Source organism: Saccostrea echinata, unplaced genomic scaffold (assembly GCF_033153115.1).
Source record: "Saccostrea echinata isolate AGI-Se365-2 ecotype Australia unplaced genomic scaffold, CSIRO_AGI_Sech_v1 ptg000054l, whole genome shotgun sequence".
Lineage (NCBI taxonomy): Eukaryota > Metazoa > Mollusca > Bivalvia > Ostreida > Ostreidae > Saccostrea > Saccostrea echinata.
The window spans coordinates 59,195,226-59,267,314 of record NW_026889803.1 but is presented as its reverse complement, the minus strand read 5'-3'; the positions used below and the strand labels follow the sequence as shown (position 1 = coordinate 59,267,314).

The 72,089-nt window shown below is 32.0% G+C and overlaps 2 protein-coding genes across 2 annotated transcripts; one reads left to right on the top strand and one right to left on the bottom strand.

The window, feature by feature from the left end:
- The first annotated feature begins 40,998 nt into the window (after positions 1–40,998).
- LOC133205679 (delta-like protein 4) lies at positions 40,999–48,593 on the top strand. The gene is made up of 11 exons (XM_061341531.1): positions 40,999–41,080; positions 42,209–42,319; positions 42,405–42,515; positions 43,539–43,649; positions 43,951–44,064; positions 44,253–44,360; positions 45,702–45,809; positions 46,386–46,493; positions 46,669–46,776; positions 47,600–47,707; positions 48,058–48,593. Exons 2-11 carry the CDS (start codon positions 42,247–42,249, stop codon positions 48,333–48,335), a joined length of 1,227 nt encoding a protein of 408 aa, XP_061197515.1. The 5' UTR covers positions 40,999–41,080; positions 42,209–42,246; the 3' UTR covers positions 48,336–48,593.
- Positions 48,594–53,621: 5,028 nt separating this feature from the next.
- On the bottom strand, positions 53,622–55,850 carry LOC133205058 (transient receptor potential cation channel subfamily V member 3-like). Its single transcript, XM_061340799.1, has one exon. It carries the CDS (start codon positions 55,848–55,850, stop codon positions 53,622–53,624), a length of 2,229 nt encoding a protein of 742 aa, XP_061196783.1.
- Between the last annotated feature and the right edge of the window lie 16,239 nt (positions 55,851–72,089).

Below are 72,089 nucleotides of genomic sequence, written 5' to 3'. Positions count from 1 at the left end.
AAATTTAAGATCAACATATTTTCAAATGCAAAAAGCATTTATTTTGTCGACGTTTGAAGTTTCATTCCATTTAATTAAATGGAACACGTGTTACTCGGTTTTTTAACATGTTTTGTCAACGCGGAGCACTTTTAATGTCACTATAACGTCAAAACAACGTTATGCAAGTTTCTCAAATTTACTCTCCCTTCTAAACAGTCTCCTAGGGGATGTTTACTCCTTCTAGGCACCGAGTCACCTGCTTCCAGGGGTCCATGTTTTTGCACTGTTCACGATTCGTTTTACGTAGTGGATTTATGAGATCGATCACTGTTCATTATCTTCACCTTTGACAACTATAAACACCTATTTATTAAATATGATTATGACAAGAAATTGATTCACAGAGCTTTTGTTTATCTATAATTCGTGCAAGTTACAAAGTGGATGCGCAACATAGATATTCTTGATGACAAATATATCATTTTATACATGTATATGTAAAGTTTAAATAGTTTAGTATATACAACCCCTTCTCTTTTTCTAAGAGAATCGAATCTAGTCTCTCTGTCTTTCTCTGTCTCTCTCTTTAATTTGAAATTTTTCTCTTTTTCTGTTTTTTATTTGTTAGCTAGTTTTTTTTTTTTATTTTTATATTTCATTTATAAAGAGGTAGATCTTATTACCCATAAAATGGCCCTGTGTGTGTAGTATTTAATCCTTTGTCTCTCTATCTTGGTTCAAGCCTAATAGAGACTTTTATACGTTCATTACCTTGAAAAATCTCTTGTACGTAAGCAAGAATGATATTTGGCAAAATGAAATCATAATATTTTTAATTTGCTGAAAAAATATACATTCCACAATGGATTGGTTCTCGATCCATAAAAATTTATCAAAAACGACTTATATCACAATTTATGACATCATAATAAGTAGGCAAACCAGAGATAGTAGTATGTAGTAAATATGGGTCCATTTGATATACCAAAATTTTTCACGGCCAAATAAGGCTCTTTTTGTTGAATCATAGCTGATTGTTGTATCAATTATAAAGTGACAAAAGATGGTTGTGTTCTACATTCATAAGGCGATGTTTAGGTGAAATATTGAGTTATGCAATTTGATTTTTTTTAAAGTCCTAAACATTTTAATTAAAGAAGGAAAGCGCTGCTGTAGATCACTAAATTTTCTCGACACCTTATTTTCGAGAGATGGTTGTTTGGTATTTATAAGCGAGATAAAATTTTCACGAATTTGGTTATTGCTCTGCTTAATCCTTATAGTAGAATTATTCGCGAGGATGAAAATTTCGCGAGGAGACGGTCTCACAAAAAAGTGATTTACAGTATTGTTTATGCGACCTTTGATAATTTTGAGCTTTTATGTGGCTTTTCATTAAGTTAACACATTCTGAGGGCTACTCTCTTGTAAAATAAATTTATATAAAGCAGTATTGTTATCGTTAGCGTAAAAACTTACACAAACTTAAGAAATATTTCGCAAAAATAAAAAATTCAAAGAAGCATAAAATTAATTGTAGGAACACTGTATATAATACACAATATAGCTCGAACAGCAATTTCAAAGTGGGATTTAGAGTTGTCTCCTCGTGGAGTAAGAGATGTATTCTTTATCTTGAAAATTCAGTATCATAATAAGTGACTCTTCTAAACTTGTTAATTTTACTCATTTTGGGGCGCCCCAGCTTGTTTGTGAAAGGCTGAAAATTTAGTCCTCTACTCGGCACTTACGGTCGCTGAGAAATGAAGCATTGAGAACTGCGATATGGGATCTCGCTTCGTACGGTCTATTACAAAGGTCTGACCTTCTACTTTCTAGAACGTCTCACTTCTACACCATGCTGGCGACTCTCTCTGTAAATCTTTAAATTTGTAAAATGTACACATACACAGAGCAGAGCTCACAAAAGGGTTGACTTCAAATTCATCTCTGCAGGTGCCCTATAATGACCAGTCTGTTTCTATGTCCGTCTGATTTCACTTTTCCAGATACATGTAATTTGTTTCTCTCTCGAGCTCCTTGGCCCAAACTCACCCATAGAGTGTCTTTGGTTAAAAATGCGCAGTAACCAGGAATCAACTTTGTATTTATAAGTCAAAGTCACTGGTAGAGAGTGTTCAGTAATCCTACTTAGAAACTGCAATGAACTTTTAGAAAATATAACCTATAAATGGGTCATATTTTAGGTGACTTTTTTATACCAATTCTCCGGCCTTTGTTTTTACACTTAATTGGTCTACCTGATTTTTTTCTACCTGATCAATACTTATACCAGTTATAGGTATCACGGCAGGTGTGACCTGTCGAGAGGAATGCTTACTACCCATTATCTTTTTTCGGGAGAGGTGGTGATCTACACTGTAAAAATTGTGCTTAGGAAATAAACACTTCCATTACGTGTTTAGATCTAAACATGTTTGATTTTGTGTTTAACAACTAAACACCTGAGTCTTAATGTATTTAAAATCTATACGCGTTTAGAAATTGAACATGTTTTTGTTTTAAATTCGGTCAAGTGCATAGTTATCTTCCCGAAAATGATATATATTTGAACGTTTATAAGCGCGGTTGTCGAAACAAAGAAAGTCACAACAAAACAGTAAACGATATTTTCAAGGAAACTGGTGAGATTTTGAGTGACAGTGATCGCAGAAATAGTGAAATACACAAGAAAGGCTTCTTGTTACTTCCATAGAGGGTATGTATGATTTTGTTTAAATAAAATTTACATGAAGAGCAAGGTAAACAACATGGCTGTTTATATCCAGGATGTCTTTGGATGCCATATCATGTATTCACTAATGAGAGTAGATATTGAATCTAAAGATGCATAAATATCGATTAAAGCATTTTTATTATATGCTCAATATTTAAAGTAAAACTTAAGCATGTTTAGTAAGGAGCACATACTGCTACTTAAATGCATCGTACGTTCTTTCTTACAGGTTAAATTTATTGGATAGCCGAGAGAAGGAACTTCAAAATTCATTTCTGTTAATGGATGTGGAAGATGGATTACACATACTGCCATAGAAAATACTTTCAAGATTATCCAGATACTCTGCTGTTTTGTTTACATCACGGCGGATTTAAATGGTGAACCGCATTCCATCACATCGTAAGAAGCACACCATACATTTGTACCTGGAGTCTGAAGACTGTGTTGTATATTGTAAATACAATATTAACTTTGTATTGTGCTACTGTCTTAAAATGCAGACAATTCAACAACTGGGTGTTTCTAACTCTTTAGATATAAAAAGGATCATATGTCAAAACTTCTGTAAGACTGTACAAAAAATTGAAAACCATTCACAGGAGAAAGGAGTTCCGCCGAACGATGATTCCGTGAGAACACTTTACTGTGTGTTAGTTTTTTTTTTTTAGCATTTTAATATTATGTTTATAACTAAATAAAACTTATAATAGACACGCCTGTTATATTTTCAGATTTCTTGCAGATCCTTGTTTAAAACATTGAAGTGTTTAGGTTCTAAACGCAAATCTAAACGGTTAAGAATTGTGTTTAAAATCTAAACATGTAAGCATTTAGGTTCAAAACACTTTCCATTATGCGTATTGAAATTAAACATGTTTAGAATTTAAACGCATTAAAAAATGTGTGACAAGGTTGTGTTTAGAAATGTGTCTATCATCTAAACACATTTTTTACAGTGTACTGTACTCTCTGCCACATTCATATCCTTGATATACGCTTCTGAAAGTATTCCGAAAGCTTGCAGCTCTGCTCTAAAACGTAATTCTTATGATAAAATGCCTAATCAAATGTTTAACGTATTTTAAATCACACACATAAAAAGACTCGATTTATGTTAAAATTTGCGTGTAGAATTTTTTATTAGGATTGTCCTATCAGATACTCACGCATATGTTTTATTGAAATTCATGGTGCTTTTCGTATTCATGTTATTATCTTACAGTCTACATATCCAAGAATTTCTTTCAAAGCACAATAAATTATATACATGTGTTAAGTATTAATTGGTCAGAATCTATTAATGTGATGCTCGATCATTTGTTATCTTACTTAAAGAATAATTGCAAATTACATATTTTTAGACATGCTTAAAATTAAAATTTTAAATTAAAACACACAAATAAATACAAACAAATACAGGCCAATGTGCTGAAAAAAAAGAAAACAATTTCTGTTTATCAGATGTAAACAGTTGTACATGTCCATGAATTTATTCTTAACAATGTCATAAGCAAAAAAAGATGTACATCGGTATCATATACGAGTACGAACTTATATACATGTACTATATATCTATTTTAAGGAATATGTGAGCAAAAGGAATGATAAAATTTAAGATTATGATTTTGCAAAAAAAGCGAAAATATTCTGTGGGCAATCAGAAGTAAGAAGGTTATTCGCTATTCGAATAGCGAACCGTATTCTTCTGGCCAGTTCACTATACAAATTACCTTAATAGATATTTTTTTTTTTAAAAAAAACTAGATTGTCTCAGTTGAATACATGTTGGAGGAACGTATCAAAGACAATACAAAAAACGAAACAGGACCCTAAACCAATATAGCTAGCCTGACCAAAATGGTGGTGGTGGATATATTAAAAGGTAAACCTTGTGGAAGGGGCTGAATAACATCCAGGATCCCATATTTAGACCTTCATCTTTTTTACAGGGAAAGGGGTCTTGGAGGGATCGTTTGACAGTCAGAAGAAATTGATTTTACAAGCCAGGTTCTTACGGTTCGCTCTTCGAATAGTGAATGGCGAATAGCTAATAACCTTCTAACTTCTGATTGCCTATTATGTGTGTCTTCCTAGACAAAGCAGTAAAACATTAAATGTAGACATTTCAACACGCACATATAAACAAAAGGTCACTGATCTTGTAGGTCAACTGTATCAGGCAAACATAGAAAACTCTGTTTTCCACTAATTCTATTTTTCAAATTTCTATTGACAACATCAGCAAAGGTGTAATTTTTACAGCTGAAGAATTTTTAATATTTTTTATGTGGAACATTTAGACTTGCTCCTCAAATGACTAAAATGTCATTGTCTTCAATACTAAATGCATAAAAATAAACCCAAATGTTTTGGGTACATATGTTAAAGTCATTCCGTCCAGGTCGTGTACTTTATCTGAATAACTTTGCTGGGATGAAACCTGTCTTATCGGTTTAAAATGTCATCTTTATTGATATGGAAAGGCAACCGGCTCAAAAGTGCACCTTAATTCTTAAAATATAAACTATGATTCGTAACTTGTAACTCATAATTTGACAATTGTTCTATCACAATTTATTAATTGTAGCTACGCAATATAACTTTTCATGTATAAGATATAAATGCAAGTTTTATGAATGCCCACGTGTATACTTGCGATTAGTCAACTTGTAAAGTGCAAATTGTACTTTCAAGATTTGCAAACTATTTTTATTTTATGGGTATAATGTAGTAAAAACGTAGCAAAGAATTTCTCTATCGTATTCATAATACATTATTCAATAATTTGTAGCTAAATTCTGCTATGTATTTATCTTTCATATCTTTAATCTTACATTCATGAATATTTCTCCAATTCAGCTCCTCATATATTCCAAAATGTTTAGATAATATTGCTTGAAAACATGGTCTATAAACTTTTTTCAATAAGATTCTTGTAGATTCTTGATTTTCCAGATATGTTAAAATATCCTTTTGGGAAGTTGAAATTCATGACATTTTGTTTATTTATATTGCTTGAATTTGTGTACTTTACGAATTTTCTTACAAGCCGACAGAAGAATTTTGTACTCACATAGCCAATTAGATTTGTGGTGATGGGTATTTTTAACCTCGTGATTATTTATTGAGATTCCGTTAATGTTACGATTATTTTGTATTGTGATTGCCAATAAAAAGGAAAAAGAAGTGCTAACAGAGGACATCCCTGTCTTAAATCCTCTTTTCATCGAACACGCTTTTGAAAAGCCATCCATTGTTTTTCAATTTAAAAACTGGGTTTGTATATAGAATGGTCGCCCATTTAGTTCAGATATTACAAATATTGAATTTCTTTAATACTCTTAAAAGAAAGTTCCATTTAACAGAATCAAAAGCTTTTTCCGAAATCTAAAAATAATAAAATTCCTCCTTGGTTCTCTGATTCACAATATTCAAAAATGTCGAATATCAACCTAGCGTTTTCTTCAATGTAGCGTCCTTTTATGTGCGCAGTTTGGTTTCATTAATTAAGCCAGATAAAAGCTTTAGTAATCTTTTGGCAAACACAAACGCTATAATTCTATAATCAGTGTTTGTCAGACTTATTGGACGATAATTTTTCAATAATTTTTTATCCCCTTTTTAAAAATCTAATGATTTTATTGATTGTCGTTGTGTGTATGACATTTTCTCTTGGTCATATATTTCTTTAAGAGAGCATCATAAAAATAGGGGGCAATTTGCGTCCAGAAACATTGATAAAATTCACTAGGTAATCCATCGAGACCAGGTGATTTATCATGTTTTATACTGTAAACAGCTTCAGTACATTCCTCTAAAGTCGGAAATCTTTCTAGAATATTTTTATTTTCGTCACTTAATATTGGTGCTTCTATCTCAGATAAATAATTATCAATCAAATCATTATCTATGTGTTTACTTGTATATAAGTTTTGATAAAAGTTAAACATTTCTCCTCTTAATTAAGAAATGACTTTATACTCCGCCCCCTTAGGAATTATGCACCCTTCGTAAGTAAGAAGTGTTACTTATATTTTAAAGAAAACAGCCAACAACGAAAATGCCCCACACACATACACAGACGAAATATTTTTTTTTTTTTTTTTTTTTTTTTTTTTTTTTTTTGCATTTTGATAATTTTTGAAAGTTATGGACCCCCCCCTTTAGGAAAATTCCTGGATCTATATAAATGCATTTCTAGAGCTATATAATTCTATATGTCTTTATAATTTAAGCATTTAATTGTATATACAATAAATTTGAATGTTGAGTTTTTAAAAATAAATTTAAGTATCCATAATATAATATTATTTGTCTACAATTCATGCATAGCAGCAATATGATAAACACATTTGATGTTGCAATGAAACATTTTAATAAAAATAGTCCTGGATTTAATCCAAATTTTCCCCTATGTATATCCTTAAATATTATGTGGGTAGGTTCCAAATTTTTCACAAGAAAGAATTTTCGATCCATAATCATAACAGGATTTGACCTTACTATAACTATATTCAATAAACATGTTCATACTAAAACAACAATAAAACATTATTTTCAGAAAAAGTGCGTGTGTGTTGGAAGGGGTGGGGGGCTAAGCAGCCAACACCAGATAAATGTACTATATGCCTGGTCTTTACACTACTTTATAAATATTAAATATTTTATCCCCTCTGCATCCCTCCGTAAAGGTACAGAGTAGTGTGTGTGTTTGGATGCAGGTATACCCCTTTTCTTTATCTGTATTAATCATTTTATTTGTCAAAGAGACAGATTGAAGGCAAAACATGTATGAATACTTAATACAAAATTCACTTCAGTTGAGGATCTTTTTAGCTTTAAGACGAAATAACTTGCCAACCGTATAACGCCCTTTGTCGTCATAAAAGCAATAGCATGATGTAACCTTGCACAGTTTAGTAAATACACTAATTTGGAAAGTACACTTTATATTTTACAAGTTGACAAATCACAGTTCTACGAATTAGACATAAACATTGACAAACCTTGCACATACATCTTACACATGGCAAGTAATGTCGGATAGATACAATAAAAACTTTGATGGAACAGTTGACAAAACTATGGAATTTATTATTAACAATTTACAAATAAAAGTTCACATGTGTATATTTTAAGAGGTGAAGATTTGGAATTTGAACATGTTGGCTTTCCATATATTGACTGTATTTATATTTCATGTTGTATTCTATTTCTCTTTTTTCTACTGTTAATGTTGTTCGTATTGCTCTGTATTGAATCTTCTTCATTTCTTTTGTATAAAATTCTTATATTCTCAATTTTTATTCCCCCGTCTTTTTTTCTCATATAATCATTTAAAGCACAATTAAATCTATTTTTTATTTCCTTAAATTATGGGTATTTAATATATTCTACATGTATATTTATTCCATAGCAATCATTAAGCTGTGTAAAAGATATTGATTTAGTAGTTAATTATTTCTTTTTGCTTTTTTTAAAGAACAGTTTTCCTTTGTTTTTGTCATGGTACTGCTTTTTTTTGCCTGAGGAAGATCCGGGATCCAATATTAGTGCTATATAAATATATATATTAATTTTGTGACCTTGCATAGTCTACATATTACATCTTGTTTCTAAAAAGAACCAATTCATATATACTGGTTTGAGAATGAGAAAGTTGACGTGATTCAAAACTGGTCTAATGTGTCAATAAATTGAAATAATGATTAAGCTCATTTTGAATGTTATCTTATTCAATGCTTAGAGAACATTGATTTTTTATGAGAATTTCGGATTCCAACAAAGCCAAGGGAAACCTATAATTGAAAATTTGATATATACATATATTTATCGCATTTGGTGTGAAAAACAAGGTGAAATCTGATGAGGACAAACAGTCACCAATTTGTTGTTAAACTTCCATGATCTCTTCCAAGACGAAAATAGGATGTCCTAAAAGCTCAAACTAAAACCAAAACAGGAACCTGTAAAGAGAAAACTGCCACCTGATCATAAGATAGAATTTCAGTCTTCATCCACGATGTCCCGCTTAGCCTGGTATTTCAGCCTCATGATTTACAACCTACCTTATATAAATTGTAGTTGTGAGATGAAAGAAGACTGTGTATTTCATCCTTGGTTGGCTTGGAATGCGTGTACTGGTCATTGTGGGAATCAGACACAATTAAGACAACGCGAGTTTTGCTGTCCCCTAGGTGTATCACCAATAACCGAACTTAGTTGCCTATCAGCATGTTCTCTACCATTAACTGGGAACCAGTTTAATGAATATAAACCTTGTCATGTCTGTGAACACGGAACTTTATTGTCCAACAAGTCCTGTGTCTGCCACCATGGATACAGAGGCGCATGTTGTCATGGTACAGTTATCAAATCTTCTCTCTATCCAACTAAAATATATGCTTCAAATGAAATAGGTATTCATTGAAGAAATTCTGTAGGCAAATTTACAGCATATCTCATTTTCACTGCTATTTAGTGTTCTTCAATGAACTTTTGTTAAAAAAGTAGTGTAATCATTTCTCGAAATCCTTTGTATTTTGTGGTATTAATGGGAATTGCTGGAAAAGACTTTTGACCAAGAAAAAAATAGACGTTAAAGAATTAGTATAATAAAGGTTATAATAGATGAAACAGAAAAACCAAATTTGATTCATATACGAAGTTCCGAATCTCTCAAACGTAAATTAACATTCTAGATAAGATGAAAAAAACTTGAGAAACAGCATATTTCACAATATGGAATAGGTAAATGCATTCCACTTAACGCCGTAAAATCGACTTTGTTAAAATATATGGTTTAAGAGGATCTGGAGTATAACCACAAAAACCACAAAAACCTGAAATGATTTATCTCCAAATCCTTTTAAATATTAATCGGGAATAGTTTTTTTACAACATAAAATACTTTCTCAGCGTACTTAGCACTCAGCGTCATGTTGCCACAAGGTCCAGTCTTATGTTGCTTTCTGTAACGCGATTTAAGCCAAGCTGAAAATAGGCGTAGCTTATGTAGTCGGACTAACGTGTCAAATCTACGACTTAAGGACAAAACATTTTTGAACTTTAATTTCGTATTCCCTGTATAATTTTCGAGTTCCAATTATTGAAGGACCTTTGTCTGATTTTATGGTACATGTACATGATAATGCTGCAGACCTCGGAATCAAATTTATAGGAAATACAAGCTAAAACTTTATTTTTGTTCATTTTTCTTTTTAAAAACACAAGGCTTTTCATCGTTTGATATCTCTTAAAAACTCCAGGAAATGTACGCCGATTTTTTTTTGTCTAAGAACATCTGATGATACTATGATTTTAAACTAAGAATATCTTGGAAAATTATCAATAGGAAAGGTAAATGTACGTTGTGTATGTCCTTATTGAGAAAGCCGAGGGGGAGTGATAAAATATGAAGATAACGAACAGTAATTAGGAAGCTCAATAATCCATTGAAACAATATAAAATGGGAACAGAATTCGAGTAAACAAAGACCTTTAATAATATCAGAGGTAAGCATCCCCTAGTTCGACCAATCACACCGCTCTGAGCCCTCTTTATTCAGCAGGCAAGAGATCCGGAAAGTTCTGTAGTTAAAATTAAGTATAATAAACAATGGCCTTAAAATTCAATATTTCTGTCAAAATTCGACTCAAATGATGGGTTGTATTCGTTAATTAAATAATAAAATATTGCTATGTAAATATGCAGAGTTGACAATAGAAAAGCTGACGTCATCTCGTTTTTGTGCAGTTAGTAATTAATTTGTATTCATGAAATGGCATAGATTTGGCAAGTTCTGTGGTGTCTTTTATTTGGAGTTTTTCAGGAGAAATCAAATTTACATATGAATAAAATTAATGGTTGATATTTTATAAGCTAACGTAAAATTATTTAAACATCAAATTGAAAGTCACAGCAAGATCTTTTGATGGAATGATATATTATCAAACCATATTTTTTTTTAATCTTAAAATGGCATGGTCAATAACTCTAGGTCTGTGTCTTTTCAAAAAAGGGAAATACATGTTAAAACGTTTGTTTCCTTTTTTAAAATTATTCTGAATAATGAAAACATTAAAGCTTCACATAAAATTTTTTTTAAAAAAGTCAATAACATCAAAACGTACGATTATCAACACTTTATACAACCATTCCCCATGATAAATTAAAGTCCAGGCTTTTTGAAATCATAGACAGCTGCTTTTTTTAATAAAAATAGAACTCGTAAATTTAATTACCTTGTCATTGGTCATTTGCAAAATTATTTTGTTAAAAAAACATTCTGATTGTACACACAAGTACTCTGAAGTTGATATTAAAAAGATGCCTGTCTAGTGAGTGTCTGATTGACAATATCTATGTAGATTTTGGTGATCAGATATTCCAACAATCTGTTAGAATAACCATGGGTACCAATTGTGCCCCGTTATTAGAAGACTTTGTATTCATATGAAGCAGAATTTGTTCAAAATCTTATACGTGAAAAGAAGGAAACACTTGCTGTGGCCTTCATCTCGACATTTAGATATATCGACAATGCATTATCAATTAACAATAGTTACTTTCATTCATTTGTCGATTCGATATATCCCAGTGAGCTTGAAATAAAAGATACCACAGGGTCTGGCACATCCGTTTCATATTTGGATATTTTACTCGAAATAGACGTTAATGGTAATGTAACAACAATGTTTTATGATAAACGTGATGACTTCAATTTTTCAATCGTCAGTTTCCCTAACTTATGTAGAAAAATACCCTAATTACCTGCATACGGTTTTTTTTGCTCGCCCAGTTGATTCGTTTGGCAAGAGCGTGCTCTACGTATGAACAGTTTCTAAAACAGGGCAAGCTATTGACAAAAAAGGTGATGAAATAGGGATATCAACAGTCTCGTTTGAAGTCATCACTTAGCAAGTTTCATGGTCGATACAATGACTTTAAGTCAAATGCTGACTGACATTTTTCATAATAATTGTTAGGCCATTATTTACGCGCTTAATTGTCTACGGTTTTCTCCGTTTTTTTCCCGCCGATCGGCAGGGGATACTCACTCCTACATGGCACCTGATCCTACGTCTGATGTTTTTGGAGATTCGTGTTTGCTCTTTGCTCTGCTCCCGATTTGTATTGTTTGAATGGACTTTGAGTTTTAATACTGTTCGTTATCTCCATATTTCATCGTGAAAATACTTCAAAAATCTTCTTCTCACCTCTGTATATTTAGTAGATAAACTTTTTTACATGGTTATATGAGCACGGGTTGGTTTTCCAAAATTGTGAAATGTGTGGCCCAAAGTCAGGGATTAGGTAACGGTGGGGAGTCTCTATTGATTATACAGTGAAAATGCATTATTTCTTTGAAAATATTCTTCTTTCCTCCTGGGTATCTGGGTATTTGGCAAAGAAAGTAAAGGCATAATTATGATTAGGTTAGAATGCTTCTCTCAAAATTTTGAATTTCATTGCCCTTGGGTCAGAGGTTATGTAGTTAGGGTGGGGTTCTATTGATTAAATAATGAAAATGCATTAATTCTTTAAAAATCTTCTCTCCTCCTCGGTATTCAGTAGATAAACTAAGAGTATGGTTATAATGTGAAATTGGGTTCCTCTTCATAAATTTCATTAGACCCTGGGTCAATGGCGGGGTTTTATTGATTATAGAGAATTAATTTAGTTTAAAGTCTGCTTTTTGGAAATTCTACGTTTGTAAACATATTGTTGGGTGAAATTTTGTCTGACATGTTTCAGGTCACCTATTAGGTATTCGTCACAGCTAGTTTGTCGAGAGGATTTTGCTATTATTTAGAATAAATATATTTCAAAAGATTTGTTCAGATAATTTACATATTTAATGATGATGACATGAACAAAAATATAAAGAAAATCCGTTATTGTTTGTCCTAACATATGGAAATGGTCACGCAGCCGGATTCGTCCACTCCGTACACTGGAGGATGGACTCCAGGCTCCAAGGGTGGCATCTCTACCATACACCATAACCGGAGAGCGGACTCATTACTTCACACGAACTTTTAGGGATGGACAGAACCTGCTCCAACTTGCACGTACCAAAACTAGCTCTTTAAGCTTAACACAAATACACAATATACTCATTATTAAATTTATAGCAAATGAACACGTCTAAGATAGGACACAATTACACACACACGAGATTTTAAAACTATACCCAACTCATACACACATATAATATTTCGAATTGCTTCTTTACCGACAACCGTACAAATTTAATGAAATATTCCAATACATTGAAATAAAATTTGACAAAACAGACATGCTACCATTTGATGATAAATGCGGCAACTGGGTTTTTTTTTAGGCCAAATGAATGATATGAAGAAAATAATGAAGATAAAATTATAAATATAAACCTTACCTCAGGAAAGCTTGACCATTGTGTACACCGTTTAAAAATAGCACAGCAAGCAACTCGCAGGGTTGGGTGCATTTGGAATGTACTATAATACAAAATAGATCTGAGAGAAGCTGAAGGAGTCCGTCCTCCTCTATGGACTGCAATGTCTTAATTAATCTTGCACGAACTGGTGGCTTCTAAGGTCCAGTAAATTGAGGTCCAGTGAAAGATATTTACAGTAATACTAAGCTTAAAAAGAAGAGGCTCCCTCCGGATATTTACAGGGAATTTAAATATATTTACAAATGTATGACAAATGATTTTGATGTGAAAGAAACTGATTACATACTTAACTTGACTACTGATTACTCTGTCTATCTGATCAATACATAGAGCTCACAGCTGGCGTGACCGATCGATAGGGGATATTTACTCCTCCTGGGCACCTGATCCCACCTCTGGTGTTCCCAGGGTCCGCGTTTTTTGCTCTGTTTACGATTCGTTTTTTAACAAGATTTATGAGATTGATCACTGTTCGATATCTTTACCTTTCACATTGCCATAGAGGATTTAACATCATAAATATCTATCCTCTCTGTAAATAAGCACTTAACGTGCACCATACTTTAAATCCCTCGATAGTCGCAAATTCCAATAAAAGTGTGCGGAATTAATTTTGATATTTTAATTTTTATTATCAATTTGAAATTAAAAGATAAAAAAGGTACAGTTAGTAAAATATGGTACAAATACCATTTCCAAAAAAACTAATTTTGCAAGGATTATCTCTGGATTTCGAATGTATTGATCTTTATACAAACATATAAGATGACTGTTTGTACATTCAATCAAAGTATTATATGTATGTATATAAATCCGTTGTATCATTTATGTTGATTTGAAAGTCAGGGAAGAATTGATATTATTATCAGGTGCATAATAGAATCTTTACAAAAGTCTAATATCTAAGTATTGCGAGATAAAATACTTTTTTCTTTCAAGCCAAATCCTCATTTCTCTTTGAGAGGTATTTTCATATTTCTGTCAAGAAACAACAGAGGTATTGCGATGTGAAATTGCCACCTGGTGGTCTTTTTTACAATATTGACAAAATATTGATTGCAGTTAATCGAGGCATTAGGGTAGTTTTAATATCGTATTAAAATATCTCTGTATAAATGGATAAAAGCTTGAACTTTAGTGGTAACACAGGTGTAAGATTCCTTTTAGTTACTTTTTATGGTAGAGATGCTTAACAGAATAATATTGAAACTTTCAATTATAACTCTTAATTTATGTTTATCCATTCTCCCTAAATTAAGACGTCAAAGTCCTTAGAAAGTTTACTTTTATTCATTTTAGTAGTCATGCTGTGTGACTTTTAACTTTAGTGGCAGTTAAAAGTTCTTAAATATGTATATATATACCTTAGCAAGTTTACATGACCTAATTTTCTTTCAATTGTGTAGAAAATCAGAAAAATATAAATCGATTTTTTTCCATTACGGTTTTTGAACGTGTTGATTCAATTTTTCAATGATTAGGAATATTCCTTGTCTATCAAATATCAAACGTTTATAACCTGAAATAGAGGGAGAATTATATCTGTAAGTTTGTCATTAAATCTTCCAAAATTCTGAAGAAATGTCTTTAATTTTGCAATTAATCTCGATCCCATAATATAACCTGTACTTGTCAAACGGAGATCGAAATGAAATGATTATATTAATGTACAAGAACCCTTTGGTTATTTTGACAGGCAAGCAAGAAAAAGTTAATACTTTGAATATCCCGTCTTAACCGAACTGGAACACTTAGGAGATATCTTAATAATTACAATATAGTTCTCAAAATTATTGGATACGGTTAAGAATTATAAGTAAATGCCCGATCAGAGCTAAATGTAGAAATACAGAATATATATATATATATATTCTGTATTTCTACATTTAGCTCTGATCGGGCATTTACTTATAATTCTTAGTAGAAACTAAGTTAATAATATTAAGATTAGCTGTTGCAGTAATTTGCTTTTGGTTGCATTGGTACTGTTACCAGTTAGTTTATGTTTCTTCAAATTTAAAAGGTCTTTTGAACGAGATATTTGACCGTTCACGGTAGCTCAGTCAATAGAGCGCTCGCTCCGTGATCGGGAGGTCGTGAGTTCGAATCTCGGCCGCGACTGACCTAAGTCGATAAAAAATGGGTAGCAACTGTTCCTTCGCCATGCTCTCGGCACTTTGAAGTGAAAGTTGCGGGTCCTTCGGATGAGACCTTAAAAACCGAGGCCCCGTGTCACGGCGGGCGTTGGCATGATAAAGTTCCCTCACTGCTCAATGACCGTAAGTGCCGAGTAAAGGTCAAAATTTGAAGCCCTTCACCGGTATATGGTGACGTCTCTATGAGTGAAAAATTCTCGAATGGGACGTAAAACAACATACAATCAATCAATCAATGAACGTGATATTTCGTAAAAAAAAATTCAAAATCGGCACAGTATCTCAGTCGGTAGAGTGCGCGATAGTTGAAAGGCCTGAAGTTTGCCCCCCTGGTACGTGAATTCGATATAAAAAGAAAGCAACTTTTCCTTCGCCAAGCTCAGGGCATTAATATTATTGAAAGAAAGTTGCAGGTCTTTTTAATGAGAGCTTAAAACTGAGAACTCAGGTAATGGTCCTGAGTGTGAAGTAAGGAATTAGTTTGAAGCTCTTCATCAGCATTGGTGACGTCTCGTGTAAGAAAAAAACTTCAAAATCTTGCAAGTGATTAAAAAACAAACAAAACAAAACAACCAATAATCGTGTAATGTAGTTTTTGGAAGTTTGTAGTCCTACGATAAGTTAATTTACTGTGTGTGACTGAAGAGAGTAATCAGCGGTTTTTCTTTACCAGTCTTTAATTTGTTAAAAAAAAAAAACGGTTTCTTGTGAGAGTAATCAAACAATTTAATGTCTTACTGATAAGTTTTTATAAAATAAAAGTACATTTACTATTTAATATTCTTTGTACTCATTGTGCATTTCATTTCTATAAACAAAGTCAGGATATTCTTCGATTTTTTTCATGAAAACAATGATTTAAAAAAAAAAAAAAAAAAAAAAAAAAAAAAAAAAGCGTATTTTGGATATCTTTTTTGTCGCGCGAGAGGCTATTATGTATGTTTTGTGATTATAGTTTACAATTACAATTTCAATTGATGGGAGGACTTTCATGAAAAAGATAACCCACACAAGTGTGGGTAAATATTAGTTGAGAATAAAAAAGTGATGGAGTTTTGCTGTTTTACAATAATATATTTACATTATTCTATTCTAACTGACAAACCTACATGTATTTCTTTTTGACAAACTAAACCAATTACTTTCAATGTATGATTCAACAACTTCTGTCTCAGTACTGCTAAACTGTCAAGAGTTTTGACAATCCTATAGACAATGTTAGTTAATAACTGTCCCTGCCAATAAATCTAGATAAACATTTTTATTACATTTTGAACAGTGAAATACTGTAATTTTTTAACTGAATAAAAGTGATATTCTGACAAGTGTGGAAGTATATCAATATAGTATTCTCACAGTGTGAGAATATCAGAAGTGCGGCAAAACTTTCGATTTTTCTTCACATTCACGAAGAGTGTTTTTTTAAAAAAAAATTTATGATAGAGTTAATGAGCAATCCTGACAGAGACTAATAGTTATACTGCCAAAGTTTTTCCAAATATGTCGTTAAAAATCCAGGTTTATAGATATGGTCTCCACTGCTCAACTATGACGTCACAGCCTACTACAAGTGTTACGGAAAGAGGCAAAGGGAAATCTAAGAAAATGTGATAAACAGAAAATTCAATGTTTTGTAGATGAATATAGAATTTATTTCACTCGTGAGACAGGATTTTTTTTATATTTTTACTCGTGCTTTGCACTAGTGAAAATTTCAAAAAATCCTGACCCACTCGTGAAATAAATTACATATTCATCTACAAAACAATAAATATCCACTATATATTTTCTCAAACTTAATTACTTTCCCTATTTTTCCTCTCTCTCTCTCTCTCTCTCTCTCTCTCTCTCTCTCTCTCTCTCAGCTTTCCAAATAAATTAATAAAATTTTCAATTCTGGTCAATTATGATAACACCTGTCGATCCCAGCTGACCAGAGAATTTATGAAAAATCAAATGAACTTGTTGGCTATTAAATGAAGGATTATAGACAAGAAAAAAATGTAACCTTACTCTAATTCCTAATTTAAAACAGGTTCAATGATTAAAAACAATTTCAGTTCAATTCAATTCAGTTCAATTAAAAGCAATTAAAAACAATTAAAAACAAAAACGACAATTTTCGTATTGCATTTTGCGGTATGTGATGAATATCGTTATTAAAATTCAGGAAATATTCATCAAACAATATTCATGAAACATACATTAAACAAAATATATAAAAATAGTTTTGCAAAAAAAAGAATCAATGAAAGGGTTCTCTTTCACTTATCATGTTATTGTAACACCTGTCAATTTCATTTAACATGAGAATTTGAAGTCTCTAGGAGGGGATTGAAGTTGTAACCTGTCAAATAGAAGATTTTAAATACAAGAGATAATTGAAAGCAGATATTAAGTAGGTAAATGACAAATAAATCGTTCCACTGGACTCACTCTCATCTCTTCGTTTGAGTAAAACAGTATAATGAAAAGAATAGGTTTATTATTTTTCTGCCTGTGCATTTGGCTTTCCGAGAACAAAGTAGTCTCTGATGATACATGCGCCACTCTTGGACATTGTCATGTTTTTGAATGGAAATCTTGGGAACCCTGTTTAGGCACATGTGGGCACCAAACACAAAAAAGATCCCGATTAATGTGTTGTCCTAAGACTGTAGTTCCTAGATCTGAAAAAGCATGTCTGTTACATTGCAACATTTTGGAATCTTTACATGAAAGTCGACCTTGTCACAAGTGTATTCATGGAACTCCTAGTTCCCCATCTACTTGTCAATGTGACTTAGGGTACCGGGGCAGCTGTTGTGAAGGTAAGGTGGATACATGAAATCATTTCTGAATTTTCGTTAAAATTATCCAGATTTTGAAAAAGAAGTTCTTGAACATTTTAAAGCAAATTCTTTTTTTGGTTCATGAAGTTAGATTCAATAATATTCATAAGCGTAATTCTGTATGGAATTATTTGCCGCTTAAAGTCCGTTTAGAAATTAACCATTCTAAGATAAAGTGAGATTAATATCTACCGTGATTAGAACCTGCACTAAATAGAAGGGTTATCGAGCTTTCTATAATTAGCATTTGCATATGAATAATTTGAACGGGGTTTGAAATGTTTTAGATTATTTTATACATGGATCTTACTTGGGTTGATTTCGCTATTTATGGAATCTTAATATTTTTTTCCCGGTGGCATATTAAGCTTTAAATCATTTAAGCTTAAAATTCGTACGTAATTCACAGCGGTATGCTTTATAGAATTTTTTTTTTATCTCATCATTACCTCATGACAGTTAAATTTAAAACAAGAGACAATAGTACACATTTATTTATTTAAACAAGCACTGATCAGAATTGTATTAATTTTGTATATCTCTATTGATTAGAATCATTTACTAGTATTGATTACAATTAATTACAATCGAGTGTTGATGCTCTGAAAAATTAGTTTTCACAATTGGAATTTTTAATTCTTGTTGGTCTTTCTAATTAATCTTAGCACATCATGAATTATCTTGAAATAATTTCTTGTGTTGTTGAATGAAATATATGGAGATAACGAACATTATTCAGGCTCAAAAGTCCAATAAACAATACAAATTTTGGATCAGAGCAAACACGGACCTCTAAAACATCAGAGGTGGGATCAGGCACCATGGAGGAGTAAGCATCCCCTGCCGACTGGTCACAACCGCCATGTGCTCCTTGTCATGATCGGGCAATAACGAGAAAATCCGTCGACAATTCAATGTGTAAATAATGGCCTAACAACGTCAGTCAGCATTTGACTTAATGATAAATTGTATTTGAAGATATGTTTATATACCTAAAGAATAGTTTGACATAGTTTTAAAAAATGTCAACTGTTATAAATATGATTAACAAAAAGTAACTAAAACAAAATAATTTTCTCACTAAATAATTCCTAATTTAATTGAACTAGTGGAGACCGAATATCTATCTGACATGTAATGCTTCCTCATTGAATTTTATTCTTGAAGTCTATGTTTCAAAGATGTTTATTCAATTTGAAACACATTTTACTTATAACCTCAAAGAATTTTTTTTCTCGAAACACACTTGACCTGATGTTACTAGTATGTTTTCCCACACACATGCCTACATGTATTCCGTAACAGTGGAAACAGTGAAAAGATTATTTAGTGAAGTTTTGAAAAGCTCTTTGGATTAAAGTATTTATGAAAATTAAGTATTCAGAGTTTTATGTTTGCCTAACAAATCAGGTTTGTTTTCCTTTTAAATATCTTTAGAAATTTAGTTTACTTCTGGGATTAAAGTCTATTTGGGAACTTGGAATCGATGTTTTATTTCAAATGTATCAATTAACATTATTGTCACCTTGTTCAACTTGTCTTGGTAACTTTATCAAAATCCACAATTGAATTGGTAGATGTACTAGAAAAAATTGTCATTTTAAATTAACTTCTGTTTGTTTTGGTTTCCACTCTTTTTTTAGTGTACAGGCATTTGTCTGGCATATGATAAATGGAGAGCATTAATTAACTTCTGTTTGTTTATTTCCAATTTATTTCAAAATGGGCTAAATGAAATATATGGAGATAACGAACAGTATTCAAGCTCAAAAGTCCATTAAACATCACAAAATAGGTGCAGAGCAAACAGGGACCTCCAAAACATCAGAGATGGGATCAGGTGGAGGAGTAAGCATCCCATGCCGACCGGTCACACCCGCCGTGTGCTCCTTGTCATAATCGGGAAATAACGGAAAAATCCGTCAACAATTCAGTGTGTAAATAATGGCCTAACAATTAGTATGAAAAACGTCAGTCAGCATTTGACTCAATGATAAATTGTATTTGCTGACAAGGTCATTGTATCGACCATAGAATTTACGAAATGATGACTTTAAACGAGACTGCTGATATTCTTGTTTCATCAACTTGTTTGTCAATAATTTACCTCGTTTTAGAAATTGTACATACGTAGAGCATGCTCTTGCATATCGAATCAACTGAGAGATATAGCGTCTCTAGTCTATTACTTACAGGTCTTTAAAGTTTCCTTGACTTTTTGCAGTATAATAAAGAAAAAAGTTGCTTTTCTACTATAGTTTATACTATAGTCAATATATTAATAGGAGTTTGTCAAAACATTACATGTCTTATAATATCCTGAATACTTCCAAATGCAACAGGTGAAAAATTACTGATATTTCTTAAATATAATAAATAAAGAAGTTTCTATGAATATATATGACTTTTGGTTTATAATCATAAAATATCTGAATTATATACATCTATACTTATAAATTAATAAATTTTGCAAATAAACTCTGAAACGGCTGCACCAGAGTTCTTACTTACTCCTCTAACAATACACTAGATACAAGCTGATGTCCGTAAACTATATTTAGATTTCACTCGCATAGTAAGTATCGTACATTAAATTTAAAGTCTACTTTCATTTTCTATACACAGCCATGAAATAGCAAAAACGTGAGTACGGTGGCGTTTCCGGTTGGCGGATCTAAGTTACTGGCAATGTTTAATGAAACTGACAACAAGCAATCGTTTATTCATTTCATAAAAAGTCATCACTGTATTATTCAATCAAAACTTGATTTAAATGATATAAAAGAAATAAGTTCTGATAACCGATTAAAAAGGGAAATGTGAAAATTATTTTCATCATTCACCGATCTTGATATTGACGGAAGCTTCTAGAACATCATAAAGCATCGAGCCCGATGTTATAAAGAAAAACGCTGCGTGAATATTAAAAAAACTTTTGTGTGAAATAACTGTGAATGGTCATTTAAATAATGATAAATCATTGATAACACTATAAGTTGTGAATATATTTATATATCGAAAGACAAACCGAAGTACTATTTGTACTTCGTAATAAACTTGCTTACATGAAAAGAGAAAATTAATGAATAAGGTATTGTTCAAATACAATTAAAGCTGTAAAATGTTGTGCTTGAATCAATACATTTAATTTTTTTTTCTGAATACAGTCTTTAGTATAAAATACTCGGCTTATTCATAGGATGTTAAAAGCTAATTCTTACACAGGTACTTGGGTCTTGGGTTATAAAAATGTATGTACCTTATTTATATGTAAAAGTAAAGAAAGTAAAGTACATTATTTACTTACCAATAAAGTACATACATATTTATAAACCAAGACCCAAGTACCGGTTCATTCCCCCCCCCCCCCAAATCAATTTATCATTAAAATGTACATATTCGCTGCTTTATCATTGACAGAAATGAAATAAGAGCATCAGAAGTACAATATCAATAGCATAGTATAACAGGTTTCACAATAAACGTCAATTAATGAAATTGTTATTTTTCGAGTTTTTACAAAAAAAAAAGGGGGGGGGGGAGACGTATATGAAGTTCATGCGGGATTTTTTCCTGATATAATCCTGTAGGCTGTGTCAGTAGAAACTACAATATATTTTATGTCGGTAGTGGTATAAATTTAATTTCCCGCGCTTGCGCGGGATTTCATCTAGTTGTGTATATGCTACCAATCAAGCCTTAAAGAGGCGTATTCTTTTCATTATCATTTTTTATTACTCTGACGTATGATTCCAAAATGGCTTTGTTTTAACATTTTGTGTGATGCACAGGTAATCAAACATCTTATTGTCCCCGCTTTCACGGAAACATTAAATTTAAAAGCAAAGCTTCCACCATATGAAGATCCTCTTGGAATTGTCTTATTAGCTTGATTACTACTGATAATCAAAAACATCAATGTAAATCTAATGAGACTTTAACACGAATCCCAGAGGCTGTCGTTTATAAGTGAAACTTATTTTTAAAGTTAATGCATCCTCCAATATTAACGATGACCAAAGTGTTAATGCTGCTTAAACAAATACATTTAAATTTTACTTACATAATTCTTATACGCAAATTCCATGTCCATAAAATCTCTCAAGCTTACAAGGTATGACAGGAACAAGAGGAAATTGAAAACATTTTGATAAATCGGAAATTCTCATGAGTTCTTTTATCAAATAACAGAGTTTTGAAATATAAAGGATCAATGGAATATTTTAAGTATAACATTTAATCTCTTCGAAATATGAAACATGAGTTTTATTTTGCTTTGTGACGTCCGACTGATTTTCTTTTAAATTACAGTACATGTTCTTAACAACTCTAGCGTCAATCAATATGAAGATCTCTAAGTACAACAAAACCACGGATTTTCTTAACAGAAAAAAAACATAGATCAGAAGAATTAATTCAAAAAATTCTTCATGATAATTAAAAAGCAGATTAAAAACATACACGCCATTCCTATATTCCTATGAAGCAGAATTTATTCAAAAACTTCTAAATGAGAAGAAAACACTTGCTATTGCTATCAACTAGACATTCGGTAGAGCGCTCTCTCCGTGATCGGAAGGTCATGTGTTTGTTTCACCGCCGCGACTGACCTAAGGCGATAAAAAATAGGTAGCAACTGTTCCTTCGCCAAGCGCTCGACGCTTTGAAGTGAAAGTTGTTTAAAAAACGAGGCCCCGTGTCACGGTAGGCGTTGGCACGATAAAGAACCCTCACTGTTCAATGGCCTTGAGTGCCGAGTAAAGGTCTATATTTGAAGCCCTTCACCGGTATATGGTGAAGTCTCTATGAGTGAAAAAAATCTCGAAAGGAGTGTAAAAACACACAATCAACCAACACGACACTCAGATGTATCGATGACTTTTTATTAATAAAAATAGTTCCTTTCATTCATATATCTGGCTCGATATATACTAGTGAAGTCTTTGTTTTTATACGAAATTGGGGCTAAGGCGGGAAATACCGGTCAATAGGAGATGCTTACTACTACTTAGCACCTGATCCCACCATTGGAGATTAAAGGGGTGCATGTTTTATGCCTCGTTAACATATTTATATTGTTTATTTATTATTTGTGATCGATCACTGTTCGTTATCTTAACCTTTTTCATTTACTCATCATTTCTGTTGGGGATCCGGGGAGGGATCTGGCAGAGGTATCACCTCTGACTGAGCTTAAATATTCTTAAAAAATGGGTACCATTAGGACATTTTGAGGCATTCTTGACGCAGTTTGTTTCACATATAAATTAAATAAACGAAATCCAGCAGCATGTATATAAAAAGATACCTTGTACACTCAATTTTGTTTGTGAAATGTTATGTTCAATTGTTTTAACGGAAATAATATCGCACCCAAGTCTCCCCTTCCAAGGCCTGCTTACCACTGCTTATTGTCTAGTATGGTGTATATTTACTTATATAATAAATAACAGTGTCATTACATTGTGAAACTGGGCAGCAGAAGGGTATGATGCTGAGATTGTTTAAATCTGTCTTGATATCCTTGATGGATCAATTGCTAAAACACTCTGGAGAATTAGATCAAAAACATTTTGGAAAACCATTGAAGACAAGTATGAGCTTCGAAATTACTTGGTGATTGTCAGTGTAAGCAGCTGTTTGATTAAAAAATTGTCAGGGTTTTATACTACTGTAAAGCCTCCTTCTGGCAGAACAAACCCACATTTTCTTTTACAACAATTCATTTATTTAAAATTATCATAAGGTTTACTCAAACCAAAGAATGAAAAATAATTTCACAATATTAAAATCAATGAGAAGACATTTATGGCTTTTTGGAAAGCCAAACTTGTTGGTATATAAGTTATAGTTTCCCTTGTCTTCTCTGTTTGTATGAATTGTACTAAATAGAGTGAATTGTCATTCGAATCCCACTGTCAAGATTGTTTTTTTTTTTTTAATTTTCAAGTCTAAAGATGTTAAACGTAGACAATAACATTTAAAAAGGTTAGATAACTTTTCAATAAGAAATCTGCTGATTTTTTGACTTTGTGCAACTAAAGAGAAAAACCATACGCTCTCCTTTTGTTGCTTGTTTTCTGGAAACAAAGACTTCTTTAAAGAGAGTATTTATGATAGACATATATAAAGCCATTTTAATCTGTTGTGTCAAACGATTTACTTTCAAATATTTAGCTTTCCCCTTCCATTATACAATTCAGTCACACAAGGTGATTGAAGAGTCAAACGGAATGTATAAAACAGACACGTGAATATAAATATATTAGTCGAAGATAAAATCAGATGATCTAGTTTTGCAATTTAACACAATATGAAAGAGTTTGTATATAAATTATTCTATCCTAACTGTATAAAACAATTACATTAAAGCCTGCCATAATGATAGATAGAGTTATCGCGCTTGAAAAATATTTCACAGAATCCTCATTTATATGATGACTTCATGTCAGAATCAAGTGATGAAAAGGTTCCAATAAAGTGTTAAGGATTTCACTGTGAATTTGCTTGTAATGAAGTTTTGTTTGTTTGTTTGTTGTTTAACGTCTCTCTCGAGAATTTTTCACTCATATAGAGACGCCACCACTTGCCGGTGGAGAGCTGCAAATTTTGTCCTATGCTCGGCACTTATGGCCATTGAGCAGTGAGGGGTCTTTTTCGTGCCAACACCTACTGCGACACGGGACCTCGGTTTATACGGTCTCATCCGAAGAACCGGTCTCCACGTCCCACAGTGGGATTCGAACCCGCAATGTAAGGATCAACTCCTTACCTCGCGACTCTAACCACTGCGCCACCTTGTAATGAAGTAGATACATTTTTACATGCAAATAAAATAGACAGTCACTTATATCTCTTGAAAAAATGGAGATTAAACACTTATTTGCAAAGGTTGTATATTTCACTTGATTTTAATTCAAATTTTTAAACGATAAAATATATCTAGGATAGATGGGGGGTTTTCTTCTTTATTTAATGATAAAAAGTATCTTACTTAAGCTTATTGTTGATTAAAGGATTTTTTTACTCTGCAATTGTAAACGCATTGACTGAGTAAATCTGGTATCTGAAGTGCCTCCACTGTGTCATCAACGGCCATGATAAGGATTTCCAGGTGCTGCTCTAATTAAGCACTCACTATCAAATTTAACTCCTGTTGTTATTAAACGCCTTTCTTTTTATCAGAGGTGGGGATTTATATACAGACATTAAAATTCTGGGTTCCCTTTAAACAAGATATGATTAGACAAAGATAAATTTTAATTCCAGATTTGTACACGAATGTTAAATTGAAATAATGGATTACTGTCAATTCGTTCTTAATCGATTATATTTTCCATCAAATTTTAAAGCAAGCTTCGATATCCAAGGACGCTCTACTTCAGACGCTTTTTGCTAGTTTTTACTAGTTTTTTTAACTGATTAAGCTTAAAAAATTCAATATTTTTTTAATGGAAGTTTTTATTGGAAACCGAATTGACTGCTACCGATTATTACAATTTTCATTAGTGTACATTTTTTTTAATTAAAATAGTAAACTTAGTTATAAGGAAGTCATTGCGGCCTTTAATTCTGAAAAGTCCTTTTCAGGATTCGTTTAATAATACCTTTCATCTATGTTTTCCTTGTAATCGATTTCTTTATAACAGCGCTAGCATTTTACTGTATTTCTTTAATTTCTTTTTTCCCTTTTTTTTCTCTCTCTCTCTTTGCTTGTCCTCGAGCTCTATCAAATTATAAATATACATCTAAAACAAAACAAAATATGCCTGCTAGCTGAATTGTTCCTAATTTTTCTTCCGGAAACTGAATTTGATCTGATTTTATTTCCTTTTTGAGTATTCATGAACCCTTTGTCTCGAAAATATTAACAAGTACATGATTAGCTCTGTGTTTTAATTGATTAAAACAGAAAAAAAAATTCTGTAACTAAAATGCTTGTTATTATATAGAAAAAAAATACGTTTGAAGTCACTTTTTCTGTTATTCAGTTTGAAATGGTAAATGTAGATCTGGGAGGTACATTTTAGGGTAGGTATTATGGTTGCATGCCTTTTAAATATAGGGTTAGATTAGATAAGTCCTTGGATTAAAGTATTGGCAAAACAACGAATTCAAAATATTTTTAATGCATCATATAGCAAAATTGATTTTAAGTTCAACCTGTCCTGGAAACCTTATAAAACAGTAAATACACTTGTACATTATCAATTTATATCAAAGGGGGTGAACATACCTTAAGTTGCTAGAGTCTACTTTATTAAAACCCTTTAAACTGATTTGATGTTAAAGTGAACTTGTTTGATACTGTGACGTTGAAAAATCTCTAATATATTTTTAGAATATGTTTACAATTACTATCTGATATAAAAAATTTAAATAATGCAAAATTTATTTGACAGTCACAATTACTTACATATTGTAAAAAAAAATTTGAATATCATTTGATGACTAGTAATGTTTTCCTACATGAGATATATTGTAGGGTAGATGGAAATTCGAAGGTGTGAACTTCGCGTATTTTTATCCAAATTCCTCTCATAAGATAAATACATGTATTGAGCAAGTATATTTTTTATAAATATTGCAAACAGTCTTAGCCCAGTACAAATTACAATCTATAAAAACAAAATAAATATGAGATACATGTAAATATGCAATACTAAATATGTTGGCACTGGCCACAAATTACCAAAGTCCTTTCTTTGGTAGGTTTGAATTAAATGACAGCCTGTATCAAAGTATACGTATGTTTGGGGATTTACATTATTTTACTAATAGCGGGATAGAACATGGGCACTCTAAATTCATTATCCTTAATTTCATTAGCAATTCATAATTATAAGAATCATGAATTATCATCAGCTGAATAAATCATGTTCTGAGAGTCGGTTTGTAAATATAATTTCACATTTTTAACATTACTATATGTAGTTAAAACGACGACCGTTTTGTTTTCTGCTGTGATATATTGAATTATATAGTCTCCCCGTTAGTTTTATCAAAGGGCAAATACATTTAAAATTTATCTACAGTCACACGATTGAAAATCATTTCTTTGTAATTTAATTGTTTACCAAAGGAAGGTCTAAGATGATTGATTCTAAATGTCATAACTTTTCAGTCAGTCGTTCTCTTTCATTTTAGTTTTAATGGCTTGGATTATGAAAAGTAAATAAAATCGTGAGGAAACAAATTTGAAATATCGATTCTCTCTCTCTCTCTCTCTCTCTCTCTCTCTCTCTCTCTCTCGTGTTACTGTTTTTTTTTTTAAAGATATGGTAAGCATTTTTTTCTCTGACAAATTATCACCATTTTTTAAATTAATTCAACATACCTCAAATTGCAAAAAAAATATATAGTGTCTATAATTTCTAAAGCTTTAACTTTTTAATTATGCGCATCTTGGATTTTGGACTTTTTTGACAATGGGGAAAGGGGTTTTTCATGAAAAGGGACAAAAATCATCGGCAGTTTTAATTAAAGATTTCAGGTAATCAAGGTAATCAAGCAAGAAGATAACTGCTACCTTAACAGTAAAAGATAAGTTGTATCATGAAATATATGGAGATAACGAACAGTATTCAAGCTCAAAAGTCCATTATACAATACAAAATAGGAACAGGGCAAACGCGGACCTCCAAACATCAGAGGTGGGATATGAAAGGATGAAAGATTGGATTGAGATGAATTTATAAAAATTTATATTTTGTTTGTTATAATTGTCTTTAAAAAACGTAAAAAAAAAAAAAAAAAAAAAAAAAAAAAAAAAAAAACACCTTTTTTTCATTCTGACTGTGATTTTTTTTTAAAAGCAAACAATAACAATTATATATAACAGTTAGTTATAAATGGCATTATTGTCCAGAAGTTTGAAATAATATGAATATAACACCGACGCTGTCCTTATCAAAGTTTACTTAACCGCAAATCCCTATTACCCTTTTAAAAAAGTTACTGTATGAGTTACTGATTCCGAAATTTGTAAATTCATAGATAAGTAATGAATCAGCTGACATACACTCCCGCACGCAAGTAATGACTTATAGATATAATATGAAGTTTGTGAAAGTCCTGTTGCTGTTTAAAACTATATGTATCAGTAATGTTCTTTCATCAGAGAACTGTTCAGTTGTACCAGATTGTACTGTGTTTCACTGGCAACCGTGGACTCCATGCACAGGTGCATGTGGTTCACAACATCAGTACAGATTCCGACATATGTGTTGTTCCGTCAACGTTAAACCTCATAATCTGAACAACTGTTTAATTCATTGTAATAAAACCTTGAATTTTACGATGAAAATGAATCAACCATGTCGTCTTTGTAAAAATGGCGGGATACTTAATTTGTCATCTTTATCGTGTGGTTGTGACCCGCATCATAAAGGCGACTGTTGCCAAGGTAAGAATATAGTGATGTTACCTTAATAAGATAGTGTTACATGTATGTACTATTCTCGATATTACTTTGTAGTAAATGTTAATATTTTTTGAACTACTATAGAATTAAAAGGAAAAAAGTAATAAAAATTTAACTTATCAATTTACATTTGATCGCTCATGAATGTTTTTACTAATTAACAATGATATCTTTTGCATTGCTTTTTATATTCGGAAAATGTAAGTGTCTGAGTGACAATTAAAAAAGTAGATTACATTTTTCAGTTGAAATAAATAAATTTGTTAATAAGTGGTTTCGGAAAAAACTGCATGAATGTTGAGTATTAGACATTTGCGTTCTTTTCGGTGTTCTTCAAGTTACCTTTAATCACAGAGTCTAGTATTAATAACTGTGATATGCATATTGTGTATAAGCAGTTTATTTACCAATTTTATCTTTTCTCATACACATATCGAGCTTTTTAATTTGCTAGAAAAACATATTAAAAAAAATATACTGATTCTTTTTGTCTTCGAGTCCTTAAGTAGAGGGATAGTTATCTATTTAATAGTGAAAATATTTTTAATTTCAACACATAATTTTGCTAAAAAGAACAGCCTTCAGAAGCAAAAATTAAAATGTCTATTGAAATATTATATCTGCCCAAAATATTTGAACTAATTATATATATATATATTGATAGAACACTATTCTGTTCAATTTAAGCTTCTAGTCATGCAATCATCCGTTTTTGTGATACACTAGTTAACAAACTTGCCTTCTAACGACAATTTAAGCGAAGTAGGAGAAAAAACGATATTATTACTGATAATAATGCAATTAATTCATCTGATAAAGGAATTCGTATAAATTCATCTGACGAAATGTGAAGATAATCGAGCTCAAAAGTCACTTGGAACAATACAAATTGGGAGCAGAGCGAACATGGACCTCTAAGTCATCTGGGTAGGATCTGGTGCCATGGAAAAATAAACATCCCTCCGTGTTACCCTCGTCATGATCCGGCAAACGGAAAAAGCTTTAGAACATTCAGTGTGAAAATAATGGCCTGAAATTTTGTATAAAAACGTCAGTAAACATCACTTAACATCAGATTGTATTTGCTAACAAGGTAATTGAATCGACCATAAAATATGCGAAATATTGACTTTAAATGGTACTGCTGATATCCTTGAATCATCCACTTATTGTTCAACAGCTTGCTTCTTTTAAAAAAAATGTTTGTACATAAAGGATGCTTTTACGTATCGAATCAAATGGGAGATATAAACATCATCTGCAGGTGATAATGATATATTGATGCATAAATAAGGGGGGAGGGGGGTTGATGATAGAAAAAAGTGGAATTATTCATCACGTTTATCATAAAGTCTTGTTGTCAGGTTGCCATTAAAGTTTTCTAGTGAATATCCAAATATGAAAGAGATATGTGAGACTCTGTGGTGTCTTTTATTTCAAAGGGATATATCTAACCCACGTAGGAATGAAACTGAATATTGTTTATTGATAAAATATAAATGTCGAATTTAAGGCTCCAGCAAGAGACTTCTCATGTAGAAGTCTTTGAATATTTTCTGCTTTATATGAATAGGCCTGCAAATAACAAGGCGCAATTAGTAACCATCGGAATTCCAACAGATTGTTGGAGAACTTGATTTCCAAAACCTACATAAATACTGTTAATCAGAAGCGCAAACATTTTCCAATATCACTTTTGGAGTATATGTGTGTACAATCAGAATGTTTTTTTAACAAAATATAAAATTGGGAAATGAACAATCACAAGGTGTGTTTATGAACAAGTTCTATTTTAAATAGAAAAGCAGTTGTCTATTATGTCAAAAAGCCTGGACTTTAATTTATCGTGGAGAATGGTTAAATAGAGTGTTGAAAAGTCGTACATTATAATGATATTGATTTTGCTAAAAGTTTGTGCTTTCAAATTTTCTAAAAGTTACTTGTGGTCTCTCGAATATATTGTTGTAAAGAACTCCTGAAGTTTCTCCTTCTCTTCTGTTCATATTTAAGTGAGGAGTAAGGAAAAGGCATGATAGAACATTTACTGGAACCCACTATGTATCTTGTATTGGGTCGTATTTTGATGAATGTGTTTCTTTATTCAATTGTTTGGGCTTTGTTTTGTATCAAATCAAATTTGACGAAATATTCTGTCTACCTTATCAATACGCAGGGCTCACAGCGCTTGTAACCAAATTGACAGGGGATGCTCACTCCTCATAGGCACCTTATCCAACCGCTGAAATGTCCGGGGGACAGTGATTTATACTCTGATCTCAGTTTTGTTTGTAGATTTTTTTTTAGATTGACCACTCTTCGTTATCTTCATCCTTTTAATTGAAAGACATAACATCTTCTTATTTGTCAGTAGCCTTGACTCTGAACGGGTTAAGTAGGGAAACTCGGACACTAGTTGCTGGTGATAGTTGAATACTACTAGATAAATAGGTGAAGTTTATAAATGAAATTGTTTGCTATAAAGTTGTTTGATGGTCATTTATTTCTTTTGTCAATAAAATATCAAAATTTAAAACAGATGTAGCAGACTTTGTGAATTCTTTTATTTTGAGTTTAGTGGGATATATGCAAATAACGTTACTGTTAAATAAAAGGTCAAGTTGCAGAATGGCAACGGCAAGAGTTTCTCATGTAGAATTTTTTTTAGACAAATTCTGCGTCCTGACACTAATAGGTTGGTTAATAAAGGAGCACATTTAGGGCTCATTGCAGTTCAATGGCTTGTTAGAATGCATTGTATCCATAGATCAAAAAGGTCTCAATGATGAATCCCAAGGTGTTATATTTTTTGTTTTAATTTTGCGCTCGGGGGACAAAAGATCGCAACATTTGTAGAAATTAGAACATTTTAAAAAATAAACACAAAATCTATGGCCAACAATACGGAATCGGTTTTTCTTCGAAACAGTTGTAATTAGTTATCGTTGTGGGTATTTAGTGAAAATTTGTTCAATTCTTTGCACATCGCAGCTAGGTTAAGGACTCCCATATATACGTCAGCCTATGCAGAGGTTCGGGAAAGCTATTATGACGTCACGTTAAAACAATACAAATGAATCTCGATGAATAAATACTATATGTTCTTTTTAAAACATACTAAATACTTTCGTTCCTCATAAATAGTATAAAGATAAATGGATATACAACATATCTTGCCATAATAGCACTAAGCGTATGTAGAATGAAAGTCAGCTTGATCTCGCTGTACTTACTGAAATGACGTCATTTGTTAGTTTGACACGCAGTTTCTCTGTACTTGAGGCGTGGATCAAGCTTTTATCGTAGCTTGTAAAAATAAAAATAAATACAAAACACACGTAGTCGGACCAGATGAGAGACATATTCTGAAATATATTAATCCACATTTTATTGTCAAACTAAATTGATAATGTGTAGACTTTGTATAAAGCCGTAGGGAGCAGGTTTGTACAGAAACGTGCTAGAATGACAGGTCCAGTCCCTCGGAAATATCAAAAGTTCAACGATATCCGCTTCACTATAAATTCTGAATTTTTAAACACGTGTAGCTATTATTCCTACTGTTCTGAAAAGTGCTGGGAGCTGGTTGTGTATTGTTTATTTATTTCGTTATGTAACATTATTACAATGCGTATTACATTTTAGTCAGGAGTTTATAGAAAGACGGCTATATTTTAAACAATTCCCGAGCACGAGGAAGTTGCTCCCAGCACTTTTCGTGTTAAGGAATTTGTCTCAAAGAGAACAGAATAAATTTTACAGCGGAAAGATGCCCGTATATCGTTGAACTTTTACGATCTTTGTAGTTGTACATATATATTCTAATTTTAAACCTGTCACGTGACAAACAGCTGATGTAAGCGATGTCGCTCTGGCCGAACTCAGGAGAGACCCGATATATACAAGTGCAAACACCACAATTCACATTTATCAAAACTAATGCTGTTAAAAAGAATATTAAAATTGTATTCATTTTCCCTGAATATATCAAGGCGAATATTTCATGGGCGTCCTTAACCTAGCTGCGATTACATATTTCAATAACTTATAAAGGAAAACAAGATAGAAGTATTTTTATATTTTATCAACAAATTTAAATGATTTCTATCATTGATGTACAAATTTAAATACAAATACTAACTAAAATGAGATAAAAATTAATCCAAAAAGCACTTTTTATCTTTAAGTGACAAAAAATAAATAAATATGGACCTTCTTTTCAACTCGTTTTTTTTTTCATACATTTTTCATCGTTTCACTGGTTCTTTGGTCGATGCAGTGACCTTGTCGGCAGGTGCAGTCTATCACTGGTCGAGTGCTGACTGACGTTTTTCGTGTTGGTTGTTGAACCATTGTTTGGCGACTGCCATGCCTGCGGCTTTTTCCCTTTGCCCGATCGTGGCAGTGGGCGCAAAGCGGTCGTGACCAATCGACAGGGGAAACTTACTCCTCCATGGCACCCAATTCCACCTCTGATGTTTTTGGAGGTCCGAATTTGCTCTGCTCCCATTTTACATTGTTTAAATGGACTTCGAGCTTGAATACTGTTCGTTATCTCCTTATTTCATCAGGAACGTACATGTACTTCCACAAGGACCATTAAGTAAGAATAATTAAATAATAAAAATATTTAAGAGTTTGTTGATATTGTACCCCATTATTTGCCGACATGTTATATATTCTTAAAAAGCAAAATTTATTTTAAAAAAAAACATCTACATGAGAAGAAGAAAACACTCGATGTGGCCTTCACGTCACCATTAAGATACATCAACGACGATTTATCAATTAGTAATTTTTACTTCCAAGTTTATGTCGATTCGATATATCCCAGAGAACTTGAAAGGGAAGACACTATCTGTTTCATAGTTCGATGTTTTACTGACTATAGACGTCATCATTACAATGACTTTGTCAACAAATAGAATCTATCATTAAGTCGAATGCTGACTGACTTTTTCATACTAATTGTTTGGCCATTATTTATACATTGAATTGCTTTCGAATTTTTACGGTTTCTCGATCATGACAAGGAGCACACGTCGGTTGTGACCGATCGGCATTCCGGGATGTTTACTCCTCCATGGCCCCTGATCCCACCTCTGATGTTTTAAAGGTGCGTATTTGCTCTGCTCTTGATTTGTATTTTTTCTATGGACTTTTGAGTTTGAAAACTGTCCGTTATCTCCATATTTGATGATATGTCCGCTTAATAACTCAAATGAATGACAAACGGAGCTACTTTAGCTTTTCCATTGTCAACTTTCCTTATTTAAGTAGTTACCTTCCGCTATCACCTGCATATGCTGTTTATGTTTTCCAACTGATTCGATACGAAATAGTATTCTCTGATTACGATAGATTTTTGAACCGAGACAAGCTACCGACAAATAAGTTGGAGTTACAATGATTTCAAAAACCCGTTCAAAGTCAGCTCTTCACATTTTCTACGGTCGTTATGACTTTGTTTTAGATACACTGTAGAGTTGGGTCTTATTTTGTCTAAAATGTTTGATACCATTTGTTAAGTCATTTTTTTAATACTTAATTTGACTATGGAGTACTCTTTCTACCTAATTAACACATTGAGCCCACGGCCGGTTCGTCCGGTCAACAATGGATCCTTACTCCTTTTAAGCACCTGATCCCACCTTTGGTGATTTCAGGGGTCAATGTTTTTGCCCTATTCACAGATTTGTACTGTTTGTAATTTCTCTTTAGATTCATTTTTCCTTATCTTCCCCTATTTTATTTTATTTCGAGAGCACGGTAATTAATGCAATAATGAAATTTACAATATGAATCAAATTAAATGTTGTATGTCGCGTTATGGTTTTCTTGCATGCACAGTCTTTTGTTGGATAAAACAAAGTTAACAAAATTTTATTTAATCAATCTGACAAATGAAACTATCCTCTTCTTAACCGAGTTATTTTCGTAAGATAAGAAGAAATGATTAATTCTGAAAGTTATGGCTTTTGAATCAGTCCTTCACTTTCATGTCCATGTAAAGAATGTTTGATAAAAGAATTGTATCTCAGATTTATGTCTTTCTTTTTTTAAAAAAAAAATAGCATTAACTTCTGTAGCAAGGAAGGAGAAAGTATCCTTTAGACTATATACTTTAATGAAAAGGGCTCTGAACAAAGAATTTAACTTAGGATGAGTAGTTTCCCTTGCTATGTAACTGTGTGTTAAATATTGCTTTTGTTTTATCTTCAAGACAGCACCAATAAGGAAGACAATGTATTTTCAACAATTTTCACAAAACATTATTTGATTAGAATAACCTTGGAAAAACAGGAAGTTGCAATAAAATAAAAATACAGATCATCTAATTATTTCTTTTTACTTAAACCCTTAAATATAAATTAAAGACACTTTTCTCGAAGCAATCCTTGACTTCTGCAGTATTTTAATACTAGGAGAGGAGGGAGTGTTGGAACAACTAGACTGCAAGTTAGAATATGATATAAGATATAAATGACAGAAGTGGGGTTTTAATGTGAAAAGGATCGTATAACAGGCATAATAAACATAACAGAAGAAAAATATTTAAAAACTGAAACTGTTTCCTAGAGGCTCACTTAAAAGATGTGTAAAGACATGTGGCTCTGCAGTTGATGAGTTGAAATCAGCATTTTTGAAGATGATTAGTCATAAATCGAAATCATTTTAGTTAACCATAGCTCTTTTAACTTATGTAATTATGTGTCCAAAAGTAATCAATGATGTTAGAAAATGAGTTTTAGTTGCAAGCTTCTTTTAAAGGTGCTTCGATTTCAAAATTTAAATTTCAAAATATTTTCAACTTTGAAAATTTTTGTAATTATGATTTATTTGTAGTTTTTATCAATCACATAGAAAAATATAATGTTATAGACGTGATACATTATCTCATTCAGAATTGAAGTATAACGAAGAAAAATGAAAGATTTTTTTTTTTGTTATCTTTTATTTGAACTTATTTTACTCTTTGAAGTAACAACATTCTTCCAGCTTACTAAAACAATTTACTTGCCTACCTGTCTTTTTGTCAGCTCATTTTAAAAGATACAGCACCCATAATTCTTTTATGAAGATATAAGTTGCCAGTATAGAAGGTGTTGATAGATTACAATGTATTGAGATGAAAGATATGAAAACAATAGATTGTTTTTTTCTGAATTTTAAAATCAAATTTATATTGGTATTATAATGTAGGAATGAAAGGTTCTGTTTACACTACAATTTCATTTTCAGACCAGATGATCTTTTAATGCATGTAATCGCCATGGGTCCTTCTGAACTTTGGCAAGATTTATACGTCAATAACGATACCGCATTTTTATTGAAGCATGGAATCAAACAGGGAGAACAGTAGGTGGATATCCATGATGGGATTTATAAGCAGTTTGAATTGAGTTGTTTCAGCACATTGCATATTACAAAGTTAGACCACCTTTAGAAGTGTGGATTTCAATTCATTCTTGTTAAAAATTCTAGTGTGCATTCCAACTTTAACAAATCTTTACATAAGAACCATTGATTGGTATCGATCTCTTTAATCAGTTGCCTTGCTACATTATAGTGCAAGCTTTGTGAGATAATATGAAACTCTTAAATGTTTTGTTGCTGATTTGTCCGTTATGCGTCAATCAAGTTTTCTCATCAGATGACTGTACAATAGCACCAGATTGCAATGTGTTTGACTGGCAACCGTGGACAATATGCACTGGTGTCTGTGGTTCACAAACTCAATACAGAGTCCGACAAATGTGCTGTTCCGCTGAAGTCAAACCTCATAACATTAACAACTGTTTGGTATATTGTAACAAAAGTAAAAATTTCCCGATGAATATAAGCCAGCCTTGCCGTACATGTAAAAATAATGGGGTACTTAATATTTCATCGTTATCGTGTATCTGTGACCAGCATCATAAAGGGAATTGTTGTCAGGGTAAGTATTAGATGAAGATGATTCATTGCTACTACATGGTACTGTACATTTTAAATTTCTGTTCAAATAAGTATTGATGCCTACATTAAAATGCATAAGAATTTAATACATCCTATATTTATTAGTTTACCGTGATTGTTGTTGTATATATTTGCAGCTTATTTTAATTTATTTCATCAAAGCCATTCGGCGAATGGCATGCTAGTAGACTATTTCGTTAGCTTGAGCAGTTTCTTTTTAATATTTTCTGCTCATATCTGTTATATCATTTAAAATACATGTATATAATGCAGTAAAGTTTTTTTTTTATTCAGCATAATTTGTGACATCTACATAGGGTGTTTATGTTCCCAAGCAGATTCGGTAAGAAAGAGCATGCTCTGAATACGATCCGTTTTCAAACTGAGGCAGGCTACTGAAGAATAATGTATTGTTACAGGACTTTTAACAATTTACAGAATAAATGTTCAACACAATGACTTCATTTTGCAAATACAACCTGTCGTGTTTTTTTTTTTTTTTGGGGGGGGGGGTGTTTTGTTTTGTTTTTGTTCTGTTTTTTGTTTGTTTTATTTTTTGTTTTGTTTTGTTTTTGTTTTTTGTTTTGTTTTGTGTTGTTTTTGTTTTTTGTTTTTGTTAAACGTTGACGAAAATGTTTGATACCAATTGTAAGGCAATTATTTGTACTAATTTTAACAATGGATTACTCTGTTAACCTTTCAATACTTACTCCGTGAGTGTGACTTGCCGACAGGGGATGCTTACTCCTCCTAGGAACCTGATCTCATGTTTCCAGTGAACCGTATTTTTGCCCTGTTTACAATTTGCATTGTTTATAGAGTTTATAAGATCGATCACTATTATCTTCACGTTTTTCATTAATAAGATGATGATATCTAAAATAAATACGTTCAAACTTTTTGGAAACATTTAATGATTTGCCACCATTATGATGGAAAGATTAGTTGTCAAAGTTATACCACTGATGATTAATTTATACCCCAAATAAATGGCAAGCCAATCAAGAATAAAATGTGCAGTTTTGGTTGAATTTAACCAAATATAATGTGATTTGTTATGTAAACGTTATCCCCTTTCCAAAGACTAGGTAAATCCAAATATGAGATATCTTTTCTCAACAAACTGCTGTAAAATATTTTGTTAAAATTGCTTTCAGTTCTATAATTTGAAGGTAATCTGATTTCTTTGAATAATTCTTCGTTTCTAGAAATTTTGCAAAGTTTTTAAAATAGAATTTGAATTAAATACATGTATCTATTAAACATCTCAAACAACATCAGATAAAGGGAAATTACCTCTGATGCATTTTAATAATTCATTTTCTTTTTAAAATCATCAAAATGAATTTTCATTATTCGTGCTTACTATCTATATGAAATCTTATTTTCTATCAATAGCCTACATGTCACAAAGAGGGTTACATGTACTTTGTTGTTATTTCTGACAAAAATCCCTTTAATGTCTCTAACATCATATATATTCCTTAATCAACAAGCCAATCAGATAAAATCTTCGGGATTTTAGAGGCAGTATTTAATTTCGCTATTGTTCTTGAAGGTGGTTAAATTTTTGTGTGGTTTATAGATAAAAATGTCTGTATTTAACAATATCAGCAAAATAGTCACCTTTAGAAGCAATTACCACACAGTGGCTGGCTTCCTACTGAGAACTGGATCAAATACAAACACCAAAATGATCTAGATTACACAGGTGTGCTTTATCTGTAACAATGAATCTTTTTGTACCTTTATTCGTGTAATTAAAGATCACTTGCAATTCTTTCTCATTCTAAAACAAAAAATCGTTTTCACCTGTAATTTTGAACTTCAGTCAACATTTCAGAATACGTTTTTACTTAAATTTCTTTTCTAACAAATTGAATGAAAATCTTAAGATCAGTAATTATTAACTTATGTTAAGTTTTTGAATTTATCGTATGATTTGAAAATTCCTTAAATTTTTTAAATCTTGTTGGGTAAAATAGAAATAAAAAAATATATTTTACCAATGTAAAACATTTTTTATTTGCAATTAGAATGGAAAGGAATATGCTTCTTAAACTTGTCATTCAAATACTCCTTTTTTAAATAGTCAACTGATATTTTCTTGCTTTCTAGCATTAATTATATTTATGGGTTATTAACTGTATATCTGGATAAACGTCCTCCCGGGGTCTTTGCGCAAAGTCCGAGGGAGGACATATTTTCCGATATTCAGTTAATAACTATCTTTTTATTACATGTTTCATAAAAAAAAAACATTTTCCTTACTCATATGAATAGACTTTCCCTGTATTTCTGGTCATAAACATCATTACAACATTAGACGGATACTTGTGACGTCAAATGTACGTGTATTTGTGTATTTGATGTCATTAAGAATGAAGAGACGGGAAAAGTCTCGTTTGAAGTCTTCATTTCACAAGTTTTATATTCTATACAATGACTTTGACCGATGACCAGCAAATACAACCTATCATTAAGTCAAATATTCTGACTGACATTTTTCATACTAATTGTTTGGCCATTATTTACACACTGAATTGTCTACGGATTTTTCCAATTTTCTCTATCATGACAAGCTCACGGCGGATGTGACTGGTCGGTAGGGGATACTCACTCCTCCATGGCACCTGATCTCACCTCAGATTTTTTGGAGGTCCGTGTTTGGTCTGCTCCCGATTTGTAATGTTTAAATGAACTTTGAGCTTGAATACAGTTCATTATCTTCAAATATTACAAAGCACGCACGAGCTGAAATGGTTCTATAAAAGCCCAGGTTCTATATAATTTAATTTATTGAGAAATATATCAAATTTGCAATAATAAATAATAATACGGATGTATTTAATTTTATGTTCATTATCTTTGACATATGAAATAATCCTGCTTCTTTTGATCTTTTTGATCTTTGTTCTACAATGTATTTTTTACCTATATATTTCACACTGATATTTTAGCGTCTGTCAAACTGATTTGTGGTATTTATGAAATATGACTATAAGCTATGTCCACAGAGGCAAGTGGGAGTGATCAATGGGATTTAGTTCTAATCGAATATTGATTTTTTTTTTTCGTATGTTCTCTCCACGTGATTGCGATTTCATGAACGAATTTTTAAGGGCAAAAAAGATTTTATCTTTAGATCCATGTCAAAACAAACATATCCCGTGTGATAGAAATCAAATTTCCTTCATTTCTAATCGACAATCTTTTAAAAGATGTTTAAGTTGACATACTATATGTGCTGTTCCAAGCAAATAAATTTGTATAAGTGTTAATGTATTCAACATTGTTTTTTTTTTTTTTTTTTTTTTTGGTTTTTTTTTTTTTTTGTTTTTTTTTTTTTTTTGTTTTTTTTTTTTTTTTTTTTTGAGAAAACTAGATATTAAGAGCATTTCTCTTTAACCACAAACATTTTCGTTATGCATGATCATTGATTTTGATAATACTTTGCTCATTATTATAGTTTGACACCAGATGCATAAATCAAATTTTGATTTCTATTTGTCTTGGTCGCCATGTTAATAGCCAAATATTTGTTAAAAGGATCTTTTTTTATTATTTTGTTCCATTTTAACTTTTAATTGCTTCTATTTTTAAATGTATGACTAATTAAAGTAAATGAATACAGTTATTGCTTTTTAATATGTTTTAACATGGTAACTTATGTAATAGTTCTTTTCTCATATTTTTTGTCATGCATTTAAGACATCAAGTTTTTTGTATATCTTGTGACATATCTGCACTTTATTGATCATTGATCTGGGATATTTTACTAACTGTAGATCTGAGGTTGTGTTTGCATATCACTGATTGTTGATTAGGTGACGTGTATATATTTTACTGATTGTAGATCAGATGACGTCTCTGTCTTTTACTGATTATTGTTCAGGTGATGTGTCTATATTAAATTGATTGTAGATCTGGTGATGTGTCTGTAATATACTGGTAATAGAACAGGCGATGTGTCTATATAATACTGATTGTCAGTCTTGTGATGTGTCTATATTTTACTGACTTTAGATCTGTTGAGGTGCCTGAATTTAACTGATTGTAGATCTGATGACATGCTTGTATTTAACTGATTCTAGATCTGGCGACATATCTGTATTTTACCGATTGTAGAATTTTGATGTATCTTTATGCTACTGATTCTAGATCTGGTGACGTGCCGGGATAATCCCTGTAAACACGGAACCTGTTCCGACACTAATGCCACTTTTGTCTGTAACTGTGACAGGGGGTACAAAGGGGTGGACTGCGACACACGTAATCATCTTTTTTTATTGTGACATCGGTAAACAGTGGTTGAAAGAGATTCAATTAATAAGATTACTTTAATAAACCTGAAATTTGTAGAATTTTAAACATTACAACAAAGAATTATTTTGATATTATATTGAAATGTTGAACGTTACATTTGAATTTAGGTAAATTATGCGCAGACGGAGTTTCATGTGAGAATGGAGGAACCTGTAAGGACGTCAGAAATGGGTTCAAATGTCAGTGTCGCAGCAAATATGGCGGAGAATTCTGTCAAAGAGGTATACCATTGTATTAAGGAATATAATGAATCAACAAATTATTTGATTTCATAAATGCTTAAATGCATGATGTTTTTATAAATATATGGTTTTAAATTCCTTCGAAATCGTAAGAAATAAATATCTTGACAGTCCGGCTTGCTAACCATTATCTTTCGGAGAAGAAAAATTCGATCATGAAATTTTTTACCAAAACAAGTTAAGCAGTGGCATCAAGATTATAACTAGAAGTATTTTCGGTATAGAATTATTGACACCGAATTTCTTTTTTTTTATCTGTTAATTGCCTACCGTAAATAATTGTATATAACCTAATCCATCTTCATACTTCACCATTCGGTTTGAATTATTATGCTTACACTAGACAAAATTGCTAACGCACCCCCAAAGAAAATTGATATTTTACTTTTAAAACTTGTTCATGATGTATTTGATATATAAATATGTTACCAAAGTAACAAATGAGGCACTTAAATGTCTTATCTGATAAATAAAATGTTAACTCAAGCGTAACCATTCATAGAAAAATGAAAATAATGTTTACACTATTTGGAGGGTTTTTTTATGTTTGTAAAGACTGAGGAAAAAATTACATCATATGCAGCGTTTGACCCTAAAAAAGTGCTAAAGCAATCAGTGTGGTGTCTGCAGGGTGTGTGGTGTCTGCAGGGTGTTCCTTTGGAGAAAAAAATGTGAAAGGTTATTCTTTATTCTAGTGATAAAAAAGATTGTTCCACAAAAAATGGGGCAACCGGAAGTTGGGTGGACTAGGTATGGACACCAAGTCAATGGGTTACTACAGGGCGATATGATAGTTAATCGCTGTACATTATTTGATTTTAACTGGAAGACTGCTTCTTTTGCAACTTCAATGGCCACCTTTGATTATGAGTATGTCTGGGCAGTGCACGTAGGAAAATTGGTTTTCGGACAAGAAGGTCATTTAAGGGTCTTGTCATGACACCAAGATATTTCCGTTGTATTGAGAAAGCTGGCGTATTTGAAATACTAGTGCCAATTAGGCAAATGTTCAATTAAAAAAAAGAATAAGAATTACCCTAGAATTAGAATTACAAATATTTACATGTATATAAATGAATATAATTGTAATTTTTGTTTATTCAATAGCCTTAACCTGCAGTGACAACCCTTGTAAAAACTCTGGAATGTGCACAAATCAAGGAGGTGGTTTTACTTGCAAATGTCCTGATCCATACAAAGGAGACACTTGTGAAACAGGTATTATTAAAGTTTCTTAAAATTTTGACGTCAATATTGATAAAAAAAAAATATCAATAACATTTTTAATTGAATTCCCTTAAAGCCAAATCATGCGCAGACAACCCTTGCCAGAACGGTGGAGTTTGTAGAAATAAGTCTCCTGGATTTACTTGTGCTTGCCCAGAAACACACAAGGGGCTAACATGTCAAACAGGTATACTAAGTTATTCTCTCTACTAATATCGACTTTTACAGACTGTAAAATGGGTACTTTATTTTCAGATTAACTAAACATTTTCCTAATGAATTTTAAAATTTTTAGCAAACAACAAAGAAGTCTTCACTTGCATTTTATCGTACATGATAAAACGCTAGAAAACTACAACAACTGGTACAATTCTCTACCTTTCATTTCCTTCTTAAAACAAGATATAAAAACAAAATTTCATCGAATTGATATTTTTATTTTTCATTGAAAGCATATAGATTTTTAATACTTTTCAAATATTGTTTGGATTGATATTTCTAAGTTCAAAATATAGCAATATCTATAAGAGCTTAGAAAATAATGAAATAATATGAAAAAAAATAATTTTTTAGTCTTTTCAAGTGATGCATATATTTAAAGAGGTATTTTTAGGTGGTTTTATTTCTAATGAATTAGTAAAATGAAAATTTCAAATACAAAATACCTTGCAATTAAGCAGTTGTAAAAAGTATTGCATTTTCAATAAAATACATTATACATGTATATTGGAGACTGTGTATTGTAGGATGAAATTGTGAAGATAACGAAGGGTGATCAAAAGTCTATTCAAACAATATAATTTAAGCAGAGCTCTGAAAACAGAGGTGGGATCAGATGTCTTGGAGGAGTAATTAAGCATCCTCTTTCGACCGTCACGCCCGCCGTGTGCTCCTGTAATGATCAGGTAAATGGAAAAATCCGTAAACAATTCAGTTTGAAAATAATGGTTTAAGAATTTGCTTTAAAATCGTCAACCATTATGCGAGTTAGCTACAGAATGTATTTTCTAACAATGACATCATATCAACAAAAGAATATGCAAAATGTTGTCTTGAATTGATGGGTGATATCCTTGTATCATCAACTTATTTGTCGAGAGCCTGCCTTGTTTCTTTAAAATATATATGAAAGTCCCAAATAAGGTATCTTTTATGCATCAAATAGATGATACATGAAATTATATTATTTTTTACTTCCTCTTGGATAAAGCTGTGACATGCAGTGACACACCCTGTTTACACGGAGGAACATGCGTTACCAAAGGAACGAGCTTCCGATGTATATGTTCGAGCATTTACAAAGGAAATAGATGTGAAATAGGTATACATAATAAAGAACTTTTCCATTTTCCCTTTCTGAAAACAATTTGTGACTATAATTATCACGACCTCAAAAATAATGTTATCCGCCTTACAATTACTTTACATCTTTAGCTTTTTTTTAACCTACACACTCAAGAACTTTAACTTATTAATATTGAATTAAGGTAAATAGGGCATGTGTCCAGTAGTTAATACCAAAGACATATTTTTAATTTGATTGCTTTCAAACTAAGATATTCTTGACAAGGATTTTTCTCAAACGATGTCGACGTCATACTTTTATGATACTGCATTTTCAGTAAAAAATTGTGGAGATTCACCTTGTAAAAATGGTGGACATTGTAAAAATAACAGCCCAACAGGATTTACCTGCGCATGCCCATTCACACATAAGGGAATTGTTTGTCAAACAGGTACATGTATAATAACGTTTATGTATATTTACCAAAACTAGGATTACTAGATTCTTTCCATTCAAAATTATTTGTGAGCTTTTATATCTTGAAATATATACGTGTACTAGTTTCCTTTAAAAAAAATAATGAATGTATATTGAGAACTGCTTTACAATAAAATATCTGCTGTTTTTTTTTTACTTTAGTAACTAAATGCGCTGATACTCCCTGTGTACACGGATCATGTAAGGATACCAGTTCAGGATTTACTTGTACCTGTGATCCAAAATTTACCGGAAGTGTTTGTAACACAAGTAAGTCTCTTCTGAGGTAAATGTACCTGAAGAGTTTGTAACACTAGTAAGTCTCTTCTCCTTATCATGAGGTAAATTTACCGGAAGTGTTTGAAACACGAGTAAGTCTCTTCTTCTGGGTTAAATTTACCGGAAGTATTTGTAGCACAAGTAAGTTTTTTCTCCTGAGGTTAATTTACCGGAAGTGTTTGTAACACAAGTAAGTCTCTTCTTCTGTATTAAATTTACCGGAATTATTTGTTACACATGTAAGTCTATTCTACTGAGGTACATTTTTCGGCTTTCTTGCCCCTTATGCAAATCCCTACAATCAAATGTGATAAGAATGATGTAAAAAAGAAGATATCTCTGTTTTTAAGCAGATATTTTTCATGCAAATGACAGTAAATAAACGTTAATTTAGCAGTCACACAGTGAGATATACCAGGTGTGTAAAGATGTTTTAAGCCTTAAAATCAGTTTAACTTCCTCCGATCCATTTAAAGAGGAAAACTCAAGATATAGAATACATTAAAGCGCTTCTATCTATTTTTGGACAAACCCATTCACTATTAGTTAAATGGAAATTTTATACAATATCTCAATACATAATATATAGGAAACATTTTATATGTTATGAAATAAATTGAATACATATACATTGACAAATATACAAGTCATAGTTTTACTTCAATTCGACAGAAACATTTGATATAAGCTGTGTCATCTTTTCAGTTGTTCGTGCCACTCGCAATATTTGATAGTTAAGAAAGGGGACAGAATGACAGATAAATACTTGTTATACAGGGTGACGGGATAGAAAATGCTGTCAAAAGGAGGGGGAAATCACCATCTTATTCTACTCAATAAAATATATTGTATACCATTACCTGAATCTAAATAAATGTAATTTCTAGTTATTGTAATCATAACCATATCTATAACAAACTTATTTACCTTAGGAAATTTAAAAAAAAAAAAACTTACTATAATTCATTCTTTTTGAGTACAATACGTTTTTCTAATATATTTTCTAATGATTGCTTTGATAAAAAGTCTTAATATCTGTCTAATATCAGTAAACGATTTTAAAAAAAATCTGTTGTGGCGTATTGTACTAGTTTTTATCTATGTGCTCTCATGCATTGCATCTGTAGAGACTTAACAAACACTTTTTTTCAATTTTATATTTATTAGCAGAGTTGTAAAAATACCAGTAAAATATTTAAAACTACGCTAAGCTGATGAAAACAAATTATTTTTAACTACTCACTTAACTGCACAATACAACAAATTAGAAAAACAATTTTAGTTGACGTAGTAAATAGGCTAAAATGCTTCTACATTTAATTATAATAATAGCCATCCAATGTTCGCCAAACCCTTGCGTTCATGGAACCTGCTCCACTTCACCATCAGGCTATACCTGTCATTGCGGTGAGAAATATACCGGAAAGAAGTGTGACACACGTGAGTGATTACTTTATTTTAGCATATGCTATCATCATGTGCGTGTATCGAACACTATTCTATACTTCAGATATTATCTGGTCAAAAGTGTAATCTATAAAAAGGGCAAAGTGTTATTTAGGAAAAACTCATAATTTAGACGATGGAACCCTGGAAAATAGCTATAGCTGAAAATACAAATTATATTTATGCATGACGTTCTTTATAGCGATACTTTGTTCCTCTTCGCCTTGTCAACACGGCACCTGTACAGATACACCTACCGGGTACAAATGTACCTGTAATGTCAAATATACCGGTTCAAAATGCGATACATGTAAGTTCAATTCATGGAAAGTATATTCTTTCAAAGCGATTTCTTTTAAATTTACAATTTAAATTCAGTTATATATAAAATGAGTGAGTATGTTATGTATGTATATATATATATATATATATATATATATATATATATATATATATATATATATATATATATATATATATATATATATATATATATATATATATATTAACTTCTACATGTACTAATATGAAATATTTGTACCTGTATCAATGATTTTTTTTTCTGTTCAGTGATTAAATGTTCATCCAATCCTTGTGTTCACGGAACATGCGTCGACACTAACTCTGGATTCAAATGTACATGCGATGTTCACTATACGGGGGTCAAATGCGATAAAGGTATATATACTTAAATGTAATACGAAGTTTATAACAACACATAATGCCAATAAATATTAAAGCAAAAGTATATTCTTTTATAGATAAGAGAAATATTTACATGGCTAAAAGATTACTCATCTCTTTGATTTGAAAACTGAATATAATTTCCGTTGTTCCAATTGCTCTTATGCAGTTAAAAAGTGCTCCTCTCATCCTTGCGTCCATGGAACATGCAGCGATACACAAACTGGGTTTAAATGCACATGTGAAGTTAAATACAGCGGCGTTACTTGTAATACTTGTGAGTGAATAATTAACATTAAATCTGTTTCTATTTATTGCATATCGATAAAAAATTTTGATAAACATAATGATTTGGAAATAATAATTGTGTACTATTGCTCAAATTTGTTCCAGTTTAACACAATTAGCTTCAGTTTTCATAATGGTGAGTTCAGTGTATATTAGAATATTTAGCCAGATTATGGCGTTTTTCAGTTTATCCCGCTTTTGACAAATTTGTAGATTACTGATTGGATAAAAGCTAATCACATGCCGTTCTGAAATTTTCCATGTTAAGTCTCCGTCCAGGGGTAATATTAAAATCGGGCACTCGATTCCGTTCGAAGTGTCGTTATTGTAAATAAAAATGGCGGCTAAGAAACGGTTTGCGTAGGTAGTTAAATTTCTTGTTACTTGTTATGATATTTTATGTTGATTGTTACTGGATTGATTGATATTATGATAATATGCTCATAGATTTTTTTGAAATATTGAAAAAAAAGGTCTTCAGCGGGATAAATTCGTTACACAGTCAGTCAGGGACCTAATACGGAGTCATACAGGGTGTGAAATGGAAATCCGTATTGGGCGAGGCGAAGGATATTTAATTAGATTATGATGTATTTCATTGAATGTTGGGATATTTAATCAGTTAATTGTGTATTTTAGTGTTTGTTTGGATATTTAATTATGTTATGGAGTATTTCAGTGTATGTTAGGATATTTTTAATCAGATTATGGTGTATTTCAGTTTACAAAATGTATGTTAGGATATTTAATCAGATGGTGGTGCATTTCAGTATATGTTAGGATATTTAATTAGATTACATACTTTATTTAAGTGAAAACCTGCGCATCTTCTCCCTGTCTACATGGAACCTGTACTGATTCCGCCTCTGGATTCGTCTGTTCTTGTGATGAGTTGTACACTGGAGCAACCTGTGATACATGTAAGACTAGCAACTCAATCAATAATGGCACAGAATGAAACAAAATGAGATACATGTAAAAGAAATTGTACTATACTCCAAGAAAAATTTAAACACGTAAAAATTATATCATTTAACCATTTCTGTTGATGTCAGCTAAATACTTTTCCTTGGAGAACAACATTTCAAAGGTACTCATTTTAAATTTAATTTTTTTTTCTATAATTGAGGTCATTTTAAAAATTGCCTTGACTCAAGTAGTTTTCAGTTACATATATAATATACTTCGGGCCAGTGGCCTTGGCTGCTTATAGGAAATATTGATCTATTCTTTGTATAAATTACATTATGCATTTGTTTATATTTATTAGTGCTGGCCATTGACGAATCATCTGAAATTCTTCTTCCGAAATGGCTTCCATATTTAGAATATGCAGTTTTATCGATGGCGTCCCTCATAGGATTGATGGTGCTTGGATGTGTTTGTCTAAAGTGTTGTCAGGTATGTGGGCTCATCGACAAAAAGGACGATGACGACGATGATGAAGATGAAGAGGAATATTTGAGAAAGTACAGAAGGGATTCCGTATTTCCGCTAACCCCACAAAAGTCTGAAACATTGAGTAAACGCGGTGGATTGAATTTTTAAGCCTATACAATGATTTAACTGCTTTAAAATCTAGGTATTTCATCCGTTTATCTCTTATACTTTTTTTAGCTATTGATCTAGCATATTTAATGTTTACCACTGAGAGAGAAACTAACTGTAAAGACATAAAGACTGTGTTCTTAGATTTTTTTCTCTTTTAATTTTGTTCGTAAATGATTAAAACAACTTAATCACATATCTATATAATGTGTGACTTTATCTTTACTTCGTGTACATTTGTCGTGTATATTATCATATTCGTGCAATTGACTTTTTTATATTTAATTTCACGTTAATTTTTTTTTTCCTGCAATAAAGCCATTTTTGCATTCTTACAAACAAATTTGAACTCCATTTATTATATTTGTGAATTTATCACATCCTACGATGTGGGAAAAAAAATGAGAAACATAAAAACATCTACTATTGTTGGTCAGGTGTTTATATATTCTATAACCGTCCAAGGATAAGCTTATTTATAAATGTAATTGGCATTTTTATAATTCCTTTTCGTGCTTTATTCTAATTCAATAACATAAGTAATTGACGTATAAATTAAGAGTTTTTTATTATTATTTTTTTTTTAGCTCAACTGGTCGGAGATCAGAAGAGCTAATGCGATAGTAAGGTGTCCGTCGTCCGTCCGTCTAGCTGTCTGTAAACAATTTTTCAAAACTCGGACTTGATTTTGATGAACGGTGTTGTAATGGTTACTAAACATAGAAATTCTGTGAAATACCTTCAAAGTGCTACTTCTCCTTTAGTTTTAGTCTGATATCAGTATAACCTGGCACACAAGTAGACTACACTGAGATACAGAAATTTTTTTTTCCATTAATTTTGTCTTTTTTGTGAGAGTTGTTGCCATGGTTACTAAAATTAGAAATGTTTGTGAAATACTTTCAAAAAGCTACTTCTCCTACAGTGAATATAATTTGGAAACAAGATTTCAAACTCTGTAAAAAAAAATCCTTTGTATCGTTTTTGGATTTGGAATAATGGCGTGCCATGGTTACTAAACATGGAAATTTCTGTGCAATACTTCCAAAATGCTACTCCTTCTACAGTTTTCATCTGATTTCAATATAATCTTGCACATAAGTAGATTACACTTTTATACTTAATTTTATATTAGTTTTTTTTTTATAAGTGGTCTTGTCATGGCTTCTAAAAATAGAAATTTTCGTGAAATTCTTTCAAAAGGTTACTCCAACACTTTTAATCCGATTGCAGTAAACCTTGTCACAAAGGAACTACATTTGTATACCATGGACCATGCATTATTCTATTTATTGCTGTTGCCTAGTTTCAAGTGCAAGTGCTACTTTTCTCTTCCTTTGTTATAAATACAAACCAGTAGAGCTACAGTCTCATCATAGACTTCTGATTTTAAACTTTGTACTGTGAATTGTACCAGCATCGGAAACGTCGCTGAAATTAGTTAAAGGCACTTAAATCATAAATAAATTTCTTACTTAAAAAAAGGCACGTACAAAGGGTTGGTGGGGTGGGGGGGGGGGGGAGGGGGGGTATTATTCTTAGTTCAGGTCGAGAAACATTCAAACATCACATTATTTTTAAAACAACCCCACATTTTCTATTTATCACTGTTTTTTTGTGCTATTGAGGAGGAAATGGAGAACAAAGAGGAAAAATCTTTCTCTTTTTGTAATTTTTATTCATAAAGTAAATTTAAAATGTCGGTGCCCCAAATTGTCATTGAATAAGTTCCTCACAAAACTGTTTTGTAGACATCAGCACTGCATTTTTTTTTTATTTTCTTCTTCCACACTCGATCTCCCTTCAGTCATATTAGTAAAAAAAAGCTCTCATCCATAAAATAAGAACTTTTTCCAGTCCTTTGCTATTATATTATATGCTAATTTTCCGTTTGGTACTGTACCTTTAGTCTTTTCTTTTTGAGGCATTATAAGGATGCAAATTTTGATAGTAAACTGAAAAAGACATTTTCTTGTGTCAATTTTGGATAAAAAAAATCTTTCACATTCATACATTTTTTTTCTTTTTTTATAACACATATCTTCTCTTTTCATGATACTTTCTACAATTTCTGTTTAAATATCCATTTGTGGATTAAATATTTCTTGTAGAGGTTCAATGACATATCGGGGTGTCTTGAAGTCATACAAATCAGTCATATGATTGATATCTTTTGGCATCCCTCAATTCAAAAATCATAAGACTGGCTGGAATTGGACCCCTTCTACCAATTCAAATAAATAACTTAAATTCAAAAAATAAAATTCAATAAGAATGGTTATATGGGTTTCTTTTTCTCCACATAGTATTGCTTTTGGGTGCAGCAATGTTTGTCAAAACCACAGGCCTTTTATAAAGCGCTTTCATCCGATTGACAAAACTGGGGGGGGGGGGGGGGTAAAGGTGTGGAACTTCTCAGATAGGGTACCCAATGAAATACCAAATGATTTTGAATTATACTTTTAAATCATATCTCTTCACATATAAACAGAATACATTAATACCAAAGTTCCATCCGAAATCCCTTATACTTCCCAAGAATGCTGAAAACAACTGCAAAATTGACGTATATCTCTTTGGATGAAAAGACACCACAAAAAATTCTATACTTATTGACTTTATTATTTTTATCCTAACTGTGGCGTATAAGAGGGCACGATTTGTATTGTACATGTAAATTTAAATTTGGCTCCCATTTCAATTTCATATTGTTATGGGTCAGAATAACCCGAAATGCCAGCAAAATCAATCACAAAGTTTAAACGTAACAACAATTTATTTACAGTAATATATAGAAATCAAAAAAGTACAAACTTACGGCAAGAATCCAATCATACATACAACAGTGTTCCTTTACTATACACAATATCCCAGTGAGAGTATCCAACACTTATCCTATCCCAGTCTCTTTGTACTCAAGTCTTTTTGTTTGTACGCCAGTCTTACCCATGCATACAATTGACAGTGTATTTATACATTAACGTAAATTTAGAAAATTCTAGAAATTGTAAATACAAGATGTTACTGAAATATTCTGGACATACACGAAATTCAAGATTCAAGAATGTTCTAGAAAAAATAACCATACTGTTGACCACTCAGGAGTGTTCTAGAAGTTTCTTAATCTTACTTAATATATACATGCTGAAACAGTACAAACATACTTCAATTACAATACACCTTACAACAATATCAACATCACAGCATCAACCCAATGTTCAAATACAACTGACTTTACTGTTCGATAAAAATTACAAACTTCAACAAGTTTGAATTTCAACTGTTCAGCACATATCTGAACTTAAACTTTCAGTCAACATCAACATTATTCAACAACTAAGCAACCTTAGTCAGCATAACACCGGGAAACACCGGGTTTCCTGTGAATCTATGAAATTTGTAATTGTCAATAACTGCGCCAAATCAACATACATGTAATGTCCAGTAATTATATTTTTGTTTCAAGCTTTCTGAGACATTGTAACCCAAGAAAATCATTAACCCTAATTACATGTATTGGATTTGATGTTTCTGAACAATTTCTTGCATATTTAATAAAACTTCCTCACCCGACAATAAAGCACTCTCTTTCTCTAAATGCGTTTCTTTTGCCAGGGCCACTTAGGCTTTTTGGCGGGGACCTCGCTTTTTTTAACCTCGCTTCCCTCTTGGTGTTATTGTTAAGTTTGACTCAGGAGTCTTAAATTGTCTTCTTGCTCTTAGCATTTCTTACAGATCCTCAACTTTTTGTCTAAAATACTTCTGCTTATAATTTCTTCATGCAAAAATCGACTATCCCGTAGGCTGAGTGTAATCAGAAAGTTTAGAATGCGTTATATGATACCTGGTATGATCGATACTACATTCCCATTCCAATTATAGAAGAAATTAATAGATTTTATTATTACTGAAATCCGGCTTGGGCCTCTGATCACATAAATTTAAATCATTTGATTTATTAGTCTTTAATCGTTGAAAATGAGTACCCTATCTGATTCCATATCTTCCATGCCTTTATTATTTTTAATCCCAGTTTTGTCAGTCTTAATTAAAGCGTTCTAAAGGCCAGTGGTCAAAACTTCACGTATTTTCTTCAGGTAGGTGTAAAGGTTTTGTTTTTAAGTTTCGTTTAAAGAACTTCATATAAACCACCGAATAAAACCATAAAATTGACAAGAAGGCTACTCGGAAATCATTGAAATATATTTTTTATTTTCCTTTCTAATCAATACCTTTTAATGAAAATTGGTATAAAATTTTAAAAAATTAATTATAACAGAAACTAAAAGTAAGAACAATTTTAATTTTTGGATTTGGAGATGGTATATCAATTTGTTCTTGGTTGGATTACCCTGTGCAATCAAGGAATCATTGAAATTCTGAAACTACGTGTACTACATAATATATCAAAATGGACCTGGAGTAAGTGGGAAAGTGAGAGGCTCAAGTGACCCTTCCTGAGCCGTTGACGACGCCGTTGTTGCCGCAAACTTTTCACATTTTCATCTTCTCCTCAAACCAACAAAATTTGCCACAAAGCACCTTTGGATGAAGGCACTTAAATTTTCTTATTATGAAGGACCAAGCCCTCTTTCAAGGGGATATAATAATAATAATTAGTGAAAAAATAATGTCATCTTTCAAAAATCTTCTCAAGAACCACTTGGCCTGAAAAGAGACACCTGTGTGAAAGCTTCATTAAACCGTAGATTCAATTTTGTTTAAATCATGACCTCCGGGGTTAGGCCCGGGCCATAAAGGGCGATCAAATGTTAACATAGGAATTAGGAAAAATCTTTAAAATCTTTTCAAGAACAGCGAAGTCAGCTAGTCATATTTATATGGAAGATTTTTCAATTATTTTAGATTCAAGTTTGTTCAAATCAAGACCCCCGGGTGCAGGATCAGGCTACAATGGGTGCTCAAAGTTTAACACACCGATCATATAAAAAAAAATTAAATTTTAAAAATCTTCTCAAGAACAGCAGGACATGATTAGCTTCCTCGGGTAGTGACGATTCAAAATTATTCAATTCATGACTTAGGGGGTTGGGTGGGGCCACTATATTTGATCAAAGTTTAACATACGAGTATATGGGAAGAAATCTGATGATGAACAGCAATGTCATAGTGACTATGGTGAGCGTTGCGGCTCATGAGCATGTTGTTTATTTTATTTTTATTTAGTGCAGGTTTAAGAGAACCAGCAATGGAACCAACAATTGGTCAGTATACAATTTATTCTTCAAGTCATTGTATTTTACGACTTACATTGTAACACTAATTCTACTTTAATTGAACCCATGCAGAAGAACTTTTCACATGTGGGATTTGAAATGATTTGTCCCTTTTTTCCACCGTTTGAATATATGTAACATCTTTTTCGATGGATCCTGTTTGGTTTGTGGGTAAATTACGACTGGTTTGTATGAAGTCAATAATTGTTTCCATATCCTGATTAGAGGTCTTCTTTATCTCCTCTTTTTCACTCCTGTTGTAGTAAGAATCATCCAAGGAATGGACAGTTGTAAAATATCGTGGTTGACCATTACCTCTCATTTTCCGAGTCCAATGTTTTGCTTTGTATATACAAGGTACAACCTTTTCTAAATAAGGAGTTATTATGATATCTTCAAACAACTCAATCATACACAATTTTTGGTACTGAAGGTATAAGTGTTTTTGTTGATGTACATCTGAAAAAGTTTGAGACATGATTGCTATGAGAGCATTTAGAATGTGAATGAAGGAAAGAATTGCAAAGAGCACAAACATTGTATAGGCAAGCCATGGGATTCTTGACTGACTTAGTACACCGATGTCATCAAGGGCAACTCCGAGCTTAAACATTGTGAAAAGAGAATCCCTAAAAGTGTTGAATTCTTCTGGATCTTCTTCTGTTCCATGGAATAGTATATGCATTACAGTAGTAAATGACATTAAAAGAAAGATAAATACGAAGGAAAAGGGTAAGAAGTCCTTAACCAAACCTGCTTTTAACATGTATGTAAAAGAAACGAAGTTTTTATGAAATGGAGAAAAGTACAGCATAAAATACCATCCACACAACAAGATGCATACCAAGTGATAGTCCCAGTGCAACCGAAGGAAAGTGAGAACAGATTCAATTATAGCCCCGAAAGACACAACAGTCAAACAAATAATGTAGTCGAGATTGTGCCAAATTAATCCAAAACCACCGAAGTAGCAACGTAGTAGCAACTTATGGAAAATAAGAGAAGAAAAGACAAAGTAAATCATTCCAACCAATAGAAACATAATTCCTATTGGATAAAAATCTTCTTGCAGCTCACAATTATTTTGGTTTTCTATGGAGCAGACCAAAGCTGTAGATTTTTGCACCGTTGCCAGTGTTGAGATAGAAATGAATGAAAGATGCATCACTAGCCAGATAAATAATGGTACCCTATATGTTTTCCATTTTTTCTGAAGAATGAATTGCACCAATTTTAGATTAAGAATTTGAAATGCTTCTTTGTGAGTACAGTGTTCATCGAATAATCTTTCCAGTATCGTAATTTCTGATGGATTCCATTCCGAATTATCTTTTCTATCAATATACATAATCATTCTGTCAAATTCCGTTACATCGTATACTCGAATGTCAAAAAGACCATCCTGGGTGTTTTGGAAACGATAGACTTGTGGAACTTCAATGATGCACGCAAAAATTTCTCCGACTCCGAGCTTGGCAGAGAGTTGAAGTGGAGTCAGTCCTTCATTATTTTCACAGAATAAAATGTCTTCGATTATGGGATCCTTCAATTCTTCATATTTTTCTCGCAGATACTTAAAGGCGCGTTTGACATGGCAAATTTTCTCTGGATAAATATCCCCATATTTGATCAAAGAATGAAATACAGTGTCGCCATGCGTATTTTGTGCACAGAGACTAGCCTTTTTCTCCAGTATAACATCGATAATTCTTTTAGAGTTGGAATCGTTTTCTTTCATCACGAGAGCAGCTACTGATAATGGGAGCTGTCCCATTAGAGCCGTGTTCTTAAATCGGCTTCCATTAGCACAAATGTTTAATAAATCTCCTGTCATATCCTTGGCCTCGGCAAAATCTAAAAGAATTTTAACAACTTCAAAATTCCCTATCACAATGGCAACATGTAGAGCTGTTTGGCCATTATAATCGCTGTTATCTCGTGGTGTGACCACTAATTCTGCATTTTTTGCCAGGAGGTCTTCGACACAAGATAGGTCACCAATGTCTACATTTTTGATAGTAATATGTAAAAGTGTCTCTCTGTTATAATCACTTTGTACCATTTGATTTATATCTTCTACTCTTTCTTGTTTTATTACTTCCTTAATTTGTTTGAGAATACCCAATTTATTTCTTTCTTCGATGTTCTTTTTAAGATTTTCAAATAGAGGATCCTGTTTAAGTTCAGATTCACTCTCATTTTTAGTCTCATCGTCATTCTCCTTAGTAACTGCAAATTCAGCTTCAACAGTACTTCTGTGGCTTACTTTATTTCCCATTCTGGAAATAAATAGAAATAAAGACATTGTAGTTTTTATGTAACTTTTGGCAATACTGATGAAAACTGAAAATTCTTGTAAATATTTAACTCATTACTTTCAGCTGTAATAAACAAAATCTTGATGATGTCACTTTTTTGAGTACTGAAAAGGTCCTTGAATATTCAGATATTTGGCAACAAAGTCCATTTATTCGAATTGATAATTTTTTTCAATTTTGAACAAATTTACAGTTTCTAGGATAAAATATAGATGCTCATAAGCAAAAAGAGTACATTCTCACGAATACTTCTTGCTGGGACAGGAAGGTATATGAAACAGTCAAGATTATCAACAAGGGTGAATTTTCAAGATTCAAAATTATATCTTCATAATATGGAAAAGTCTTTTGAGCATTGGAGAAAAAGAAATTAAAAAAAGAAAAGAATTGTAAAGATGGTCTTATTAATATTTTTTTCTCTTTTATACACAATTTTATACATGTCATATTTTGATGTGAAATAATATTGGGAATGTTACCTTAAAGGATACTGTAAAGAATCTATTGATTTCAATAATGCTCTCTCTCTCTCTCTCTCTCTCTCTCTCTCTCTCTGTATAATGTAAAAGGTGAAAACACAAACAGTGATCGATCTCATTAATCCAGTAAACAAAACGAATCGTGCACAATATAAGAGCCATTCTCTGTAATGACTTGAACTTTTATATAGGAGCTGTGGCACGCATAGTCTCAGAATTTCTCCAAACTCTCTATGATAAAAGTCTTTGATAGCGTAAACTCAAATCAGGCAAAAATTGGTTGCTACGTGTCATGGGTTCCATAGCAACATGTCCTAAAGTTTGAAAAATGGCATTTTTCAACATGTTCAGAGTCCCAGAGTTAACGATTGCAGCAAAGCAAACAAGTGGCAATGAGTGTTTTTAAAAGTGGAAGGCCTGGTGCTTTAAATGCATGATAAACATGTTTGGTAAATCAATAATTACATACGGTATTATGGAAACAAAGTATTCAAAAGTAATAATTTTGTTCATTTAATTTTATAAAGTCATACACTTAAGAATAAAAACAATTATAGGTTGAAATGCAAGCAAATAATAGACAAAAGATCCTTGTAACATAAACCAAGGACGAAATATGATATTTCTTAAAGGTTGGCAATGGTTGCCATGGTTTTAATACCACGAAGGGATTTTTAATTTACTCTTCTAGTGTTTTCATCTTATTAAAAAACATATTTCTATATAACTGATGATCAATTTTTAAAGGCGTTGGAGTGACCCTAATTTTCACATTTCAAAAATTCAAATTCAATTCTTAAAATAGAGCGTTGCTATGGAAATAAGGCAAAAAAAAAAACATGCCTACAAATATGAAAAATATCCTGTTTCATTGGATACATGCCCTTATATGTAGATTCCCAAAACTTTAATAATTGATATATATGAACAACTAACTGACTTTCAATTTTAACTACATGTACCACCCAATCTCTAACTGGATGCAAAAAGCTGGCAAATAGGGTTTAATATTGACATAAAATTAACAAAATCGAACATTTTCTCTTCTTGGTAACCATAGCAACAGTGTTGTATTTTTCAACAAACGTTATCAATATAATGATATTTAACTTTAGTTCTACCAGTACTATTCAAGGTGAGTGAAATAATATGCTTCTTGATTAAAAGGTAAGTAAATTCCTAAAGCAGCAAAAAATATCACTTTAAACAACTAGTACATTGTATGTTGTTTCCATGGTTACACTGCAAAGTAACAATTAATCCCAATTTTTCTTATGTTGTCGGTGTTGCAAGGTCCTAAGTATGCAAATGTGTCAGTCATGAATTTTATTATTTTTCCTCAAGATAGTAGCATTAACACAATCATAGCAACAGATTTTGCATGGTAACTCTGTGTTACCATGGCAACCATGAAAGTTATTTTTAGAATAATATTACCAATACCTAATTACTTAAGGTCAAATATTTTTTATTGTTTTTCTTAGGTTGTTGATTGAGTTTAATCATGTAACATCTATCATTTGTGAATATTGAGCGATTTTCAGCATTTTCCAGCATCTAAAATGTATTCCAAATGTACTCATGGTTACCACTTACTTAGAGATAAATTCTAAATAGTTTCTTTATAGCATAAGTGGCAACAAGGTGTCATGTTTTAGGAGAATGGTTTGTTTGTTTTTCTTAGTCTTTATTAAGGCTTAATAAAGATTCAAAGTAACTGAAAATCACAATTTTTTCAACTTCTCTGGCTGTAACCATGGCAACCAAGACACATAGCAACGAAATTTTATTTGATATATGTATCTGGTGTCAAGTTGTAATAATGGGCAAAGTTTCATAAAAATCGGTGACCATGCGTGGCAAAGAATTTTAAGTGGTTACAGAGAATCGCTATTAAATTTAACATTTACTGTGTTATTGTACAGAAACAGTCACACGAAGTCTGTGTATTATTTGTTGCTATCATTTGATTGTTCTTTGACATTAAAATAACTAATATTGATGTCGAATACAAATAAATAAAATTAAAACAACAATAACATGTCTGGTATATGAGAAATCGAGGAAAGGAGAACCAGCAAAGTAGCAAATAACTACATATCAAGTACACTGTGTAATCCCCTTGTAAAAGACAGAATTAAGTTGATAATTTACAATTAATTATTTACATGCTCATCTAATTGATACTGTAAATGTTGGAATGTTTGAGTGGTTGAATCTTTTGCGAATTCTGCGATTAATAAAGTTTCTCAGAATTTATCATTGCGCGGATTCATATAAGGTCCCATGCTAAACAACAAACGCACATATTTATTAAATTCTTTAACTTCCACAAAAAACAACCCCCAAGCATACTTTTTTTCCCACTCCAGATACATCTCAAATTTTTACCCCTGTTAAAATATCCACGTTTACAATAATTAAATAATAAATACTTAAGTAAAAGTTTACACATGCATGTGTGTACTTACTCTCATAACAGGGCTTTTTAATTCATTCGGAAATAGTTTCTCGAACTATGCAGCTAGCAAGGCAAATGCAGAATTGGATATGTTGTGTCTTAACATGGATCAAAGGATATAGCAAAGACTGATCTGTAGGAATGCATAAAATATTTGATCACCGAGATATTTTTAAAATTATTTCTGATGACCTTTAGATAAATACATTTTAATATACGTTAATATTTGTATATGAAATTTAATGATATTTAATGCACCATTTACAAGAACTTAATTTACCAGAAAGGATATGAAATCATTGGTCATTTATTAGGACAGCTATATAAAAAATGTAGATTCATTATGATTTATTGGTTGATAAAAGAATATATCTTTATCAATTATAGGAATGGATTAGGTTAATTAATTAACCAAACAACGCCAGACATTACTGCTTTTCTGTGGAATCTTTTGCAGTATATCCAAACTAAGTTACCGTTCACATGCTCCCATTCCCTTGCAGGTATAACAGAATATGATTTAAAAAACAAACATGTCGACAAGATTACATTGAATATTATATTCTAATAATAATACTCTTACCAAATCTTTACAAATACATTATAACTAAAGGGTGACTTTACAAGGGTGAACATAGGTGACGAGAGAGAATTTTTGCCTTTATGAAGGATTGATGTTTTTTTTTATTTTGGATGGCATAATAAATATACACGACCCTTTTTAAAAATCAAATCCTCCTTAGAAACTATGTTAGTGACAGAAGCTTAAATATTTGACAACTAACATGATCGTACATATGATGACTTATTTGATAATGTTGCGTAATGATTCTTAAGATATGTCGTTTGTTGATCAGATTTCAGATAGAACTTGAGTACAGCTTTGAATAAAACTTTTATTTAAATAGAACAGCATAAGACCAAAAGATCGTTCAGCAGATAGACCCCGAGTCTCTCAAACCCCCCTAGTGCATTGTAGAGAACTGATTCTCCACACTAAGGCCCTAATTTTTATATTGACTGGACCATATTATTACACGTATTCAGAGGAATTCAGATACTCGATCTGATTTAACAGAGATGCTTTGTCAACATTCATGTCTCTACAATAAAAGATCAAACTACATATATACGTCATATCTTATTTACAACTCTGTCAATATAAGGTAAACCTAATAGCTGTGAGGTTCGATTTTTAGAGACAAAAAGGTTGATTCGAAAAAAACTACAATGTAATAATAATATACCCCGGTATACTGTAAGATTTAAAAATTAAGGAACACCAACAGAAGAGATGACCATTGCCGTTTTGGTTATCATATGAAATTTATCTCTGATACACTCCAAAACAGAGAATTTTTATTTTCCCATTATATCAGGATTGTACATTTTTTTCGGTACTGGTGGTGTAAAACAGATGAAATTCATATGGAACATCAATACTATTTCAGTATTGTATACTAGTTTTATAAGGTGACGTTATGGTACGTCACAAACATAACAATATCTATGTTCTATCCATGGCTTCATACATGTAGTGAACAGCACGGATATTACGAGAATCTAATGAAATGTGTGTTCGTTAAAAAATGGCACAGAAACATTCTGACTTTTGGAAGACGATTGATGGTGTACTGTGGATTTGCTGTAAGGTTTCGGAATTCTCATTTTCATCCTGGGGGACAAATTGGGGGCAAAAATCTTTTTCTAAAAAAAGATGGTTTTCAGAACTCCTCATATTTTTCTCATTAGCTAATTCATCTTTTGGAAGGTGATAGGACACGTTATGTGGTGGGGATCGCTACTGTTTTAAAGATTTTGTGACGATGTGATTAGGCCTTCCAAGAAAACACTCGTCACTACATGTTTTATGGTTCTTTATCCATGAATTTCCAAAAAGTTACATACAACTCGCTAAAGCTCTACTCTTGGACTCCAAACTAACATACACACAATTCTCATCTCTTTCCCCCAAACTCCTCCCACATTTCTAAAGATAGCCAATGAAATGGAATAAAACAGAAATTGTAACATCAAAAGAAAGATGGTTGATATGAATTTATGCCGAATTCTTAAGACAGGAAATACTCAAACCCTTATCTCTACGCTGAATATAAAACTTACAATACTGCCATTGATACCGTGGGACACGAGGGGGAGAGATGTCAAATTGATAAATATAATACAGACGCTGAAACATCAAAGTAAAAGTAAAATACATAAATTTACTCTCTCCCTTTGAAACTTTTAAATATTCTTCTTGAAAAGGTCAAGGAAAGTCCATTTTTTGATTCCTCGACACCAGAATATAGGCTCGGATCTGTAGTTATGGATATTGCCAATCATAGGCTTTTTAAACCCCCGAGTTTTACTGGAGAAAATGCAGCTAAAACAATCCGTTTTTTCCTTAAACTTCAATATGCCAACAAAGGAATTGACGCGGTTAATATAAGTAATATCCTTAATCACAAAAGGGTCCAGTCTTGTATTCCACCATACTTCAAGTTAAAGACTACACCTTGTATTCCCTACAAATATACATCGACTATTGCTTCCAAACTTTTTAATTACAAGAAAACTTTACAGGGCCTGGATATCGAATATCTGAAACATAATCCTCCATCGTGTTCATGTTCTTCTTCGCCCTATAACTATAGTCCTGCTGGACACGTTATTACTGGTGACGTTAATATAGTTAATAATGAGGATCTTAGATCACTAATTTTAAAAGGTCCTAAATTTAGGGAACCCAGATCCTTCAACTGGCGTAAGAATTTCATAAATATTATGGATTCTGTAGAGGACTACGCCAGGCGATAGGCCAGACATGAAAAAGAAGACCTTGACACTTTGTCAGAATGGATTAAATGTATCAGATGTATGTTAAAATCGCGCATTAAAAGATTGAGAGGCAATATGAAAACCATCTATCCTTCTGTTTTCAATAATCCAGAAGTGAAAAAAGAATTAGATAGATTACATGATCAGTACGTACTGGTCCCTGCTGACAAAGCAGGTAACAACATTGTCTTTGTTTGTAAGGCTCATTATATTAAATGTATTTTAGAGGAACTTGGATTTAATTCTACAAGTGGTAATCCAACTTATACTCATAGTTCCCTTTCTAAGGAAGAAATTCTTCAAAATCATATGTCAGTTTTGAATATTTTTAATATTCCAAACAACCAAAATGAATTCGAATTACCATATTTATATTGGATTCCGAAACTTCATAAAAATCCTTACAAACAAAGATACATAGCGGGTTCCAGTAAATGTTCAACCAAGCCTCTATCTTTACTCCTCACTAAGATATTAACAAGGAGAAACTTCAAGAGTACTGTGCAACAATATATTCGAGAAGTGGTGTAAATCAGATGTGGATACTTAAAAATTCCAAGGAACTTTTGGAAAATTTGAAATCACAAGATTTTACCAAAATCAACAGCTTAAAAACTTACGACTTTTCAACTTTATACACAACCATTCCCCACGATAAATTAAAGTCCAGGCTTTTTGATATCATTGACAGCTGCTTTTTCAATAAAAATGGAACTCGTAAATATACTTACCTTGTCATTTGCAAAATTATTTTGTTAAAAAACATTCTGATTGTACACACAAGTACTCTGAAGTTGACATTAAAAAGATGCTTGAGTTTCTGATTGACAATATCTATGTGGTTTTTGGAGACCAGATCTTCCAACAATCTATTGGAATTCTTATGGGTACCAATTGCGCCCCGTTATTAGCAGACCTTTTTTGTATTCATATGAAGCAGAATTTGTCCAAAATCTTGTACGTGAAAAGAAGAAAACACTTGCTGTGGCCTTCAACTGGACATTTAGATATATCGACGACGTATTGTCAATTAACAATGGCTATTTCCATTCTTATGTCGATACGATATATCCTGGTGAACTTGAGATAAAAGATACCACAGAGTCTGACACATCTGTTTCATATTTGGATATTTTACTTGAAAAAGACGTTAATGGTAATCTAACAACCAAGCTTTATGATAAACGTGATGACTTTAACTTTTCCATCGTCAACTTCCCTTACTTATGCAGCAATATACCTTCATCGCCTGCATACGGGGTATATATCTCTCAGTTGATTCGATACGCAAGAGCATGCTCTACGTATGTACCATTTCTAAAACGAGGTAAATTATTGACAAATAAGTTGATGAAACAAGAATATCAGCTGTCTCGTTTAAAGTCATCATTTCGTAAGTTCTATGGTCGATACAATGACCTTGTCAGCAAATACAATTTATCATTGAGTCAAATGCTGACTGACGTTTTTCATACTAATTGTTAGGCCATTATTTTTCACACTGAATTGTCGACGGATTTTCCCGTTATTTCCCGATTATGACAAGGAGCACACGGCGGGTGTGACCGGTCGGCAGGGGATGCTCACTCCTCCATGGCACCTGATCCCACCTCTGATGTTTGGAGGTCCGTGTTTGCTCTGCTCCTATTTTGTATTGTATAATGGACTTTTGAGCTTGAATACTGTTCGTTATCTCCATATATTTCATTCACTCCTTGACATTAACCTCGGCTCAATTAAAAATGTTTCCACTACATTTTTCTGTACTAAGTAAATTGTTACAATGGTAAAAGAAACAATTGTTTAAAAAAAACAAGAACAACATCGTTTTATACACAATGAAACAGAAGGCTACCATAATTCAGTAACATTGAAATTAATTCACATAAACAAATCATTATAACGGCCAGCATTAAAGATTTGCATATGTAAAATAAAATATAAAACAATGTCATTCCCCTATCATTTCACAACTGTATCTATAAAGGTGATACATCAACATGTAATTATAAAATAACAAAGGTGAAAACATTAAAATATGTAGTCCGACCTAGAAATTGTTATTAGTTATAAAACTGGGAATTAACATGCATTTCTTAAACAGAAGAAATGTGAATCATGACCCGTTGTTTTACAATCAACAGACAATCTACTCGGTACATCAGTTTAGTTTTCAAAAATAGTTAAAACGTATGGTTACAATTAAGAAATACAATGTGTGAAAACAAACATTATTCATTCCACATTTATGTGCAAACTTATAAAACTGAATTCATGTGTTTACTTGAAAACAAGAAAATATGAAAATCCTTCGTGGTTTTAGATATGCACTGTGAAGAATAAACTCTAGTTCTCTTAAGTAAAATGGAAAAAAATGTCTATATTTGAAAAATACAGAGACTACAAGCTAGGAATACACTATGCTACCATGCTATAATGAATTAACGCCGGAAAACCAAGTGGGACAGACTGACAGACAGACAGGTCAGACTCAGAGGAAACCTATAGTCCCCTCCGGGGACTAATAACATGTGGTCCCTTATTATCACAAGATCGAATAGTGAATGACTTTTATTTCAATTTGAGAATGTTTATAGTTTTACTTCAAAATAGTTGTATGACATAGAAAAATATATTATTAGTCCCCTACCTTTTCAATTTTTCAGGGTTTTCCGCAATTTTTTTCTAAACGCTTGCAGATATTGAGCTGATTTTTGGTATGTGACTTTACCTTGATGAGTTATAGATCAAGTTTGCATTTCATTCCCCTTCATTGATTTTTGACGGTATTATGGCATTTTCAATTTTTAACGGGAACCGGATTACACTTGCCGGTAGGGGACTAGTATTGCTAATGCAATGCTCTCAGAATGTTTGTTTCTTATGCAATATTTTCTAACTATCAATATTTTAATAGACACCTATACCTTTCACCAATGGAAGATCTATAGTAAAAGATATAACCAGTTCAATGCAATCTTCATATACATATATCCCAGCATGGCGTATTTTTGACAAACAGAAAATTTTAAAGGATTGATAAGATTCGATTGTGTTATTTTCAATTATCCAACAGGTTGTCAAATTGAACAATCATAGACTTCACGTATTATCTTATCTTTTGTTTAAAGAAGACCAAAGAATACCAGCACTCGATTCTGTTACACCTTATGATTGCACATACTGTAGACTCAGAATGATTTGCATATTAAATCACTTACCAAAAAATGCGCTAACATTGTTAGAGTGTTTTAACTTGAATTGTTCGATAATACGGCGCATTGTTCTTCGGAGACAGTAAAATTGTGAAAATGTTTGCGCTTATTTTAAGAAAGAATTCAGCCAAATTTACTTGTTTCTTTCAGTTAAAAAAATCTTAGGGAAATTATTACTTTTAAAACATAGACAGTGTATCGATTTAGACATTCAATTTGAAGGTGCCTAAATGAAGTCATTTAATCCTGAATCAGGAACGAATATCTATTAATGCCAGACTAGAGGTAGATAAAAATGTCTTTAGAATTTTTTGGCATAATATACTTTGAGAAAGGTTGTTTTTGGAAAATAAGAACAGAAGACGTGTATTTTTTTAGTCCCCTACCGGTGAAACCGGTAGGGGACTATAGGTTTCCTCTGAGTCTGTCCGTCCGTCCGTCTGTCTGTCTGTCTGTCTGTCAGTCTGTCCCACTTGGTTTTCCGCACTTTTTTTCTAAACGCTTGCAGATATTGAAAGGATTTTTGGTATATAAGTTTATCTTGATGAGTTACAGATCAAATTTGCATTTCGTTCCGCTTCAATGATTTTTGACGGAATTATGACTTTTTCAATTTTTCAGAGTTTTCCGCAATTTTTTCTAAACGCTTGCAGAAATTGAACTGATTATTGGTATGTGACTTTACCTTGATGAGTTATAGATCAAGTCTGCATTTTCTTTCGCTTCAGTGATTTTTGACGGAATTATGGCATTTTCAATTTTTAACGGGAACCGGATTACACTTGCCGGTAGGGGACTAATATTGCTAATGCAATACTCTCAGAATGCTTGTTTTTACATGCGTAGCTCTGTGATCTGCCAGCTAATTTCTTTTTGTCCAATTCTGATTTACAAAGATGTAATTCAGAAAGCAGTTTGAATTTCTTTTACAGATTTAAAAATGATACTCATAACTTTAACTTTCATTTTTATACATGTTCACATAGCCTCCTGAAATATAGAGAAATTGAAAAAAAGTTGATGTGACTGTACCTTGTTTGCACAGACATGTCATTCTGACAGAAATCCTGCATTTTTTGTCTAATATTTCTTGTAAATCTATACATTTGTTCAAAAACCAGAAGACATGCATTGTGGCGAGTCATCACACACGATAAAAGGAGGAGGGGGGTTTACCTCAAATCCAAGAAATAAACGTAGATGGGCTGTAACGAGTAAACGAGTTTCATAACAGACATTTTTTGATGAAAATTTCTGCTTAAATTGATCGTTGATATTAAAATGTGTTTTTGTTTAGAGGAGGGGATGTAGATACACCTATGAAGGCTACTGGGTAATTGTAAGGTTGAATTTTACTCTTAATAGCACTTAAAATGCAGGAGTTTTACCCCTGAATCGCACCATGGTTTCCATCTGGACCCACTGGGTGACATATTTGCGGCCCAGACACCCTGCTTCTGAAAATATCATACCACCACTAAACTAAAATTCCTGATCCGCCCTTGCTTCAAATCAATTGTCTTCTTGGCCCTCATTGGATAGGATTTGTGGACTATTTAAACATTCGTATATTGAGATGCCTCTTTGAAAAATACTGATCCACTGCTAAATAAAACTAGTTGAAATCTGTTAAAAGTGAATATAACCATAGCACATATAATCAATTTAAAAACAATCGGAGGAAAATAAGTTTAAAAAAAAAAAAATGCAGATAGGAGCGACAGTTGAATATTATCACATGAGTATGATATTTTGGTGCATTAGTTGAATATTATGACTAGAGTATGGTTTATGGTACATCGATCAGTTGAATATTATCACATTAAATTGGGGGGGGGGGGGAGGGGGGAGTCAAATTTCAGTGTTTCTTTGTTCTGTAGCAGGCATCACCTGAATAAATGTCACATCTAGATCTGTCTGCGTTGCAGCAGATAACCCAGATCCACTTTGGTGAACTTTTTGTTTCTTAGGTCGACAGTAGAAATATTCTCCATTAAATATTTGAATTATTGTTCTAAAATTAGGCATTGGTTCTTTCTTCATGTGTTCTCTGTCTTTGTCACTGTAAGACGTGTCCTCCAATAATTTAATGGTACAAAAATATCTCTTATCCTTTTTTTCCCAGTGTTTTGCTTTTTCGATGAAAGAAAAAAATGTCGCACTCGAGAGCACCTTGCATTTTCATTTTTTTTTTTTTTATCTTTGTCCTTTCCTTTCGATTGTTCTCTTTTCTGAAAGAATGAACATGAAAAGGGAATTCGAGGAATACAGAAAATGTCCTCAAACAAAGCAATTGCAGACATTCTCTGGTAGATTTTCTGAAAGCCTTTTTGTTTAAGGCAAATGAAAATGTTTATGACATTACTGCTATAAGGCCATTTATCAGGAGAATATAAAATATAACAATATATAGAACATACACTGTATAAGTCAGCCATGGTATCACAGATTCATTTAAAATGCCAACATCGTCCAACCCAATACCCAGTCTAAACATTGTTAGAAGAGATCCCAAATACGTTCCAAATTCCTCTGGTTTGCTTTCAGATCCGATAAAGCATATATGCATTACTCCTGTAAACGCAATCAGTTCAATTGTGATTATTCCAGCAAAGGGAAGTAGGTCATCGAGCAAGGCCTTTCTCATCATATATGTGAAACTTCCAAAGTATTGAAAGGGAGTCAAAAAGTATATCGTAAAATTCCATCCACAAATTAGTGTAAATATGATATGATAATTCCACTGTATTTCTAAGAATGTTAAAAATGCATCTATTATTGTTAACAACGATAACACTAATAAACACAAAGTATAAACTATGTTGTGTGCGAGTAATCCTTTATTTCCATTTTGAAGACACCTCTTGTACTTACTTGATATAGCACATAGAAAGGCCATAAAATATAGAACACCCACTGCCACATTGACACAGCTTGCTATGTAAAAGATTAGTTCGCTGCGTGTGCATGGGTTTGTATCTTGTTCACATAAATAACTTTCCATTTTTAATATGCTAAACACGGTCAAAAATACCATGTACAAAATGTGGATTATCATCAATATTAAAAATGGATAGCGGTAGTTATTCCAGTTGTAATGTATAATATACCGAATAGGTTGTTGATTCAAAATTTTAAAAGCCTCCTTTCTGTTATAATTAGAATAAAAAAATCATATCTAAAACCGCAGGAATATCCTGACTTTTTGTGCCGAATGCTTTTTCAAAATATTTTATCAAAGGATCGATTTCTGTAACATCATACCATTTTACGTCAAATTGGCCATCTTTAGGAATTGGAAAACAATAAACATCTTGAAGATTTATAATGATTTCATAAAGTTCACTAACTCCTAAATGTGCAGACAATTGAAGAGGTGTTAGTCCCCTCCCATTTGTCTCCAGCCAGTCTTTCTTTCTCCTCTCAGCTTTATCTTTAATGTCTAAATTCATTAATTTCTTTTCATAAACCTGGCTTATACTGATGAAGGCGCTTTTGATATGTTCAATTTTCTCTGGATACAAGGCCCCATGTTTTATCAATGAGTGAAACACATTGTCTTCTTCATTTGCGTTTTTCTGCAATATGATTTTTAAAGTAGATATTTCGAGTAATCTAGAGAGAATTTGTTGCGAATCTTTATAATCTTCCCTGGCTCTTAAGGCAGCTATGGAGAGTGGCAGCTGACAAGTCGCATTGTTATTTTTGTGTTCTTGCATTTGTGTTGTATCTGTCAGCAATGTTTCATTCTTGTTTTCGGAGTTTAGAATTCCTTCCACCTTTGAGACGTCTCCTTTAGCAATAGCAATATGCAATGCTGCCACTTTTTCTTGAAAAGGCCTCTTTGAATAAGTCCTCCTTCCTTTCGCTTTGCCTTTTACGAATACAAGGTTCAAATCTGTTGACTTTCGATAATCGTGTTAGAACACCATCAGCATTCCTTTGTTTCCTCGAAATTGAGTCCCCACATTCTTCCTTTCCCGTAAATGCCTTCACTATTTCGTCCTCAAGATTTTTTATTCCCTCAAGTTGTTCCAATATTTTCTTTTCATCTTCATTCTGTATATTTTCTTGTAATTTCTTAAGGATCTTTGACACTTCGTCCCCATGTTGAAGGTTTCTCGATTCCATTTCAAACATGCACAAAATATAGCGCAAATATTTCAGTATTTTTATTTTTGTTTTTCAGTGGAGTATTCATGCCACATTGTATTCGTAGAATCCCTTTAAAGAACTTAACCTTCCATGAAAATCCTTTTTAGGACTGTCAAATTGTTCGTCACCTTTCATATATCTTTGTCGGACACTGCTTATATGTTTGATGCCTTATTTCTCTAAAAAATAAAGTGATTTATTTCCATTCAGGATCATCATTAAGTATGTCAAGTCAATCAAGAGGTCATCAAATATCTATTTATCAGTTATTGATTTTAAATTCTTTCTGAGAATTACAACTGGCAACACTAACAATGGTAGAAAGCAAATACCTATAATATTATCTTTCAAGCATGTGATGCATTCTCATACTTGATAAAAAAAAATATGTAAAGGACAAGATGATTAACTTAAAAAGGTATTTTTAAAAGTGTACTTCTATAAATGGCGGAATGGATTCTTTCTTTTCACAAGACTGATAAGTAAATTTCATTTCATTAATGAAATATGGAGATAACGAACACTAATAAAGCAAAAAAGTCCAATGAAACAATAAAAATCGGAAGCAGAGCAAAAACGGACCTCAAAAAACATCAGAGGTGGGATCAGGTGCCAGGAGAAGTAATCATCCCCTGTCGTCCGGTCACACCCTCCGTGTGCTATTGTCATGATCGAGGACACGAAAAAAATCCGTAGATAATTCAGTGTGTAAATAATGGCTTAACAATTAGTATGAAAAACTTCAGTCAGCGTTGGACTTAATGAATGATAGATTGTATCTGCTGACAAGGTCATTGATTGAAATTAATAAGGAAAAAATGTAGAATGTGAAAAGCTCCCCGTTACACTTTCGTACACAAAGATAGAATTATAAATAGTGTATATATAAGACTGACACATTTGATTAATCAGGACAAATTTAAGATTATCTTTATGAATATATAAGATATTTATTTCCTCTAACAAAATCTTGCCGGGGGATTGTATGTAAAAGAGACTATTTTGTATAAATTGCGATGAAGTGTGGAAAATGCCCTCATGTATGTAGTAAAGTTGAATTTCTCGCGAAAAATTTACTTCACAAGTAAAATTCAGACTTGCCCCGAACACTTTCTGTAAACAATTGAATTCGATTAATTGACTTATGTAACATAACTTTCACAAAAAATTTGTTTATCACTTTGTCAATGCGAATTTAATGCAATATTGAGGAAAAATTATGTGTCCGTCATGTGATCCACAAAGTCATGTGACATCACAAATATGCTTTTTTTATAATACCTGATAAAACTCTCTCCGCATATTGCATGTACATGTGTATGAAGTTATAAAGCTGAAATCAAAACCTAGCTCAAAATAAATTCTAATTCATATTAAGCCTTCAAACAGCCTTAACTTAGCTGCGTAGTGGTTTTTCAGTGAAATAGTGCATATGACACCAAAATAATTATCTAACTCAAGTGTTTAATTACAAGTGAATTTCATTAATCATAGTTTTCAGTCACGTTTTAAAAACAATTCGTCCAAGAGAAAAAGGATACATTTTTTTTTTTACAATGAGATGATTTTCACATATTTTGTATTGTTTGTATGTTATGAATTAACCACACCCATTTCACTCTTTTTAATTCGAAATTATTACTAAATGGTAAATTCAAATAAAACCATTTTTTTCTGTTTAACAGTAGAATTGAAGATGAGCATGAGAGAAAAATTGTAAAGCCTTTGTAACTCCATCGGTTAAGATGTTCGCCATAACCCACTTTGAGCTTCATACTTTTAGATATGCATAAACAAATTTTTTTTAAATAAAACGATTTCTTCAAAGGAATTAATTTCAATTAGTGGACTTTCAATATCTTGCATCAGAAATATATATGATGAATCATAAATAATTTACACACCTACTTTCTCTTAATGAGTTTATTTTTCAATATTAAGTTAAAAAACATCCATACCGTTCACCAATGAAAGTCCTAGTGTGAAAGAGTCCAGCTCAAGGCAATGTATACATGTATATATTCAAATATATTCAAAAAGGGCAAACTTTGACACTTGGTAAAAAAAGTTTGCTATGCTAATTTACATGTGTCCAACATGTTGATAATGATATTAATTGTGAATTCCACGTATTCTACGTATTTTCAAAGAAGACCTCAAATTTAAAAATACCTGAAGTTGGTTCTTAGTATTACCTAACAACTGTTATCTCCATAATGATCTACTGTTGAATTGTTCAATACGATACAAGGTAATGTAAAAAGAAAAGAAAAAGAAAGAAAGAAAATTGTGCAGTCCTTTTTCAGTTGGCTTGCACATGAATTGTTCAACAAGACAGTTAATCTAAAACATTCATAAAGCGTGAAAAATTCGTTGCACTTATTTTAGAAAACTATTATTGCACAATTTTCTCAGGAAAAAATATATAGGACAAAATATGACGGTCAAATCTAAATCAGTATTATTTTCTGAATTTTGTTTTAATAGTCCTTAAATGAAGTCATTTATTCCTTCCTCATGAAGAACTTTATTTTTTTTATTATAGGAACCAGAATTATCTTCCTATAGAAACAAACATGAGTATTTTGAATTCTTCATTTATTTAAAAAAATATTTATATGAAACAATTTACCGATATATTGCATTGATTACCTAGTATCATTATAATTTTACTAAAAACAACGTACTTTTTCGGCTCATTGCACCCCAAGTTTATTTTAGATTTCATTACAGCACCACTTATTATGAAGATTTCAAATATCCAAATGGACGTTATGATATGACAAATATTTTTAAAAGATTTTTTAATCTTTTTCTGATTGTGATTTTGGTTAAATGTTTTATTTCAATCTATAAGTTTCCGATTGATAGTATTGCAGAAATCTCGGTGTAAATTGATGGATATCATCTTCAGATATGTAAGCAATATAATAACACTTGTTAATATACAATTTTATTTTTATTAGAAAAAATAATTTTCTCCCAAAAAAGAAATATGATTTTCTTCTTCATCTTTGCATGAATAATTTGGAAAATCAGTCATGAATA

Coding starts and splice junctions, on each gene's coding strand:
- LOC133205679 (XM_061341531.1), top strand. CDS start 42,247: ATGTGCACAAATCAAGGAGGTGGTTTTACTTGCAAATGTCCTGATCCA. Junction 44,065..44,252: donor GGGAATTGTTTGTCAAACAG/GTACATGTATAA, acceptor TTTTTACTTTAG/TAACTAAATGCGCTGATACT. Junction 44,361..45,701: donor CGGAAGTGTTTGTAACACAA/GTAAGTCTCTTC, acceptor TTATAATAATAG/CCATCCAATGTTCGCCAAAC.
- LOC133205058 (XM_061340799.1), bottom strand. CDS start 55,850: ATGGGAAATAAAGTAAGCCACAGAAGTACTGTTGAAGCTGAATTTGCA.